General features: G+C 32.1%; 3 protein-coding genes across 8 annotated transcripts; 2 read left to right on the top strand and 1 right to left on the bottom strand.

Moving 5' to 3' along the window:
- Nucleotides 1-17,942: 17,942 nt before the first annotated feature.
- LOC143059153 (uncharacterized) lies at nucleotides 17,943-44,896 on the top strand. 6 transcript variants are annotated; one of them, XM_076232641.1, is made up of 9 exons: nucleotides 17,943-18,055; nucleotides 20,740-20,878; nucleotides 28,815-28,979; nucleotides 37,031-37,150; nucleotides 37,996-38,025; nucleotides 40,018-40,150; nucleotides 41,333-41,532; nucleotides 42,410-44,079; nucleotides 44,324-44,896. In XM_076232641.1, exons 2-8 carry the CDS (start codon nucleotides 20,756-20,758, stop codon nucleotides 42,677-42,679), a joined length of 1,041 nt encoding a protein of 346 aa, XP_076088756.1. In that variant the 5' UTR covers nucleotides 17,943-18,055; nucleotides 20,740-20,755; the 3' UTR covers nucleotides 42,680-44,079; nucleotides 44,324-44,896. The 6 variants fall into 6 exon arrangements, with proteins under 6 accessions (XP_076088756.1, XP_076088760.1, XP_076088757.1 ...); XM_076232642.1 differs by having other exon boundaries at nucleotides 18,046-18,060; XM_076232645.1 differs by lacking the exon at nucleotides 37,996-38,025.
- Nucleotides 44,897-47,337: 2,441 nt separating this feature from the next.
- Nucleotides 47,338-57,962, top strand: LOC143059151 (uncharacterized). The gene is made up of 6 exons (XM_076232638.1): nucleotides 47,338-47,497; nucleotides 51,423-51,587; nucleotides 52,786-52,905; nucleotides 55,656-55,788; nucleotides 56,427-56,626; nucleotides 57,517-57,962. The coding sequence occupies exons 1-6, from the start codon at nucleotides 47,393-47,395 to the stop codon at nucleotides 57,778-57,780; spliced, it is 987 nt and encodes a 328-aa protein (XP_076088753.1). The 5' UTR covers nucleotides 47,338-47,392; the 3' UTR covers nucleotides 57,781-57,962.
- A 1,645-nt stretch (nucleotides 57,963-59,607) lies between these two features.
- On the bottom strand, nucleotides 59,608-64,268 carry LOC143059152 (uncharacterized). Its single transcript, XM_076232640.1, has 4 exons — nucleotides 64,134-64,268; nucleotides 62,127-62,283; nucleotides 61,628-61,762; nucleotides 59,608-60,324 (listed from the first exon to the last, which is right to left on the bottom strand). The coding sequence occupies exons 2-4, from the start codon at nucleotides 62,271-62,273 to the stop codon at nucleotides 59,830-59,832; spliced, it is 777 nt and encodes a 258-aa protein (XP_076088755.1). The 5' UTR covers nucleotides 62,274-62,283; nucleotides 64,134-64,268; the 3' UTR covers nucleotides 59,608-59,829.
- Between the last annotated feature and the right edge of the window lie 7,821 nt (nucleotides 64,269-72,089).

Below are 72,089 nucleotides of genomic sequence, written 5' to 3'. Positions count from 1 at the left end.
AACCTGTTTATTTCTTTTTCTAAGCTAAATCTCCCACGACATGCCAGTTTTGTATAGCATCGTTATGTTGACAAAATAAGACGATAAACCCAAACAGACTTAATCATTGTTAATAGGTTATTTTGACAACAATTGGGATACAGAATAAAAAAAATTGTTACTATGAATACAGATATACAACACAACTGACTAAAAAATCTAAAAAAAGGGCTAGATAAAGTATATACTTCATAGTAAAATTTAACAAAACACTTTTGAAAAATACTTAAATAGTTGAAAGTGACCAGCGTTTCCTTGGCAATATGATGTCTTTTACCAAAAGGCTGAGATATATCCATAAAGAATATTGTTATGAAAACTTGTCAAATAAAACACATTTACTGTATGGGAGAATTAATGTAAAGCTTAAATCGACTTTTACAAACATACGATCTGATATTTATTCTTAGTTTATTTTTGCATTGATATTCACGTAGCTCCATTTATATAAAATGAGATAAAAATATTCTCGTTTGCTTTTCAAATAAAATTGTTGTTTTGTTTGCATTTTTACTTTCACACGTCTGGTTCTTCTAACTCCTTATCAGATAAGATGGTTTGCTCTCCTGGTTTAAATACCAAGGTTATTTGATGATTACCTGACAGCATGAAATTTCTTCTTATAATATTTATATCTTATTTGTTTACTGAACTTTTGTTTAGAATGTCTGTCACGAATAATCAATGATATTTTGAGCTTCCTATCGCCGTGAAGAATACAGAAAGAGATTATTACAATCTTATACCGTAGACGTTTCAAGTGCATGTTTAATCGTCAGTTTTAAAATATGTTTTGTATTTTGTAACATTCTATTATGATAAAATGTACTTTAAGCAGCACGACTCTGTGAACACTGATTTAAAGTGCTTGGTGAAAAATACAGTCGTTTAAGTTTCCACTATTAGTCATAATTCACGTTTTTAATCCTTACAAGAAAACTTGAAACATATCAGAAAAAAACAGATATAAACACATTTGTCTACGATGTGAGTTGTATAACATACATAGCTTCTTCTCTTTCTCTAACAATGTCAATATACATGTGTATGTTACCTGATTGTCATATCTATATTTTCATGAAACATCATACAAATATTTCATTTTTTTACTTTTAAAAAGAAAAAAAAAAGGTTCTTTATTTTCCCCACGAGTCTGTTTTATCATAAATATTTCAAATTATTTCCTTTCTTGCTTTTAGTAATCTCACAACAGCAAAAATAACAGAATTATGTTTTGTATCTTGTTTGTTTTCCCTAAGGACTAAGTATATGCTTTTGTTAATGTATCTTTCTAAGTTTACTTGTACTATTATGTCAAAGTTGTTTTCGGTGCATATTCTATCGTTTTCATTTAGTTGTAATATCTTGTATCTAGTTACTGGCATTCGTTTGTTTCAGAAACGTAAGGACAAGTATCTTGCCTGAAGTATAACATATTTCATGGGCAATTGGCAACTTAAGATAAATATTTATTGTTTTCAATTTTATCTTGCAAGGATCATTATGTATCGAGAAGAGGAAAAACAACTATACTTGTGTCAGTAATCTATGTTGGTTTATTAACCATGCATCCAAGGCGTTGAATTGCAAATATAGACAACTAACAAATGACTTAAAAAAGTTCATTAATAGCACGACATTTGATTAAAAAATTCACAGAATTGTATACAATCCAAAAGTAGTTAATTCCATTGTTTTCATAATATCTAAGTTTTATTATTAAGGAATGACTGTAATATTTTTTCTGTCTATAAAGAAATAACATAAAAAATTTGGTGCACACTGAATAACGCGCGTAGCAGGTTATTTAACAGTGTGCACCACATTTTTTATGTTATTTCGAATAGACAGAAAAAATATTACAGTCATTTCTTATAATTTAATTCTAAATTCCATTTTAAACCGTAGAAAACCATGAAAAAACGTTGATGACGTCACGATCACATGACTAAATTATGTCTATGGGCTTATAACAAAATAACGTCAGCCAATCAGAAGACGCGTTATATCCAAAATTAAATTATATAGAAATAACCTTAATCATTATACCTCATCATCTTCTAATTCGTCTTTAATTAAAAATCCATCCTTCAAAATAAACGTTGGGACCTTTGTTTTTATCTCGTATGTTTATGGCGTTACATCCAAAATTAAATTATTGCTATATGTTACTTCCGTTAATGTTATGTTAAAGTGCATTGTATAAATAAATGTCTGTTAAAAAAGTATAAGTTTACAAATTAATATAAGATCTAGCTATTTTCATGTTCCATTTAGCATGTTTAAATTCATTCATATTTTCATGTAGCTCTGCTTTGTAAAATCAGATAAAATAAAATATAATTTGCTTTATAATTATAATGGTTGTTTTGTTTGGCATATCATACTGTTACACATCTGTTTCTTCTCACTCATGATGAGATAAAGATGTTGTGCACTCCTGTTTTAACTACTAATTTAAAAATGAATTGATGATCAAATGACAGCATATAAAATTTGAACTTATTTTCAAGCAAAATTTGATTACTTGTTTACAGCAAAATATAGACATACCAAGGATTGTATTACGGTGTCATCAAAAGCAAAAATTAAAGACACTTTTGATCCAATGATTTTAGCATCTATAATCTATGTTACCGTACGGTTTCTACAATGAGAAAAAAAAGTATGGAATCTAAAGGGCAAATGAATCACAAAACGTAAACTATCATGATAGACGACCTGAATCAATTTGTTAATGCAAATATTCTGACAAGCGACAAACAGCAAGCAACACTTGAAAATAGGCCATCTTTTTGTGTCTTGCAAATAATGCTCAATCGTATATTTTATAAAGTTTTAAAAACAAAATTCAAATGCAAATAAAACTATCTTTAGAGAATGATTTATTCGGATATGGTTTTGAAATTTTAACGACGTCAATGAAATTTTTACTAAAATAAATATATTTTATCTCAGTCAAACGATTAAACATGTTTTTGAATTTGACTAAAATAACTTCTCATAACTTCTCTTTTTTTGGCAGACAAGTGAGATTTTAGTAATTAGAGTACTCTAGCAGTGCGTGAACTGATGTGAAAATTGTCTACATGAGATTACAATGTATTTTTCATGTCAGAGTAGAAAATTAGGATAAAACTTAACTGTAGTAGGTTGAAAGCAGATATGTTTGTCGAATGTCAAGGTCAAGTCGATTTTTTTTCTGAATGGTATTGTAAATAAACCTTCGTTGAAGAGAAATTCACTTGACATTTTTGTAGTACAGATATCGAGTGCATTTGTTTCTAACCCGAAATTTTGTCATCGATGACTATCGTTTAGTAAACGTTAAACTGCTAGAAACAAATACATCGTTTAATAAACTTTATCGACCCCACTGTGTCAGACAAAAATAGATTACACTCACGCACTGTAAACAAATAGGTAAAAGTGCGGGAAATAAATAACCAGGACTTTGCGAAAACAACACGTGCTCGTAATTATTTAAACGACAGATGCAGAAACAAATGTATCGTTTACACGTCTCAACGATAAACGATCAACGACTACGCGACTATTTTGCGCGTACATCGTTTATGTGAACGATGTCAACGTTGACCAAAAAAATGTAAGAAACAAATGGATTAAACGACTACGCGCGTAGTCGTTTACATCGTTTAGGTTAGAAACAAATGCGCTCATCATATTTTATTGTGTCATAAAAGATCCTTGAAAATAGTCACAAAGTGCGGAATTAAATGCAGTTAAATAGCACGGTATAGCAAGATTGGCAATGCAAGATTGTTAAATATGAGTCTCTAACTGCTGCATAGTAGTCGGCCTTCATCAATGAGCAAAACCTATACCGCATAGTCAGCTATAAAAGGGCTGCATAGTAAAATGTGTATATTGTATAAGAATTTGGATTTTCTTTGTTCATTTCATATGTTTAAAACTTGAACACAATGCTAATGCTTGCGGAAAATTGTTTATTTAAAAAAAAAGATGTGGTATGATTGCCAATGAGACAACTGTCCACAATAAATGAAATGACACAAAAATCAACAACTAAAGGTCACCCATACGACCTTCAACAATAAGTTCGACTATTTTTTTTCTGTTATTTTGTTTCGGATTTGATCACCCCTTTAGTAATAAACTATTATTTCATCGGTTGCATTAACAGGATGTGCTTATAAACCAATATCTTCTTAAGCAGAATTAAGTTAAAATCAAAGCCACTAAAATTGACACTATATAGGTTTAACAGTACAGTCACGTTCACGCATTGGTTGACTGTTATGATGTAGATGGGGCTTTTGCAGTAGTAGACCTTATTAGAAAATCATAAAAGTCCTTTGATTTTGTAAATGTACAAATCCTCTTTTGCGATATTTTGGCTCATACATTTTTATTATGAGTAATCAATTCGTGTCGTTATAAAGTTTACTCAGTACTTGAAGAACACAGGGAGTAGGTTCAGTAAGACCCCGTTTTGGCCCCAAAATATAGCAGTTTTACAAAATTGTGAAAATATAATAATTTAGCTATTTATTGGAAAGTAGAATGCTTCTGCTACACAAATATGGGCTGTTTTTGACAATACAATGTACATAATTGTATCGGGTACTAACTTCATTAAGTCATGCTTAATTACTGAAATCTTCACAATTTTAGCATTTTAGTTAAATTTCCCGGCTTAAATGAAAGTGGCCGCATTCGTGTTCATTCATAATATTGAAATGTAAGTTGTATTTGATGATAATACATAACATATATAAATATTGAGGATGAACACGGATGCGGCCACTTTCATTCTTGACAAAAAACATCTGAAAAGTGACGATTTTTTGCATATTTGAAAGATTTTTCATATTTAAGCTTGAATTGGAGCATTTTTAATGATTTATTCAGTTAAAATCACTCACATAAACTAATTGAATCAATTGAAATAGACATTCGAGTGTTTAAAAAGTGTCTTAAATATTTGGTAGGATGAACATGATATTTGAGGCCAAAACCGGCCCTTACCGAACCTACTCCTTTGTGCTCGAAACATCAAATCCAGTATTTTGATTGGTTAAGTCCTGAGCTCACTTTAAACTGGAAAATGGTATGACCAATATGATTGGTCATCTGGCCTTGCAGTTATAAAACTTTTCTCAGTGCTTTGAGCACAAAAATCATGCTCGAAACATGAATTCAAGCAATTTGATTGGTTGATATTGGAGTATGTGTACAAAAAACTGACTCTTAAATGCCTGGTCATCAAACTTTACTCAGTTCTCAGAATACAAAACGAGTGCTCGATTCTTGCTTACGATAACCGTATACAGAAGTTGTATGACCGTAAGACCAGAAGATACCTACCATGTTAAAGCAACACAGCCTCGCTCAAGTGATTGTTTTATTTTGCACTTGATTTTTATATTTTAGAATGAATGTAAGAGATTTGAACATCGGTAAACTTATGTTGCCTCTTTTTTTTTAACCAATGGATGTGTTTTGCATTAGAAAGACAGCATGTGATACTTTCCTATAAAACCTGTTTCTCGGTCATAAAACACAATATCCAGTATTGTGATTGCTTGATTTCTGATAAAGGATACAATAATAATAAAAGATGTATGACGGCACTCCGAATACTTGTAAAAGTTTTTTTGACCGTTGATCCTGGTATCATTCTTAGTTCTAAGAGAAAGTTTGTATGACCGAGAGTGTGCCATCTCAATCGATTCATGCTCTTCGGTTGCATGCTTAACAGGTAAGCTCAGATACCTTCAAACCAGAAATTATTTTTGTTTTGTTTACCTTGACTGTTACAATTTGATTTTTCCCTTTTACCGAACCGATTAAGATTTTTCTGTCTGTCTCATTCAAATGTTTTGATGTTTAATTGAATCAAACTTTGATGCTCATTGACTTTTTATTTAGCAATACATAAAACACTTAGCCGTGGTGTAGTGGTTAGTGCATCGGACTACTAACACAAAGGTTCCTGGTTCGATTCCCGTTTGGGATGAAAATTTCAGGAACTCAATTTTCGGCTATCCCTTGACACCATCTGCGAGTATGGTCTTGAGGAAACGATGACAGTGCGTCGGAAGGGGACGATAAATAGCTGACCCGTGTTAAAAGAGAGCCATATCTCTTGCACGTTAAAGACACCCTTGTAGATTTCGAAAAAGAGTAGGTTAATGCCGCTACAAGGCAGCACTCGCACCCGCAAAGTTGAAAGGGATTAATATAAATTGCAAATCTTGTTTCCCAATCCACTATAAATTAATATGTTTAAACTAAACTAAACACTTATAGATAGTGTTATAGATTTTAACAGTGTTTGATAAACATTTCAATCAAACTTGTTATAAATAGCATATAGAAAATGCCAAGAAATATTTCTTACACCATGCTGAAATTAGTTGTTATTTGGTATACATCATTTATCCTGCTTAACCCATAAGGGCGGCCAAGTACCTATCATGTAAAAACTCTTCTTAATTACTTAAAACTATTACCTTGCATTAACCCTAATATTGTTTAACTGACCCACTTCCAGAGATTTTTATCTAAAACTTAAGTGCGAATACTTAAAAATCATGAGACAACTAAATATAAACTCGAACAAACATCGAACAAGAATATGTCTATAGTACACGGATGTCCAACTCACACTATAATTGTGTAAGGTATGTTCACCGTGGGTCAAAACTATGTTAAAATATAACATGTGCAGTAAGTTTAAAGTTGTTTGGACTTTAACTTCATAAAAACTACCTTGACCAAAAATGTAACCAAAACCTTTGACCTGAAGCGGGACAGATGGATGGACGAACAAACAACAGACCAAATAACGTAATGCCCTAGGTAGGGCAAAATAAAATATATAAAAAAGAAGATGTGGTATGATTGCCAATGAGACAACTATCTACAAAAGACCAAAATGACACAGACATTAACAACTATAGGTCACCGTACAGCCTTCAACAATGAGCAAAGCCCATACCGCATAGTGAGCTATAAAAGACCCCGATAAGACAATGTAAAACAATTCAAACGAGACAACTAACAGCCCTATGACTGTCCAGCAACACTATTGAAAATAAAGTATCTATAGCAATTTCAGTTGATAGAAATCTACTTAGTGTTATCAGGTGCGTCGGAAGGGTTATTATATACACTTTTATCACATCTTTTGACTTTGCGCAACCCACTAGTCAAAACTGGTAATGCTTCAAATACGGCATATATCCAAACTTATTTAAAGATGAAAAACTCTAAGTGAGTTTCATTGCGTTTGATCAACATAATTTTCTAATGCATTTTGCATTTCGGTTGAAAAAGTATTAACAAAATTAACGAACTCTGAGAAAAAATCTAAAAAAAGGTAAATCTAGTAAACCAGAAACACCCAAACACTCGACTTTTTTTCACAACGGAACGAGAGGAAGGCAACTGCCATATTCCTGACTTGGTATAGTAATTTTTTTTTTATAGAAAATAGGGAGTTAAGCCTGGATTTATAGCAAGCTTATAATAATAAGCTCTTACTTAAAGTGCTTTACACTGGATTTTTTTTCATACACGTCTACGTTACACACGTTACAGATATTGTTTTTTATATGTTTGTTTGTGTTTGATGATGTTGCAGTTCTGTGTTGGTGTTTTTCTGTTGCCTTCCTTTTAGTTGACGTCTGAACCTCGGTTTAAGTTCGCAAGCCTTCAGTTTATTGTTTTTTTTTAATTATTTATATAGTGTGTACAGTATGTAACTTTGCCTCATTTGCATTTCTGTCTTATCCCTATCAGAAAGAACCTTTGGTAAAATAAGACAACTAACAGTAATGATGATTGATGCACTTAACCATGAGTCCTTGAACCATTCATATTATACTTAACACATACACCTCACATTTACAATATATGGTACAAGGACAACAAACGTAATGTCTTGTTTTATACGGTAACAATAGGGTCGACTCTTGTATGAATAATAGACAATGTTAAATCGTCAAAAATTTGTGTTTGACAATGAAATACAAAATATAAAATCATTGTTAGAATTCCTGAAGTCCAAATTCAGATGTATCTTGACCTGCTTTTTAGATAATCCTTAAAGACTATAATGCATCGTGTTGGCCCTTTTTACATCTATAACCTTTAAATATATGTGCTTCTTGATTCTCAGTCTTTATTTCTACTTTTACATTTTTAAGAAGAAGACAACTAGATTTTTCAAAATAATTGTTTGGGAAGGAATATTCAGACCTGCAAATTTAGAGTGAACAACGAATTTATCTTGCCAAGACATTATGTCAATGGATATACTGACACTAAAGCTTCAAGGAACCATTGTGTACAAAGCGAAAATATCTATTTCATGTATTTGCCAACCAAATTCAATAAACCGGTGAAGCCACCAGTGAAAATGAATATCATAAAGATTTAAAAACTTGCCTACATTGATTATTGCATAGATTATTTCTTTAGGAAATGTGTTAATGCTATCAATCGAAAATCGGCCAGGCAATAATAGAACTTATTACAAAGACATTATTGAACATAAATGTTAAAGGTTAATATACAAAAAATAAAAAATGAAACAGTTAAGGAAAAAAATGTATTCATGAACTGACATGTTTATTATTTAACTGTAAAAAGACATCTAGTTTTTCTGATATAATAATAACAAATCACTAACGTGTATTTCTGTTTAACAAAAATCCACCTAAAACAAATAATCAATTATCCTGTCTGCAACTGCTAAAATGAATGGTTTGCAATTCACCTATTTGGAATATACAATGATTTCCTTGACTGAAATGTTATGGCTAACATTTTAAATTACGTTGCAGTAAACAAAATGGTACAAACGAATATTTAAGTGTAATTTTTGTGTGTGTATATTATGGTATTTTAATGATATTTATATATGTTGTATAATTATGTAATTATAAAAAAAAGTAAAATCACAAAAATACTGAACTCAGAGAAAAATCAAATCGGAAAGTCCCTAACCACATGGCAAAATTAAATGACAACCAATATCAAAAACGTCTTTTAATGTGTGTGTTTACAGTCTATCATAACTGTTTAAGAATTCTCTTTTATAAATTAATCTGTCAATATTATATTGAATGAGTTATATATCAAAAGTTTAAAAGACGTGACACTCTAATAAAGTGTTTGTTTGTTTGCACTAGTTCTGTAGTTAAAATGTTATTACCAAAGCATACATTCGCGTGTGGTGTGCTCTGTTATAAGCCTAGTATTTTTGATGACTTTTGGGAAGTTCTGTAATTCAATTCTTATTGAAAACCAAAGGCTTAGAATTGTAATTCGATATTTCAAATACTCACATTGCAGGGCAGGCATTTTCACAGCTGAAGTTTAGAAATGATCTATATTCGGAATAAAACGGTATTTCTTGTATGAAGATATAATTACCCTTCATTGTCCCATATGAGATTACTCATAGTACTAGCAGTTACTGACAGCTAGTTCAAAGCCAATAACAATCAATAAAAAAGTATGCGTCTAAGACAAAATACTCAATCAGTACACATCAAACATCCAATGGGTTTAGCGTAAAGAAGTCATAAACAAAAAGAGGACAACTTGCCCTTGTGCAATTCCAAAATACAGGAGTCAGCAGATTGTAGATCAATAAAAGTACATATGCATTTATATTGCATTTAATTTACTGATAACAAAATCAATAATTATACAAATTAAGAGAATATTCAAAGATCAAATGACAGTGATAATTTGGTAATCTTTTAGAATAAGTTTATTTAAAGGATCGATAAGTTGACCAGGATCATTTCAAATTTTTCTGGGCACGTTAAACAACATCTCTGTAAAAAAGGATGTGCTACCCCGTTTAAAATAAGTTTTCTAAAGGTACATTTGAACAACCGAACTTCAAAACTAGATCCTTATACCTATATAAGTAAGAATTTAGTAAAAGTTTTAAGTAATATGTGGTAAACAAATCCCTGACTAAACAATTTACCAGTAATACACAGATTACGTTCGTTAAAATCGTAAACCTCACAAGAGACACGGGCATAAGGAACGAGTTATGAAATAGAAACATCGTAAGATGGTGTCTGAAGGAACCTCATCATCAAAAAAAGGAACATTAACGATAGGGAATGAAAGATCGTCCCCTTTGTCGTGGAGTTTTCCGTTTAAAACTGACATATCTAAATCTAGGAAAGTACAGTTATTAGCGTTTACATTTGATTTATTTAAAGTAAGTTTATTTGGGTAAATTTCGGAAGTATATTTATAAATAAAGGCAACAGTAGTATACCGCTGTTTAAAATTCATAAATCGATTGAGAAAAAAACAAATCCAGATTATAAACCAAAACTGAGGGAAATTATAAGAGGAGAACTACGAGACAACAGAAACACAACATTAAAATATAACGAACTATAACATAACAATGGCCATTTTCCTGACTTGTTACAGAACATTTTAATATAAAAAAAAATAAACAAAATGGTGGGTTGAACTTGGTTTTGTGGCATGCCAAACCTCCCGCTTTCATGGCAATGTTAAATATAACATTAAAATGACAACATTACATGCTAGGACTACAATACAAATAAATGGGAGAACATGCAGGACAGAGAAACACATGAACAATAGTTAACAAAAGGTGACAGGTTTAAAATTTAAAATGTAATACGCCAGACGCGCGTTTCGTTCACACAAGACTAACAGTTATCCAATGACGCTCTGATGACAAAAGTTCTTAAAAAGAAACGTTTTAATTATTTTTCGAAGATAACGGTAAGGGTTGTTGAATTTATCAGTTACATACTGTCCTTCAAATATTTGGATTTTAATTGTGATGCCCGTTGCTTTTACTTTAGAAACACATTAAAGACTCATAGATAGTGTTATAGATTTTGACAGTGTTGGATAAACTTTTCAATCATACTTGTTATAAATAACATATACAAAATACATGAAGACAGGTAGCATGTCATTTAATGTATCGTGTTGGTCCCTCTGCCATCTCTCAGTCAACTAGTTTGTATTTATTCATTTATTTGATTTAGTCGAGAAAGACAGGCACATCGTTCAACGTATTCTGCTTATTCAAGTTAATGTTATTCTCAGTCTTAATTTTTCGTATGCAGTGGAATTTTTAGAGTAAAATTCGCAGACTGCTAGATCATTTTTGTTTAGATGTTTGATAAGATTGGGTCATTTAACGTTGCTATTATCGGTTTTAAATATTAAAAATATATTCTTTATCATGTTTATGTTGCTTGTTATCGTGAAAATGTACCTTTAATGAAACATAATAAAATTTTCATTGTATCTGTAAAACGTATTTCTAAAATTAATAGAATTGGTATAACGTAGGACCTGACGCATTTTACATATGTCTACTGTGGAATTTATAGAAATAAGAAGATGTGGTATAACTCACATCGAACAGCAAGCTATAAAAGGCCATACAATGACTATTGTAATTAATCAAAAAGAAAAAGACAACAATTACATCTTTTATCTCTAAAAAAAACGAGAAACGAGAGTCACTTATTAACCACTTCAAAAAACGACAATCACTGACCAGGCTCTTGACTCAGGAGAGGTGTAAACAAATGCAGATAGTTCAAAGGTTTAAGCAGACGCTAAAAGAGGGGCGAAAGATACCAGAGGAACAATCAAACTCATAAATCGAAAATAAAAGCATGGCTCAATAATAAAATGACAAACAGACAAATAATAGTACATAAGACACAACATAGAAAATTAAAGACTAAGCAACACGAATTCCACCAAAAACTTGCGGTGATCTCGTTAACCTTCACTCTAACTTGAAACAGCAGTCTAACATGACACCTAAAAAGACACAATATAAAATATCAATTGATTCACTTTATTTTGGTTACTTTTATTTGTGATTTGTTTTGTCTCATTGACGCTTACATACCTCGATGCATTCATATTACAGTCAAAATTATATAATATGTTCCATCTATAATAAAACCAGTGATAAATGACGGAAATTTCTAAAGAATGAAATTTACAATAACACATTTGTATTCATCCATTGTGTACACAAGTGAAAATATTTTTTTCGCGCTTTGCCAAACAAAATGAACAAACCGGTCTATTCACAGCTGAATATAACCTATATCAGGATCTGTTTACTTTTCAAATGCCCATGAAATCTCACAGTTTCGTTTTTATTTTTGGCGTTTCGGGTTGTTCAGTCTTTGGTTATGCTATGTTGCTTTGTGTTTTGTATATACTAGTGTTGTAAGTCTTTACTTCGTTTTGCACTTTTGAGTTTATTTTGGACTTAAGAGTTTGAATGTACCCTTGGTATCTTCCGCCTTACCCTCTAAAGTGTTTAAATCCTATAATAACCTGTCAGTCGAAAGTCGGCCAGGCAATGTCAGAACTTATCACAAAGACGTTATTGTACATAAATGTTGGAAGTTAATATACAAAAAACTGATAAAGAAATAAAATGTATTTAATTACTAACATTTTTATGATTTATCTGTACAGTGCGTAAAGAAGGATAGATTATTCATGTCTGATATTTATCACCAACGTGTACTTTTGGTTAAAAGAAATTGGTCTATTTGTGACAGAATATAAGTTCCCCCATAATATTTGTTCTAAAGAACTTTTAGCATATAACAAAAGTTCCATTTGGAACTTTCCTGATATAATATTTTATCCATTGCTATAAGAAAATTTCCTTCTCAAAGGATAAAATATTACATAAGGAAAGTTCCCAATGGAACTTTTGTCATATGTTTAAAGTTCTTTGGAATATTAGCATGATTAGTATGGACAACGTTTTATATAATAAAAGTTCCAGGAATATTTGCTATATATATATGTATTATAAAAGTTCCAGGAATATTTGCTATATATATATATGTATTATAAAAGTTCTAGGAATATTTGTTATATATATATATATATATATATATATATATATATATATATATATGTATTATAAAAGGTCTAGGAATATTTGTTATATTAAAAAAGTTCTAGGAATATTTCTTATATTAAAAAAGTTCCAGGCATATTGGAATATTGGCTATATTATGAATGTTCTATGAATAGTTATCATGGTTATTAGATAATTAAAGTTCTAGAAATATTTATTATATGATCAAAGTTCTAGGAATATATACTACAATATCCAAAATTATTTCTAGCTACAAATGTATGGAAGTAAATTTCCAATAATCAAGTACAGGCATTTTCATACCTTGTCTAGAATAAGAGCCATCGTTTAAATATGTAAAAAAAAAATGTATTCCTCAAACTCCATTCTTTGTATGTACCACATGTACAGATAAATGTCATGTGAGGTGAACATTAATTAAGATGTAATCAGGTGTAAAAAATCAAATGACACTCTTTCTTTAAAGGAAAAAATATTATGAGACAATATGATGTTTTAGTTCAAAGAAAATATCTTATTAAGGTGGAATTAATATTTTGTAATTTTTGTTCCAAAGAACTTTTGTTATCCATAGTTTGTTTCAGGGGGAACAAGTATTATGCGGAACAAATATATGTTCACATATTATCTTGTCTGCTATTGCTAAATTGAATGGATTGGAATTCACTTACTTGATACATATAATGATTCATTGATTAAAATGGTTGAGGCTCACATTTTAGATTTCGTTTATGTAAAAAAAAAAAAAAAAACCAGAGGAATATTCTACCTGCAAAACATGAAGTTGAAATATAATTCCCAAAGCATTCATTGAAGTCTGATGTGCAATGTTTTAAACTTGATATCTTTACTAAACGACTAAAAAAATAATCACACCAAAACTGAACAGCAATGTGTTCGAAAGATAAATGTCACACAATAAATGAACAGCCATATATATGTTCCAAAGAAAATTGTCACACCAAAATGAACAATAATATGTTCGAAAGAAAATTGTCTCACCAAAAATGAAAAGCAAAACGTTCAAAAGAAAAATGTCAAACAAAAAATTAACAGCAATAGTTATCAAAGGTACCAGGATTATAATTTAGTACGCCAAATGCGTGTTTCGTCTACATAAGACTCATAAGTGACGCTCATATCAAAATTTAGAAAGCCAAACAAGTACAAGTTGAAGAGCATTGGGGAACTAAATTCCAAAAATTTGTGCCAAGTACGGCTAAGGTAATCTATGCCTGGGATAAGAAAATCCTTAGTTTTTTTAATTAATTCAAAGTTTTGTACACATAAAATTTATAAAAATGACCACATTAGTGATATTCATGTCAACACCAAAGTATTGACTACTGAGCCGTTGATACCCTCGGGGACGAAACGTCCACCAGCAGTGGAATCGAACCAGTGGTGTAAATAGTTATCAAAGGTACCAGTATTATAATTTAGTACGCCAGACGCAAGTTTCGTCCACATAAGACTCATCAGTGACGCTCATATCAAAATTTAGAAAGCCAAACAAGTACAAGTTGAAGAGCAGTTTCAGAGATATAAACCAAAAACTCCATGTTAACCTATGTACTATTTTTAGCCATGTCTGTCATTTTGGTTCGCGGGCAGGGTCATTGGATACATTTTTAAAACTAGATACTCTTATGATTGTGGACAAGTTTGGTAACATTTTGTCTTAGGAGTTTCAGAGAAGATTTTTGTAAAAGATTACAAAAGTTTAAGAAAAAATGGTAAAATTGACTATAAAGGGCAATAACTCCTGAATGGGTCAACTGACCATTTTGGTCATTTGACTTATTTGTAGATCTTACTTTGCTGAACATTATTGCTGTTTACAGTTTAGCTCTATCTATAATAATATTCAAGATAATAACCAAAAATGGCAAAATTTCCTAAAAATTACCAATTAAGGGGTAGCAACCCAACAACGGGTTGTCCTATTCATCTGAAAATTTCAAGGCAGATAGATGTTGACTTGATAAACAATTTTAACCATGTCAGATTTGCTCTAAATGCTTTGGTTTCAGAGTTACAAGCCAAAATCTATATTTTACCCCTATGTTCTATTTTTAGCCATGGTGGCCATCTTGGTTGGCTGGCCTGGTCATCGGACACATTTTTAAACTACATACCCTAATGATGATTGTGGACAAGTTTGGTTAAATTTGCCTTAGTAGTTTCAGAGGAGAAGATTTTTGAAAAAGATTACAAAAATTTACAAAAAATTGTTAAAAATTGACTATAAAGGGCAATAACTCCTTAAGGGGTCAATTGATCATTTTGAACACTTGACTTGAAGATCTTATTTTGCTGAACATTATTGCTGTTCACAGTTTACCTCTATCTATCATAATATTCAAGATAATAACCAAAAACAGCAAAATTTCCTTAAAATTACCAATTTAGGGGAGCAACCCAACAACAGGTTCTCTGATTCATCTGAAAATTTCAGGGCAGATAGATCTTAACCTGATAAAACTTTTTAACCCCATGTCAGATTTGCTCTAAATGCTCAAGGGTTTCAAAGATATAAGCCAAAATCTACATTTTACCCCTATGTTCTATTTTTAGCCATGGCGGCCATCTTGGTTGGTTGGCCGGGTCACCGGACACATTTTTAAAACTAGATAGCCCAATGATGATTATGGCCAAGTTTGGTTTAATTTGGCCCAGTAGTTTCAGAGAAGAAGATTTTTGTAAAAGTTAACGACGACGGACGACGACGACGACGATGACGGACGAACGCCGAACGCAAAGTGATGAGAAAAGATCACTTGGCCCTTCGGGCCAGGTTAGCTAAAAAGGGCAAGAGTATCGATGAGTGTTAAACCATAACATATCTTGTAAATTGCTATAAATGATTAATGATGTTGTTTTTTTGTATATTCAGGAAAGATATCAGACTGAGGTGGAAATTGATAGTTAATGTTCTGGAGAAAAATGTTGTAAAGATAAATAATTTATCACGTAAAATTAAGGAAATAAAATTATCTCAGCTTTGATAGTTTAATTTAAACAAACTTCAACCGTAATTCTATTTTTCTTTCGATACTGAGACTGAGTTTACCACATTAGAATAATACAACTCTTAAAAACGTAATAAATTAAATGGTTAAGGTGACAGTTTTCATAGATTAAGATCATTCATGGAAGTATGTGTAGATACAAAACTTGTGGATATCAAATAATTTAAAGCAGTTGTAAAGTAATAAAGATATGCTTTAGATAATTTGAGCAAGAAGTTGTTTAAGCAATAGGAAAAAAACTTATCTTTTGCATGATGGATTATATACATATGTACATATCAATATAAATGCAATCTGGTGTTTGTCAAATCGTAATACAATTCTAGTTTATTTCCTTTTCCTTAGCAAATTGTCAAAATGTTGAAATAGAAAAGAAGAAGTGGCAGAAAAATATAGTTGTCTAATGTCATTGCCTACAATGCAAAATTACGTTTAAAGAGAGATAACTCAAATTCGATTGCATGTTATTCTTAAAATGATTTCAGGGTAACGCAAGCAACAGAATAAGTAAACCCTATTACCGATATTTGTTTTTTATGACCCACCTACGATAGTAGAGGGGCATTATGTTTTCTGGTCTGTGTGTCGTACCGTTCGTCTGTGCGTCAGTCCGGGCGTCCGGTTGTTCGTCCGCTTCAGGTTGAAGTTTTTGGTCAAGGTAGTTTTTGATGAAGCTGAAGTCCAATCAACTTGAAACTTAGTACACTTGTTGCTTATGATATGATCTTTCTAATTGTAAAGCCAAATTAGACTTTAGACCCCCAATTTCACGTTCCACTTAACAAAGAAAATGAAAGTGGGAGTTTCAGGTTAAAGTTCTTGGTCTAGATAGTTTTTGATGAAGTTGAAGTCCAATCAACTTGAAATTTAGTACTTAGTATGATATGATTCTTCTAATTTTAATGCCAAATTAGATTTTTTACCCAATTTCACGGTCCATTGAACATGGAAAATTATACTGAAAGTGGTACTGAAACACCAGCAATACATTGTATAGAAAATGGAAACGTTGTGTATACGCTAATACGGCAGTGGCCAAACGCCACACAACTAACAAATCTCAACGACATCTAAAGGTTAATTAACAGTGTTCAACAAATCAAAATCTTATAAAAATAATACCAAAAATTGATAACCAATTCAACAGACTACGAAATATCTATCATAGAATACTTAACTATCAAAAGGATGAAAAATATATAAAAGAGGGACGAAAGATACCAAAGAGACAGTCAAACTCATAAATCTAAAACAAACTGACAACGCCATATGGCTAAAAATGAAAAAAAGACAAACAAACAACAGCACACATGACACAACATAGAAAACTAAAGAATAAACAACACGAACCCCACCAAAAAACTAGGGGTGATCTCAGGTGCTCCGGAAGGGTAAGCAGATCCTGCTCCACATGTGGCACCCGTCGTGTTGCTTATGTGATAACAAATCCGGTAAATAGTCTAATTCGGTAGGTCACATATAAACTAGTATATAAGAAGGGCTGTAAGCATGGTAAGGAAAGGAAGGGCTCGAGGTCGTCTTTCATTTCTTTATTTGTCGAGAATAATAATGTGTTTATTTCGAAAAATCTAGAGTGTTTACATACAAATAAATCCTTTTGATTATCTACTGGCTCAAATATTTTCTATACCAATATTTACACAAGCATAATGTCCTAAAATCAATAAAATAATTGAAAATTAGTTTTCTCGACCCAACAGCATGATATAATAAAACATGTTATCAAACTAGAAAATTTATACACCAACTACTAACAGATATATATAAGCCTTAAAAACCTTTTCCATTTTTGTTTTTGTGCTTTATTTTGTCGTATACACAAATATCGAATAAAGTTTGATTATTTAAAGTAAATATTCTGCTATTCATTATCATCTTAGTGTGGCATTTAAATCATTTCCAGGTCAAATTTAAAGTTCAATAAGTGATAGCAACTACCAAGATTTACGATATCTTTTACGGTATTTTGAAATTGTATTAGTTTAGAAATTTCAGCGGACATTAATTCATTCTGTCGGAGCAAGTAAGGCGTTTACATTTTTTTCTTATTTTTTATTTTTTTTTAATTAGTAACAGTAGTGTGTATAATATACGGATAGTATGTTCATTTTTTAATTAGGGGGAGAATTTTTAAATAGGTTAAATATATATAGAACTTTAAAGTTTATAGAATTTCAATAATGAGTGATCGATAGAATGTCAATTAAGTAAGATATTGTCCATGTTTATAAAACCAGTACGTCAAATCTTGTCTTATATTGGAAAGAATGTTTATATCACAATTGTAAAAAAAAGTGAAGGGAAAGTATTTAATTTGTACAGTATGTATATACAATATGTATTTGAAATTTTTGATACAAACGAGATTTTCTATCAAAAATGAACGAATCCCATGTGGATTGAAGTTTACCGCACTAACATAATTCATTTATTATTTGGTACTAATTTCAGAAAGGAAAGAGAGAAATTGTAAGTTGGTCATAGACTGTATATTGAAGACACATTGGTGACCTTCGGCTGTGTTCTGCTCTTTAGTCGGGTTGAATTGTTGTCTCTTGAACACATTCCCCTTTCCCGTTCTCAATTTTATGAATCAGGGAAATATGAGAAAACGGTTACTTAATAATTTTAAAAAGTTGGCATAGTCTCCTGAACATTGCGCTGTAAGTTATTTAATATATGTCAGTGTTATATACATTGATATTTAAAAAAACCAACGTGTACAGAAAAATATTGAACAATTCACATGAAATTTGTTAGAATTTGAGAACGGTATAAATCGTATAATGCGAATAAATATAAATTTACAAAATCTTATGTATTTGATTGTCGTTTGTTTATGCGTTACATATTTGTTTTTCGTTCAATTTTTGTACATAAATTAGGCCGTTAGTCTTCTCGTTTGAATTGTTTTACATTGTCATTTCGGAGCCTATTATAGCTTACTATGCGGTATGGGCTTTGCTCATTGTTACAGGCCGTACGGTGACTTATACTGTAGATGTTAATTTCTGTGTGATTTGGTCTCTTGTGGAGAGTTGTTTCATTGGCAATCATACCACATCGTCTTTTTTATATGCACATTTCGTTGGTCTTTTATAGCTGAATATGTGGTAAGGACTTTGCTCATTGTTGAAGGCCATACGGTGACCTATAAGTTGGTAATTTCTGTGTCATTTAGTCTCTTATGGAGAGTTGTCTACATGGCAATCATACCATATCTTCTTCTTTTTTTATATACATAATTGATTTTCAAAATTTTGGTATCACTTGGGATGTTAGAATTGTAACAATTTCTTCAAACAATTTTAATTTACTAGAATAAAAATGAAAAACGGTGAATATGTCATGAAAATACAACACGACCAACGAGCAGAAAATAGTATGAGGGCACCAATGGGTTTTCAACACTGCGCGAATTTCCAACACATCATCTAAATTATATTATTTATTCCTAAACTAATTATACGTGTTCCCTTTAACGAACTTTATGAATATAACTTCTCTCATGTTTACATATTGTAATAAATATTTGAATATCACAAATCTTTTAAATAAACACCACCGTTATTACCGTTTAACTGAACTGTGAAGTCAGGTTTAAAAAAATCAACAAATACACTCGTCTCGAAATTTGGTAAGTCAGATATGTGAGTGTTTTACTCGAGACTCGTCAGTGGCGCTTGAAGCAAACCAGTTGGTATGTCATATCAAATACGAAGTTGAGGCATATGAAAAAACGAAATTACAAAATGTTGTGCAAAAAACGACAAAAGCAATCTAGCTATAGCGATATAAGAAGATGTGGTATATGAGTGCAAATGAGACCTATCCATCAAAGTTCATATATTATGACTGCATGGATGTAGAAAACCAGCAATTTGGCATCCAATTTTAAATGTTTACATCACGCTGGACATGTGTATAATACTAACTTTCAAGTTGAATTAACCACAACTTCACGGTAAACATATTTGTTAAAAACTTTAACCTTGGTACGGGATTTACGAATTGACGTACGGACGGAATATCCGAAGGAAGCACCAACTTGAAAAAAATAATGCTTCTACTATGGAAGGCTGGAGAGACAAAAAAGATGTAAAGCATTGAAAACAATAGTGGAAAAATGGTTTTCCATCAAATTAGGAGTTTGGGTAACACTATGATACCAACCAACACTCTTGACCGGTTCCCAAATTAGACATTCAAACAATTGTCGTTGCGACTGTTAGTTGAATGGGACACGGAACTGGCTGTTCTGCCGACGCTATTGAAGAGGGGCGAAAGATACCCAAGCTGAGACATTCAAACTCAGAGATCGAAAATAAACTGACAACGCCATGGCTTTGAACATGTCATTTAGGAACGTATACGTATATATAGATATAGAAAGATGTGGTATGAGTGCCAATGAGACAACTCTCCATACAAATAACAATTTAAAAAGTAAACCATTATAGGTTAAAGTACGGCCTTCAACACGGAACCTTGGCTCACACCGAACAACAAGCTATAAAGGGTCCCAAAATTACTAGTGTAAAACCATTCAAACGGGAAAACCAACGGTCTAATCTATATAAACAAAACGAGAAACGAAAAACACGTATGTATTACATAAACAAACGACAACTACTGTACATCAGATTCCTGACTTAGGACAGGTGCAAACATATACCTTTTTGTTTAAAAATCTTCTTTTTTTTTTAGATTTCTGACATTTACCATGGCGCTCGATGATCTGGTAGATTCCAAGATATGTAAAATTATTGTAGGAGCTGTCGCAGTAGCAGCACTTCTGATACTTATACTGGTCCCGGTGTCATTCAGTTACCTCGATTACTACGAAGTAAGACTTAATTTTCAATATGTAACCAGTGCACACTATGTATTGCGATCATAAAATGTTTTAGAGATATATAAAAAATTGAAAATTTAGCAGGAAATGAGAAATTTCTTTAAAAAACACATTTTTTCTTTTAAAGAATGGCTGTTAAACTATATGGAACAAAATTATAAAACGAAAAGCAGGGGTAAGATTGTGAATGTTTTCTATACTAAAAATAACCCAGAGTGTTTAAAATACCTGATAAAAAGTGAGAAGTCAAAGACAATATAAGCAAACATCCTTATTGGCAAATTCTGCACTGCCATTAATCAATCGATACTACAAGGAAAAGCAATATTTTGTAAGCGACACGAAACATTTTGATTTTAAACTAAAATCAAATAATCAAATAAGGAAATGTTTTTATAGGAATGATACAATAGGTAAATCTATAATTTATACACATCTATCTATGCAATAAAAAGAAGGAAGATATAAAAAATAACATCAGAATTTATAACCCTCCCCATAATAAGATAATAAGTTATAAATTTAAACAACAGAATAAAAATAAGTTTTGTCTTTCTATATTGAAATGTTTTTAATTTTTTTTATTTAAGAACCGACGAGTCTTGTATATATATAGAGAGAGAGAGAAAAAAAGCGAGTCCAAACAAACTATTAGCTTATTTCAAACGCATAAAAAAAAAAAAAACTTACGAGAAAAAAATACTCGTAACATGAACATTCCAGTATAATTACGATCAATTTTAGTTGCAAGATTTTGTGTAAAAAAAACCCCTGGTATTGTTGATGAGTTAACTGCTTTTTAAATTCACATTTCCTGTATAGTCTTCTTTAAAACTCTGTTTATAGCTGGTAGCTCTTTCTTTGACTGTCATTGTTCCTTTGGTAAAAAAAATGTTTATTCTTTTTCCTTATGTATAAAACAAGGAATCCTAAATTCTTTCACCTTTTCCATTGATTAGGATTTGATTTAGATTGTTTGGCGTTTTAACGCCACTTTAAAGCACCGCATTTAGGCTATTTCGTGGCGGCCAGTTTTTGTTAGTGGAGGAAGTCCTAACTAGCATTGCGTTGCATCGTTTTTATATATCTAATATGTTACATGTATGTTACAAATAATCAAATCGACCTGAACATACAAGAACTATTTGCCACTGGACGTTAAGCAACCAACGATCCTCAGTCTGCAATATAATACCCCCCTCCCCCCAAATAAAAACGAAAAAACTTTTGAAAGTGTCTACTTTTATTTTATCTTGAGAAAGTGGGGAAGTGGGAAAGGGGCCTCTCCTACACCAAGGTTGCTTTCAAATTGGACGTAACTGGACTTTTCCCATGGCCACCCGTTCCTACGAAACGCACTCCGACCAACAAACAGATACCGCAGTCGCTACATGTACATGTAGAGATAAACATTCATCTTTAAAACCAAATATTTATTAATTCAATAACCATGTTTCCACAACCTTTATCTTTCTTATTGATTAGTCGTGATAACCGATCTGAGATCTCAAGTATATTCTATTATACATTGATTATTTTAGATAATTGAGTACTAGTATCTTGTTATCATATGGCTAGATATAATAAAATTAAGTGTGTAAATACATGTGTATCATTAAGATAATTTGATCCGAAAGTGTGAAAATGCAAAACCGGCGAGTGCCGATACACATGATACACAAAAGATGATTTCAAAATGTCAGCTATTCTCGACATTTGAATAGTTAAAACTAATTGTTAAAGAATTCAATTTGATACTTCAGATTTTCTGTATTTTGTATTGTTGTCTTTCACACAATTAAGGCGCAATACCTGAACATGTGACTTATAATCGATAATCATGGAGAAAAGCTTCAAGTTTTTTCTATTGGGCGTTGTCTGTTTCGTATTCGTGGCTGTTATTCTTGTAATTGCGTCTTTTGCATACGTTGATTATTTTGAGGTAAGTTTCAGATCAATTTCAATCAGTCAATCAGATTTTTCTAACATCGCATGTCTTTCTTCCTATTATAAAAATTTGTTCCATTTTTGCCATTTATTTTTAATATAACGTACGATATTCTAGTTTATCTTTCTAAAGACAGTCACTTCTGAAATGGACAAATTAACCGTAGCCAGATTTAAAACAAATTTGGATTTCAAAATGTTTAGATGAGAAGGTCTTATGTTTGTCAGATACCTGATCCCAGTATCCAAACAACAACAAGCAATCATATGACCAACCCTCTCTCCTAACAGAAAATGTAAACAACCAAACAGATGTATATATTAAACACAAATAAGAAGAAAATAACATCTGGATATAAGTGAAAAAAGTTAAATGGTAAAAAAAATAGGCGGCAGATATCAATTTTAAAGGGACATTCAAAAGTCGAAGAAAATCTGACAACGCTATTTAAAAAAAACTAAGAAGAAAAAACGATAAAACAGCGAAGAAGTCTACAATAGTAATCAAAAGTACCTGGATTATAATTTAGTACGCCAGACGCGCGTTTCGTCTACATAAGACTCATCAGTGACGCTCATATAAAAATAGTTATAAAGCCAAACAATACAAAGTTGAAGAGCATAGAGGATCCAAAATTCCAAAAATTGTGCCAAATACGGCTAAGGTAATCTATTCTTGGGACAAGAAAATCCTTAGTTTTTCGAAAAATTCAAAGTTTTGTATCAGGAAATTTATAAAAATGATCACATAATTGATATTCATGTCAACACCGAAGTGATGACTACTGGGCTGGTGATATCCTCGGGGACGAAACGTCCACCAGCAGTGGCATCGACCCAGTGGTACGTTAGATTTAGCAATACTCGCACCATTAGAATCGGTAGGAGGTGATCTCAGGTGCTCCGTCAAGGATAGTAGTCCCCGTCCCATATGCATGCATCAGTCACAAAAAAGCATGATTTTACAGAGTGTCGTTCCCTTAATACCACTTTTGATTTTTAAAGTAGAAAATGCCCAAATTAAACACATCAACAATTCAAAATTGATGTTAAAAAACTTTGATATACTTGTACATGTAATCCTATGTAGGAGTAATACTACCGTTGATTTTCACCAAAAAGTCCTTGTAAAATTTGCAGTTTTAAAACAAATGTGCAGAATTTATCTTACTAATAGATTCAAAGAAGTACTTGGCATGATTAAAGTTTAACTGTCCAGTACTACAGACAAAATTTCGAATAACATTTCATTTCATTTAAGAAAATACATCACTGGAAGTTACCCAATCAAATGTTCACACCCTTTTTTTAATTAATAGTAACAATGTAATCTCACGTCTCTAAAATATTCTACAGAAACACAAAATGAAAAAAATAATTGTGCTCTAAGGGGGTAGACCTTGGTTCAGGGAGATAACTCTTTAAATCAGTTAAGCGTTTGTAAAAGTCAAGTTTATCAATGTATTTTAAGCATTTACCTGAAACAGATTGAAAATAATCTATGTAATCTAGAAGCTTAGTATATATTTTTGAAAATGGTTGAAACAAACGTACTAATGATTTTAAGAGTTATTTTCCTTAACCTAGGTCTACCTCCTTAAATTATGACTAAGATTTTTTTTGCTGCAATGAAATTAGGATTGAGTTCCTACAACTGTCAAATTCAAGGGAATATTTTTTCCGACCTTATAACACCTAAAGACCGCATAGACTGACTGAACAAGTATAGTACATGTAGAATAAACGATGCATTACACTAAATTATGTACATGTAAACTAACACAGTAGCAAAAGAACAATCAAATTACGGCAATAATATTTATAAGCAGTATATATCGATCGCCAAACAAACATCTCTTAACACATGACATGGGTAAAATCTCTTTGTTCTTACTGTGCTAAATTCTGAATAATGCACAGCAAAGGTGTGCATCAACAACCTCAGATATACTGCACAGTTCAAGTTTATTTTACCTTTAGGGGCGTTTCCTGGATTTTGAATGGGGCGTTATTCTATAGAATAAAAAAAAATATCGCCGAGTGTAGCGATACTAAAAACAATATTGACGATTTTATACTAAAAGACGAATCGGATCCTTTGTCCAATCCAGGGGTGAACGGCCTATTCGCCCCCACCTCCGAATCCGCCATCTGCCTTAAAATTACGACAAAGTAGAACCGTAGTTTCAAAATAGGTTTCTCATTCCTTTTTTTTATTATATCTAAGCTGGGACATAAAATATTTCATCATATTTTGTGTAAAACGTAAATCTAAAATCGGTGTTTTAAAGTCAGAAAGATAGTTAAAATAATTGTTCTTAATTTCTGCCAAAAAAGAAATGTATCTTAGAATATCCGAATAACAGAAATCCGATTTGGACTGGTTTTAGACTCAATGGAATTTATAACGACTTTTTGAATATCTTTTCCTATAAAGTGACTATTTTTGGGTCGAATTTAACGAGGATCATATTTAAGTTTGTTTCAAAACAGTAGGATTAGCTGGAGAAAAATCAGACTTCATTTAGATGGCCATGCATGTCTTAAAAATTAATACAGTAGATAAAAAAGAAATTTGTGGGGTTAGGGGAGTAAAAGATTGGAAATAGAAACGTATTTTCTGTTTATTTAACATTTGAAATTCAGATGATATAACATCTTTCTGGGTTCATCTTTCTGTAAGTGTATCATTGAGCCGGGGAACGAACTTCAAAAGCAATTAATCTAAACTCAATAACCCTTTCAGTTATGATTTTTTTCATACACCGATTTCAAAGTACACAATTTGTCAAAGTTAATCGTCATTAATTAGATAAAAATTGGGAATTAATTTAACAAAAATGATAAAAAAAAAATCTACGGTACCATTAAATTGCAATTTTAGAATATGTCCAAATATGAAAAAGTTATTAATTTAAAACTTACTAAAGTCGTATTTCCCCCTTTCTTTACTCTACAAGAAACTTTCATAGGATCCTTAGATTGCGGAATATCGTCCACATTTCTAAAACATTCACGTAAATTGATTGCGTCATGTGTTAAAACAGTTATTGTCCAATCAAATCGGTATATGGGATTTAATTTGCACGGCTCGTGTGACCCTTTAACCCGAACTCCTACGTCGTTCAAGTTAATTAGGGTCACACAACCGTGCAGATTAAATCCCATATACAGACTTGTTTGGCCAAATAACTATAACTTATTTTTCGCGTTTATATGATTTTGTTTTGCATAAAATTCAACTGCATTTTTTTGTGGCAATATAGATTACGTTTTCTGGAATCAAGCCCCATGAGAATACTATCATGATTACTACATCATATTCAAACGAAACATTTTCCGATTTCATGAAACGTATGTCTTTTCAAAGAACTGGACGTTCTTTGACAAGTTTACCACGGTTTCCTGTTTCTAGAACAATGTTATTTGTTTTATATCTTTGCACGAAAATACTAGTTTTTTGTCATGCATTTTTAAAAATTTTCGTAACACAAATAGGTTTGTGATCTTTCGAAAAAATACATTTCAATTTCATAAAATGTAAGTATTTTAAATAACATACATAAAATTGAAAATTAAATGTATAAATCAAAATATCCTAATTCATTTATTTTTTTTTTAATTCGGTGAAAAACGTCGATTTTAACCAACAATTTTTAGTTTGTCTACTGTTATCTTGATAGGTAGGCCCTTAGTATATCAAACAAGTTGTCATCCTGGACGCAAACAACTTATCAAGTAGTTTCAGTTTCAATTGGCATTTTCTCAGGGTAAAATAAATTTAACAAGGAAATACGTTTGAGTTATCTCCCTTTATTCATTGTTTTCAATTTGTAACCTAATTCCATGTTTGTAGTTTGATCGGATTACCTTAAAGATTAATACATATTGTATAGGGTGGAAAAGTGTGTGTTTATATTTAAGTGTAACACCACACTTGTCTTAATTACCCGGATACGGATGTGGTGTTCATAGTGTATTTCAAAATATTAACTTGGAATTTTATATACCTGTCTTATGACGCTAATCAATAGGCAATTATTTTAACGATGGCTGAGGGTGGTACAATTAAAGTTATTGTGATAGCAGTCTTAGCTGTCCTTGGACTAACAGCTATTTTAATCATAACTTCATTTAGTTATTTGAACTATTGGGAGGTGAGTAAATACAGCCATATACGAATTGTCTTAATTTGTTTGTATATAGTCGCATTCCACGCATCGCTAAACAATCTATTTTTATTGACGTATATGTCATAACAAAATGTTGAAATGACCTGTTTCACAAAATGACAATGGCTACCACTAGAAATCGACCAGTAACTATCCGGTTTTTGGAGAGTAATAAAGCAATCGTAGACCGATTAAAGTATTGAATAAATGAAATAATATGTTTCCTTTTCAGTCCTATACGGGCTACAGTTTGTCTAATAGACGTAATACATGTTTCTTTATTAGAATGGATTTGTTCACTCCCTTTAACATTGTATTATTTTATTCAAAGATTTTTGTCAGATATATACACCTGGGAATAGTATACTAACATTACGTCCCATGCTATATATACACCTGGGAATAGTATACTAACATTACGTCCCATGCTACGAGTCAGTGGCGGATCCAGTAATTTTCATAAAAGGGGAGTGGGGGAACTGACTGCCTTAAAAAGGGCTGCTTCAATATGCTTCAGCAATTCAATATATAATTAACCATTTTGTTTGTTTCAAAAAGTGGGTGCTACTCCCTCTAAAACCGCCTCTGCAAGACAACATATGCAACATAACCGTGATAACAGTTGTTGAATGGACATGTTTACAGTTTTGTAATGTGTTTAAAGATCTCCGTATAACTCTTCAAAAACTACCAAAATCAATGAACATGATGAACTCAAATACATTTGTGTAAATACCTACAAATGTATTTCAAATGTGATGACTATACAACGGAGAAAACATGTTTTTGCTAAAGTGGTACTTGTAAATAAAATTGTTTTTAAGGTGTAGATTGTCATTTACATATGAAAACATGTTTTACTACTCCATTTGAGAAAAATAATATTGTCACAACGAATCGTACAGTATAAAAAAAGTGTATAGATAACAAAGCATATAAAGTAAAAAGTAAAAACAATTTTATGCCCCAGCAGAAATGGAGGGAAAATTAAGTTGTACCGTTGTCCGACTGTACGTACGTTCAAAATAAATTGAGAATGGAAATGGGGAATGTGCCAAAGAGACAACAACCCGACCATAGAACAGACAACAGTAGAAGGTCACCAACAGATCTTCAATGCAGCGAGAAATTCCCGCACCCGGAGGCGTCCTTCATCTGGCCCCTAAACAAATATATATATACTAGTTCAGTGATAATGAACGCAACACTAAACTCCAAATTGTACACAAGATACTAAAATTAAAAATAATACAAAACTAACAGAGGCCAGAGGCTCCTGACTTGGGACAGGCGCAAACATGTGGCGGGGTTAAACATGTTTATGAGATTAAAAGTTTGTTTCTGTACTCTAACTTCAGTTTGCTTCAACCAAATGTTATAACCAAAACTTGAAGACCTGTTGGTGACCTTCTGCTGTTGTTTTTTTTCCTATGGTCGGGTTGTTGTCTCTTTGGCACATTCCCCATTTCCATTCTCAATTTTATCAAACACAATGCTTATATCCACAAACACAGATCAAGTTTGAATTTTGGTGGCGTCACTTTGACTGATCTAGAGTTATGCTCCTTTACCAAAAAGAAAAAAATGCTGATTTTTTCGTTTCCGTTCTCTAACTTTACTACAAAATACAGATCAAGTTTGTTTGGTGATATGACTTGAACCGCCTAACTTACACTTTCTTCCCTCTAATTCCCGCCCATTCATTCTCATGTTTCCTACTCATGTCCACCCCTCTGTACTGCCCGTTTCCTGGTAACATAGATTTGATATTATATATATTCTTTCAATGCAATCATTATTTTTTACAGTATGGTTTAAAACGTCAAAAGTCAACCGGAAGTGTCGACAAAACAGAAATTTACGACAGTGGCAGGTATTTCGTCGGACCAGATTTTGAATTTAAAGTGTTTCCTTCGGATCTGCACTATGTTGAATTGGAGGATGCAAAAATATTTACCTCTGATAAACTAGAGGTAAGTCAATATATACCTACTTGCGCATGACCAATATGAGGTGTATGTAAATTTGGGTACTAGTATTTCATAAGTTTTTAATGTTATAGGTAAAAAATAAAACCACACGAAAAAGACAAACAGAATGTTTGTATATGTCGCTTGACAAAAGCTTGATAAATTGGCAGATTTCAATTTCAAATGTTCAGAAATTGTATTCGAAGTAAAGGGTTTAGTACTTTTAAAAGCAGGAACATGGTCTAATGGCCTAAAATAAACGATGTTCGAAAATTTATATCGAAAGAAAATAAATAGTGTTGGGTTGCCTGCTATATGTGATTTTTGGCAACACCAATCCTTATTTGGGATCTAATTTCGATTTTTCATATGCACTGCCGAATTAAAAGCATATTAAACTACATGTATATAAATAATCTTGATATTCAAAACTGTATCGCCGAAACAGAGTTCGTCCTGAACGTGTATGAAATATTTTCCACTGGACATTAAGCAACCAACACATAATCAATCCGCGATAGAGATGGGTTCAGAGCTGGGTATACAATACATCCTCTTCTATATTTTTCGAAATTGCATTTGCTCAGTACATTATATTATATCTATCTATCTATATATATATATATATACAACTCGTCTAAACATCAACCCAACAATGTTAGATCTGTAAATTTGCTTTCGCCAATTTTTGGTTCTTCCCTCGCCGGGATTCGAACCCATTACAGGGTTTAAAGATAATTTAGCTGATCTGTAACAATAACATCTTCATGCCTTATATATCATGTACTGTAGTACGCCGCTAGATTAAAACTGACGAGGAAAGGTAACACACGGCCAGCGAAAGCTCTTTTTTGAGAGCCCAGGTGGTCGTGTGGTCTAGCGGGACGGCTGCAGTGCAGGCGATTTGGTGTCACGATATCATAGTAGCATGGGTTCGAATCCCGGCGAGGGAAGAACCAAAAATTTGCGAAAGCAAATTTACAGATCTAACATTGTTGGGTTGATGTTTAGACGAGTTGTATATATATTATGTACACAGCCATGTATCACCATCATTGATGGCGATCCGATGGATACATCTGTTGTAGAGTTGTCACTGACTCAGACGTACTTATAAATATAATTATATTCTGTGACTGTATATTACATTAATTTGTAGGATCCTTTACTATAGATAATTTAGCTGATCTGTAACAATAACATCTTCATGCCTTATATATCATGTACTGTAGTACGCCGCTAGATTAAAACTGACGAGGAAAGGTAACACACGGCCAGCGAAAGCTCTTTTTTTGAGAGCCCAGGTGGTCGTGTGGTCTAGCGGGACGGCTGCAGTGCAGGCGATTTGGTGTCACGATATCACAGTAGCATGGGTTCGAATCCCGGCGAGGGAAGAACCAAAAATTTGCGAAAGCAAATTTACAGATCTAACATTGTTGGGTTGATGTTTAGACGAGTTGTATATACATTATGTACACAGCCATGTATCACCATCATTGATGGCGATCCGATGGATACATCTGTTGTAGAGTTGTCACTGACTCAGACGTACTTATAAATATAATTATATTCTGTGACTGTATATTACATTAATTTGTAGGATCCTTTACTATAGATAATTTAGCTGATCTGTAACAATAACATCTTCATGCCTTATATATCATGTACTGTAGTACGCCGCTAGATTAAAACTGACGAGGAAAGGTAACACACGGCCAGCGAAAGCTCTTTTTTTGAGAGCCCAGGTGGTCGTGTGGTCTAGCGGGACGGCTGCAGTGCAGGCGATTTGGTGTCACGATATCACAGTAGCATGGGTTCGAATCCCGGCGAGGGAAGAACCAAAAAGTTGCGAAAGCAAATTTACAGATCTAACATTGTTGGGTTGATGTTTAGACGAGTTGTATATACATTATGTACACAGCCATGTATCACCATCATTGATGGCGATCCGATGGATACATCTGTTGTAGAGTTGTCACTGACTCAGACGTACTTATAAATATAATTATATTCTGTGACTGTATATTACATTAATTTGTAGGATCCTTTACTATAGATAATTTAGCTGATCTGTAACAATAACATCTTCATGCCTCATATATCATGTACTGTAGTACGCCGCTAGATTAAAACTGACGAGGAAAGGTAACACACGGCCAGCGAAAGCTCTTTTTTTGAGAGCCCAGGTGGTCGTGTGGTCTAGCGGGACGGCTGCAGTGCAGGCGATTTGGTGTCACGATATCACAGTAGCATGGGTTCGAATCCCGGCGAGGGAAGAACCAAAAATTTGCGAAAGCAAATTTACAGATCTAACATTGTTGGGTTGATGTTTAGACGAGTTGTATATACATTATGTACACAGCCATGTATCACCATCATTGATGGATACATCTGTTGTAGAGTTGTCACTGACTCAGACGTACTTATAAATATAATTATATTCTGTGACTGTATATTACATTAATTTGTAGGATCCTTTACTATAGATAATTTAGCTGATCTGTAACAATAACATCTTCATGCCTTATATATCATGTACTGTAGTACGCCGCTAGATTAAAACTGACGAGGAAAGGTAACACACGGCCAGCGAAAGCTCTTTTTTTGAGAGCCCAGGTGGTCGTGTGGTCTAGCGGGACGGCTGCAGTGCAGGCGATTTGGTGTCACGATATCACAGTAGCATGGGTTCGAATCCCGGCGAGGGAAGAACCAAAAATTTGCGAAAGCAAATTTACAGATCTAACATTGTTGGGTTGATGTTTAGACGAGTTGTATATACATTATGTACACAGCCATGTATCACCATCATTGATGGCGATCCGATGGATACATCTGTTGTAGAGTTGTCACTGACTCAGACGTACTTATAAATATAATTATATTCTGTGACTGTATATTACATTAATTTGTAGGATCCTTTACTATAGATAATTTAGCTGATCTGTAACAATAACATCTTCATGCCTTATATATCATGTACTGTAGTACGCCGCTAGATTAAAACTGACGAGGAAAGGTAACACACGGCCAGCGAAAGCTCTTTTTTTGAGAGCCCAGGTGGTCGTGTGGTCTAGCGGGACGGCTGCAGTGCAGGCGATTTGGTGTCACGATATCACAGTAGCATGGGTTCGAATCCCGGCGAGGGAAGAACCAAAAATTTGCGAAAGCAAATTTACAGATCTAACATTGTTGGGTTGATGTTTAGACGAGTTGTATATACATTATGTACACAGCCATGTATCACCATCATTGATGGCGATCCGATGGATACATCTGTTGTAGAGTTGTCACTGACTCAGACGTACTTATAAATATAATTATATTCTGTGACTGTATATTACATTAATTTGTAGGATCCTTTACTATAGATAATTTAGCTGATCTGTAACAATAACATCTTCATGCCTTATATATCATGTACTGTAGTACGCCGCTAGATTAAAACTGACGAGGAAAGGTAACACACGGCCAGCGAAAGCTCTTTTTTTGAGAGCCCAGGTGGTCGTGTGGTCTAGCGGGACGGCTGCAGTGCAGGCGATTTGGTGTCACGATATCACAGTAGCATGGGTTCGAATCCCGGCGAGGGAAGAACCAAAAAGTTGCGAAAGCAAATTTACAGATCTAACATTGTTGGGTTGATGTTTAGACGAGTTGTATATACATTATGTACACAGCCATGTATCACCATCATTGATGGCGATCCGATGGATACATCTGTTGTAGAGTTGTCACTGACTCAGACGTACTTATAAATATAATTATATTCTGTGACTGTATATTACATTAATTTGTAGGATCCTTTACTATAGATAATTTAGCTGATCTGTAACAATAACATCTTCATGCCTTATATATCATGTACTGTAGTACGCCGCTAGATTAAAACTGACGAGGAAAGGTAACACACGGCCAGCGAAAGCTCTTTTTTTGAGAGCCCAGGTGGTCGTGTGGTCTAGCGGGACGGCTGCAGTGCAGGCGATTTGGTGTCACGATATCACAGTAGCATGGGTTCGAATCCCGGCGAGGGAAGAACCAAAAATTTGCGAAAGCAAATTTACAGATCTAACATTGTTGGTTGATGTTTAGACGAGTTGTATATACATTATGTACACAGCCATGTATCACCATCATTGATGGCGATCCGATGGATACATCTGTTGTAGAGTTGTCACTGACTCAGACGTACTTATAAATATAATTATATTCTGTGACTGTATATTACATTAATTTGTAGGATCCTTTACTATAGATAATTTAGCTGATCTGTAACAATAACATCTTCATGCCTTATATATCATGTACTGTAGTACGCCGCTAGATTAAAACTGACGAGGAAAGGTAACACACGGCCAGCGAAAGCTCTTTTTTTGAGAGCCCAGGTGGTCGTGTGGTCTAGCGGGACGGCTGCAGTGCAGGCGATTTGGTGTCACGATATCACAGTAGCATGGGTTCGAATCCCGGCGAGGGAAGAACCAAAAAGTTGCGAAAGCAAATTTACAGATCTAACATTGTTGGGTTGATGTTTAGACGAGTTGTATATACATTATGTACACAGCCATGTATCACCATCATTGATGGCGATCCGATGGATACATCTGTTGTAGAGTTGTCACTGACTCAGACGTACTTATAAATATAATTATATTCTGTGACTGTATATTACATTAATTTGTAGGATCCTTTACTATAGATAATTTAGCTGATCTGTAACAATAACATCTTCATGCCTTATATATCATGTACTGTAGTACGCCGCTAGATTAAAACTGACGAGGAAAGGTAACACACGGCCAGCGAAAGCTCTTTTTTTGAGAGCCCAGGTGGTCGTGTGGTCTAGCGGGACGGCTGCAGTGCAGGCGATTTGGTGTCACGATATCACAGTAGCATGGGTTCGAATCCCGGCGAGGGAAGAACCAAAAATTTGCGAAAGCAAATTTACAGATCTAACATTGTTGGGTTGATGTTTAGACGAGTTGTATATACATTATGTACACAGCCATGTATCACCATCATTGATGGCGATCCGATGGATACATCTGTTGTAGAGTTGTCACTGACTCAGACGTACTTATATATATATATATATATATATATATCTATATTCACAATTTTCCGACCCCCTTTAACATAACAACACAATCAACGCTCTTTTAAATTACTTTCAATATAGGGATGAAACTGGAACCGATAATGCATACTTCATGCATATTTAGGATGAAAACATTCAAATCGACAATAAATGCGATTCTCCAACAATATATTAGTCTTCTCAGAAATCCTTTTTCATATCATTAACACTAGAACACTCCCGCGAAATCGCGGGCATATACAGCTTGTGAACTGCTGTAGGGTGATTTTTTTGTAAAAGATATTATGTATGGAGAATTTCATAAAAAGTATCAAAATCCCTCTCCCGTTTTCCAAAGTCCGATATTTGTTTCCTTTCTGTTAAATACAATTATTTTTAATTAGTGTTTCGTGCCTCATACCACAATTATTCTTCTCCTTTGCTACAATGCATCTTTTGGTAAAAGTCAAATGAAATTAAAAATTTGCACCGCTTCAAACATGAAATAAATGTAACTGCTTATATATAGACCATTATTAGTGTAATAAAATATGCTTCTAGGACAATCCATAAGTGCTTTTTCTTTTGAGAGCCTTATTAACATGTCAATGGTAGGATATGAATCTTGTATAAATGACTAAGACCGACTAATATGACGCGGAATTAGGGTCATAACATCGAAATTAGCATATCCTTAAATCATTTTAGCATATGCTAAAAATGATTTTAGCATAAGCTAAATTCATTTAACATAAGCTTAATTCATTTTAGCATATTAAGCTGAATTCATTTTTGTATACGCTAAAATCAATTTAGCATATGCTGAATTGTTTAGCTTACACAAAAATGTTGGCGCGGAATCAAGGTCATAAATATTAAAATTAAAGTTGAATTTAGCTTTTGCTAATATGAATTAAGCTTATGCTAAAATGAAATTAGCTTATTCAAAAATGAATTCAGCTTATGCTAAAATGAATTTAACTTATGCTAAAATCATTTTAGCATAAGCTGAATTATAATATAGCATATGCTAAAATGATTTAAGCATATGCTAAATTCGATATTTAGGACCCTAATTCCGCGTCATAGACTAAGGCCAATTTGAGGGTGGTCGGAGGGGTCCTGATCCCGAAATCCCGGGCTTAAAAACATGAAATCCCGAGATGCAGAATTTAAAGAAATTCATATCCCGAAATCGAAAATATATTCCCGGATCCCGTAAGGAACAATCCCCAAATCCCGGACTTAAAAACACACGACCCCGACGTCCCGAAAAAGGTCCTGCCTCCCTCTAATCTCTACCCTACTTTCACTTCCAACAATAATTTTTTATGACCCATTCATGGGCATTATTTTTTCTAGTCTGTGGTACCGTTCGTTCGTCCGTTCGTCCGTCCGTCTATCCCGCTTCAGGTTAAAGTTTTTGGTCGAGGAGGTTTTTGATGAAGTTGAAGTCCAATCAACTCGAAACTTAGTAAATATAGTGCCGATGTGGCATCCGTGTACTATGGACACATTCTTGTTTCCACATGTTTTACTTATTTTAATATATATTCAACTGGTATATATTCAACTGGTATGACCCCTTAAATAGTAATATATCAAAGAAAACTGCAGGCAGAATATAGAGAGTCTCTATATATTATGGGGACGAAGTCCCCTATTACAGTAGAAAATTTAATAAAAAAAAAAAAAAAAAAAAAATCGGGAAAATTTCCCGAATTTTTCATTGTACTAATGAACTCAAAATCGTTCAATTTTTTTTTTGTCGTGTTTTTTAATTTCCGGATCTGCGCAGAACACATACTCTACTTCCTTCTTCCGGTCTTGTTGTCGTGAGACTTTGATTAGTCTAGTAAAATATAGGAACTCAAGGAACACAATACCAATATTTCATTTTTAATCATTCTTTGTCTTTGGTATGAATAAACGTTAGGCCTACCTGATGCATTGCGTTTCTTTGTTTACATTGAACATGACGTTATAACTTAAATAACGTCACAAGTAAAATCCCTAACAACAGAACCAAAATCGGAAACGTTACGGTATTTCCGTAAAATGTTTTTTTTTTATCCCTCCTCCTTCATTTCCAAAAGTCCCAATTTTTGGGTTTCTATCAATTTCAATATGAACATACATTTAGTATGTTATGAACATTTAAGTAAGGAACCTGTAATTCAGTGGTTGTCGTTTGTTTATGTTTTACATATTTGTTTTTCGTTCATTTTTTGTACATAAATATGGCCGCTAGTTTTCTCGTTTGAATTGTTTTATATCGTCATTTCGGGGCCTTTTAGAGCTGATATGCGGTATGGGCTTTGCTCGTTGTTGAAGGCCGTACGGTGACCTATAGTTGTTAACTTCTGTGACATTTTGGTCTCTTGTGGAGAGTTGTCTCAACATGGCAATCATACCACATCTTTTTTTGTTGTTGTAATAAAGGAATTTTGTAAAAGATTTAATGACTGGAGAAATTCAGAAAAGGTATCAAAAGTTCACATGAATAGTTTTAGCGCTTATCTGTATATTATGAACATTCATACTATATAAATAAAGTGTATTTACTTTCAATTCCAAGTTTACTAATCGATCCATGGTGGTCAATTGATATAGTATACAGACCCGCTCCATTTAATAAACTCTGTGACCGCCGTGGATAGTAAACATGAAAATGATAGCAGATAGATTTAAAATACACTTTATTCGTAGTATATGTATGTTCAAAGTATACAGAAAAACGCAAACCGGAAGTCTAATCTGACTTAAAATTTCGTCCAATGACGGGACAATATCCGGATGCCTTTTTTCTCGTTTTTCTCACAAAATAACTCAATCTGAATAATCATATAAATGGATGACGAATGCGACTATGCACTGTACCTATAGGACACAGAGGCGTGTTGATTAATTTATTGTGGAAAGAAGAGAAGCGACACACAAAAACAGGTCTTCTCGTTTAATAGTATAGATTTTAATATACTTTCAGGTTGAAGTTTCAGTTAATTTTCAATATGTCATCAGGAAAGATGAATTAATCTCTCTACACGACACGTATGATTTGGAGTATAAAGAAATCATGAAATCTAGTGCATTAGATGCCTTGAAGGTATGTACAGACAGATATTTAATTTCTTTTGAAATTTTATAGTACATTCTTTTAAAAAAAAACGCGAATGTGATTTTCATTGTCAATTTGTGGACTGCTATTCTGGTCATGGGGTTCACATGATTTCATTGTCAATTTGTTGACTACTATTCTGGTTATGGGGTTCACGTAATTTCATTGTCAATTTGTGGACTGCTGTTCTAGTTTTGGGGTTCAAGGGATTTCATTGACAATTTTTGGACTGCTATTCTGGTTATTGGGTTCACGTGATTTCATTGTAAGCTCTTACATGCTTACAAGGCAAATATCTTACTTTTTTTAAAATCCATCGGTCTCCGAGCCACCCTCAGCCCCCTCCCCCCACACACACATGAACAGGCTACCTTATAAAGTAGTACACTAGTCTACATTCTACACGATATCAAATAAATGCATTATATTTATCAGATTTTCTTCCTAGGGCTTTAATGTGTTATGAATATTAGACAAAAATATGGCCGGAGATTACCAACTAGGCAAAATCTCGTGTCGACCATCGGAAATATGGAGAAGATAAACAATCATGCTTTAAATTAAAGTAATACTTCAGTATAAAAAATAGTTTAAATGATAACTGGAAATTATGATAACATGTTAAGATATATAATGATTATATAGTCATTTTAATGGAATTGCCAATCTCTGCTATCATGGCTATGTGAAGGAAGAATAAGAAAATGTATAAAATCCACAATTTTAGTACAATCTAGTGTTTCAATAGTTAATCTGCGACGTTTTACACATAAATCAGTGTTGAAATCTTTATTTACCATGTTTAGTACCTTATCATCCATTTGGACTGTTAGTCCGTTTTCAGTAATCCTGTTAATGCATCGGTGAGTAGCACTCGTAGATTACAGCCAGTCCCTCTCTCAAACTGTATTACATGTATGAATAGGAAAAAAAACCACAAATACTTGGTTCACAGCAAGATCCCTTTCTCTGACTTTATTATAAAAGGAAAAAACATAAATACGTAGTTCACAGCAAGTTCCCTCTCTCGAACTCTATTTATAGAAAAGCACAATTATCATACAATCGTCTACTTCGAACGTTCTTTGAAAACTTTTAAAAAATATATGCACGTTGAATTTATGGTGACTTTTTTTTAGGGAGATCTATATTGTATATTAGAGAAAAACACAAACGAATAAAGTTTTTTTTTTAACTTTAACCATATTATTAAGATTGTAAACTGAGTCGGATAGAAATCGACCTCATTCAAGTGCACGCACCCGTACAGGGGCGGATGCAGGAATTTTCGAAAGGGGGGTGCTAACCCAGGGCACCCAGGGCAAAAGGGGGGGTGCAAAACATATGTCCCGATACAAATGCATTGATCGGCAAAACTAAAGGGGGGGGGGTGCGCACCCCCGGAACCCCCCCCCCCCCCTGGATCCGCCACTGCCCGTATACATGTACAAGACTTTGATTGATTTTATAATATTTAAATACGAAGTTAAAGAAGAATTTTAGTCTGATCTGTAGTATTTTTTATATCAAAACAATTTTCAAACCGTTACATACTTTCTTTTGGGATTTTTTGACCCGAATCACGTTAATAGATGTATAATTGGTATTCATTGCGTAAGATCAATTTTGATCCAAAGCAACTCATATTATACTTCCTTAACATAAGTATCAGACGTATTATATGCACTATTGTAATTATTTAGGGATTGTCAGTTTTCCGGCCGATTGTCGGTTGTTATCTCTGGGCTTCCTTTGTCATTGAGATTTGTTACGCCGCGATATAGATATATAATAGTGCTGAACATGCCGTCAAACAAACGAATCAATCAATCATTTGTATCGAGCAAATCAAGAAGGTCAAGTTAAGGTGGTACCCAACACATTCACTAAAAGGAGTAGGTCCGGTAAGGATCGATTTTGGCCTCAAATTTCATGTTCATCTGACGAAAGATTTTGAACACTCTTTAAACACTTAAGTGTCTATTTTATTTGAATCAATTAGTTTATGTGAAAGATTTTAACTGATTTAGTCATAAAAACGCACCTATTCAAGCTGAAATATGAAATATCTACCAAATATGCCGAAAAATGTCATTTTTCAGATGGTTTTTGTCAAAAGTGAAAGTGATCCGTGTTCATCCTCAACCTTTATATATGTTATGTATAATCATAAAATACAACTTACATTTCGATATTAAGGATGAACACGAATGCGGCCGTTTTCGTTTTACACGAAAACTGCCTAAAATTTAACTAAAATGCTAGCTTTGTGAAGATTTCAGTAATTTAGCATGACTTAATGTTGCTAGTACCCGATATATGTGCATTATATTGTCAAAATCAGCCCAAATTTATGCAGCAGAAGCATTCTACTGTAAAATGAATAACTAAAAGTTTACATTTTAACAATTTTGTAAAACTGCTATATTTTGGGGCCAAAAAGGGGTCTTACTGAACCTTCACCTTTGTTTGGCTCGTTTAATTTTCATAAAATTTTGACAAATGATTTCCTTTGACCCTATGACAAAGATATAAAAATTTCCAAAAATTTGAACCAACAATTTTATCAGAAAAATTACACTGATTATATAGCAGTTTGACAAAGTTAACACTAATTTTGATCATTGAGAAGCTTAATATTCCTTTAACAACACAACGTAATTAAAACGTTTAGCTGATTTTACAGAGTTATCTCCCTGTAGTCAAAACAACATCTATATATCTATATTTAGAATTCTTTGTTCTCGAGCCACTCTGGTTCTCTGACCCTATAACCTTTAATCTTCGATCCGTGTATGGTATTTCAATAAATTAAAAAAAAAAATTGTTTTATTAAAACTTATGCTTATTTTTAGGGTGCTATAACGGTGTACACGACTAGAGAACTTATCAACAATAGAGCCGTCATAGAACAAACAGTTTGGAAATCCGTTAGAGAAAGACTTGGTGGTACTTGTTGTAACAGCTACTGTGGGCGCTCAAATCCTTGTGAGTTGATGGTATCTGAGAAACAAGTGAAATTTGCCGCTAAGAAAGTTGCAACCCCTGTTTTTTGATTTTTTGTTAGATATTCGGAATCCTCTAGTTTTATATATGTAGTCCCTTTAAAACTTTTGCCAAATTAATCCCAAATTTTCTTTTTATAATTAAATTGCATACAGTTTAAAAAGCCTATTTTTCAACACAAAAAAATAATCATTATTTTTCATAGTTTGGAAAAGAAAAAAAGGTGCCAATGTGAAATTTAATGAATGGTCTAGAGAGAATCTTTTCCGCACACTTTTCAATTGCTTATACTTCAAAAACAAGAACACGGACCTTTCATTTTATTCTGCTTTCTAATTTTCATAATATATAAACTATCAACTGATATCAGTATTTTGAAAGGCTTGTTATTTCTAAACAGAGGAGCTACACCCTTGAAGGTTTACTTGGGTAAGGTGTCATCATATTTAACAATTCTGTATCAAATAGACTTTATGGTATGAACATTGCTACACCATTAAAAATGTTTTCTTCAATAAACTGTTACTTCCTTGGGAACGTTATCGTCAATAAATTGCTACTTCCTTAAAAACGTTTTCTTCAATAAATTGCTACTTCCTTAAAAACGTTTTCTTCAATAAATTGCTACTTCCTCAGAAACGTTTATTAAATGATTACTTCTTCCTTAGAAACGCTAACTTTGATAAATTGCTACTTCCTTAGAAACAGATTCTTCAATACATTGTTGCTTCCTTAGAAACAGCGTCTTCAATAAATTGCTACTTCCGTAGAAACGCTTTCTTCAATAAATTGCTACTTCCTTAGAAACGTTTAGTTCAATAAATTGCTACTACCTTAGAAACGTGTACTTGTGAAATTCATTTGAAACGTGTTCTTTAAGAAATTGCTACTTCCTGAGAAACGTTTTTCTCTTATATAACTTTGTACTTATTTTTAAAACGTTTTCTTTTATAAATTTCTCTTTCCTTAGCAACCTTTTCTTTAATAGATTCTTTAAGCTTTATGTTCATTCTGTAAAAGTTATTGTTTAAATTTTGCACGTGAATATACTCCATCTGTCATACACGTATCTTGTAACTTCACTTGAACTATCTATCTTACGAGAGCTCTTCAATATTGAAGGACATAAAGCTATATGTAATTACATTCTCATTTGTTTTTCAGTATGTTCTACATGTAAAGTTGTTTGTACAGCCTCGGATAAAGGATTGAACGTTGAAGTGAAATATTTCCAGTTAAGGAGAATTAGGATTCCTAGAGATGTTGAGAAACAATTTATACAGGCATTGGTATTGCAGGAACAAAACGAAGAAGAAAAGCTCAAGCAAGACGCTGTTGTTGTTAGGAAAGAAACAAGTCAAAAGGTAAAGGGCATATTTCAATATCAAGTTGTGTAACCCTTATTTTAATGAAAATTCGATTGGATGTACGCAGCCGTCTTTTTGTGAAACTTAAATGGCCCCAAGCATATTTTAAAAGGACATAAAACATAGATAGCTCTGTCCCGGAGCTAAAATAGCTTCTAACAATGACGAGCAAGCTATGCATATTTTTTTTCATAATTTTTGCGTTGTTAACATAATTTGTCTCACTGAAGGGTATATAGAAAATTACCATACTAAAATTATCTGAACATTTTAATACAAACACCAGGAGTGCCATGGTGTAGTGGTAAGCGCATCGGACTACTAACACAAAGGTTCCTGGTTCGACCTCGTTCCGGTGAAAAAAAATTCAGGGACTGAATTTTCGGCTCTCCTGTGACACCATTTGCGAGTATATAGTCTTGCGAAACGATGAATATCCGTCGGAAGGGGATGATACATGGTTGACCCGTGTCAAGAAAGAGCCATACCTTTTGCACGTAAAAGACAACCTTGAAGATTTCGAAAAGTAGGATAGTGACGTTACAAGGCAGCACTCGCACTCACAAAGTTAAAGGGATTAATATAAGTTGCAATAACTTTTTTCCCAATCCAATAAATATAAATGTGGTTAAACTATAACTTATTTAATAAAAATACCGACATGAAACTGTTTTAACAATTTGTTCATTCTGATGTTAGCATTTAAGGGGATTATTTGATATACTATGTATAATATCTTTGGATTTTCGAATTCGAGGGACCAAAACAATGACCTGATCATACCTTTGTCTTTGCAATTTAATTTAAAACTTTTAGACACGTCTGTTATAGCAATTCATGTTCTTCTAAAAATGAATAAGCTTTTTCTTTTTAGGTTCTTGTGATAGAGAATGATGCCAAAGAAATAAGTCAGAATGCAACTGCCCAGGCAACATTGATAGGATCGATTGCCCAGGCTAATTATACCGCCATCTTGGAGTCAGCTCGTTCAGATGGATTGAAACGAGCATTCGTAGAATTAAATTTCAACCTTCAAGAGCATAAAAATAGTTTCGATTATCTTCGGACAATACGGGGACAAGAAAATACTCATCTGACAGTAAACTTCCAACAAAGAATTGCAGGAAACCTCGGCACAAACTAAAAATGAGATTATTGATTTAAAAAAATTATTGGCGGCCTTGCAAAAATAGTGGCACTATGTTTTCACGTCTGTCTGTTTGTCATGTGCCAGGACATTTTTTTTTAATAAGTGAAATACACAATGTATCTTGATGGTTTTTGAGGTAGTTAACTACGAAGTTGTGGTCACGTCATCTTGATATTTAGTATATACATGTATATGTTCATTTGATATCATTTTTTTAACCTATATACCAAAACTAAGGTTTTCTGGTAGATTTCACAGTAAAATGTTCCCTTTAAAGAGATGGTTAAAGAAATTTTACCACGAAGTTGTGGTCACTTAATTTAAAACTGAGTATACCTGTTCATATTGAGCTTTCTTAAAAGAATACTCAGGGTTTCATTATGCATGACTTATCTTGATCAAAAATTTTATCATATAACAAACATTAATTATTATGTCACTAATATTATGATATTTTTTTATTCAACTACAAATAGGTTCTTTTAAAACCTACAAACGACGTGATATATACTTTTAACCACGTGATACACATTTTTTTGTAGATTTATAGTGAATCTCTGAAATGCTATTTTGGATTCATTTTAAATAGGGTCAAAGAAAACTTTTATTACAAAATCATATTATGAAGAGTAATATTCATAATAATAATGTAAAAATAGTTTTTCAAATTGGAATGATCACTTTCGAAAATTTCTACTTTGGAAAATGTACTTGAACCAAAAAAAGCATGTGTTTATATTTTACACATTAATGTACATGCACATTCATCATTGTTTGGCTTTGCTGAAATGTGTTATATTAATTTTAAGGATTTTTTGGAAAATCACACGATTGAAATTATTTTGGAGCACTTATCCTATGACTCGTTTAAAAATTTATTATATTCGAACAAAAGAGAGTCCTTGATGTTTGTTATAACATGTTTTCAAATATTTAGTGTGTTTTTCTTAACACCTGTATAAAAGAAAAGTATTTGAAATACAATTTTAATGGTCATTGTTGTGTCAATATTTAATACGTTTTCCTCAGTTTTAGATTGTTACCTCGATTTTGTTTTTTGTCCATGGATTTATGAGTTTTGAACAGCGGTATACTACTGTTCCCTTTACTTGTGAATTCATTAAATCAAATCTTAAGTTTTAAATGTTTATTTTACAAATTTCCGTGTTGTGAAGTCAATCAAGTTATAATCTCAGGATTTTAGTTTTGCCAGTTTTGGTATTTTGAATTCATTCGCATATTAGGTGTTGAAACTTATGGTGTGTCATGAAAAATACACAACTCGTGAATGAGTGTTCAATTTGTATTTTTTTTTATGTACCTTTTTTTTGTAACTTAAACTTTTTAAAGTATACGTGCATGCTCTGATCTTATTTTATTTTTTAAGACCTAAGGTTCTACATCTACATCTACATAATACTTCTTAACTTCAATATGTTGAAGATTACAAGAAGGCACATACGGGTTGTTGTCTCTTTGACACATTCCCCATTTCCATTCTCAATTTTACATACTAGGGAAACAAATTAACTAAACATATTTACAATAATTTCAAAAAACATTTTTTAATATTTTTTTTTGTATATAGATAACGACCATTTGACTTTTAAAAAAACAAAAACAACAAATTAACCTCAGGTTGGTACAGAAGTCAAATTCATTTCAATACATGTATTAGGTGGTTGGCAAAAAAGGACTTGTTATTCCACTCAAACAGTGATAAATTATTCAAATACAAAAAACTACTATCAAGTCTCCACGTGTTCGGTTTTATTTGCTGAAAATGTCCGCATGGATACTTTATTAACATTATTTTAAACACTTCATATAGTTTTGTCTTATACGATGCACACATTGCACTTTTGCACTTTACTTCGTCAATGTAGGTTTCAAAATATTTGAGTAATACATGTCGTACAGGAAAAAATAGTACTGAAAACAGTTCACTTTTATACAATGATATACATGATATAAATGATACTATATACGCATGCAATACAGAACATTGCTTGTCAAAGTTGTAACAATCATTTTGAAGAGCTTTGCCTGGTCTATCTGTGTATGGATATACGTTATTTATGAATGGTAACACATGTGATTATTAGTGGTTATGGTACCTTATAGACACTTAACACCTTATCCGTATTTCCTTGTTTATTGTATAATATAAAATGTAAGCCATATTTTTATATTATATTTTTATCAAAACATTTTTCAGATTTGTTTGAAAATTCTTTACACTTGTATTCTAACAGTATAGAGGGGGAGGACAGGGGGGTACCCTTCTCCCTTCTCCCACCCCTCTTCTCCTTTCTCCTACCCCGTTCTCCTTTCTCCCATTAGAATAAAACATCTCCTTTTGAGATATTTTTTCTTGAAATATTAGATAATTTTTTAAAAGGAGAGATATTTTTATTTTTTCTCCTTTCTCCAACTTTTTCTCCTTTCTCCCAGCCTTCCTCTCCTTTCTCCTACCCCCTTTCTCCTTTCTCCCACCCCCTTTCTCCTTTCTCCTACCCCCTTTCTCCCTATCTCCCTTACCCCTGTCCTCCCCCTCAGTATATTGTGAGAGGTTTAGCGCTATAAAACCAGGTTCAATCCACCATGTTCTACATTTGAAAATGCATGTACCAAGTCAGGAATATGACAGTTCTTGTCCATTAGTTTTTTATATGTTTTGTCATTTGATTTTGCCATGTGATTATGGACTTTCCGATTTGATTTTCCTCTGAGTTCAGTATTTTTGTGTTTTTACCTTTTGATTTGATTGCTTTTTCCGTCCACTGGGATTTTTTATGCATATTTTGGAAGAAAATCTAAACAATTTATATAATAGGTATGATCCTGTAAGGGGGTTTACAGAGATGAAGGGCTAGAAATTTGGACTGCAATTTCAAAACATGGGTATGTTGTTATCAACATAATAGATAGATTTCGATTGACACAATTTAGGTAATAGTTATGCTCCTTTTGTAGATATTTACATGGTCTAACTGCACTTGACCCTTGCTTAATTCATTACAATGATCAATAGCATGTTTTAATAAGGGTAGTCAAAGAAGATTTCAACAAACTCGTCATATATAACAGGATTAACATTCTGAACGGGAGAAGGTTTTACCAAATACAGCTAAGGTAATCAATTTCTGTGATAGAAAATCCTATCAAGTTTTTTTAAACAATTCATTTAAAATATAACCATATCAATGACAATTCATTGAACACAGAAATACTGATTTCAACCGTTTATCCCTAAACAAATTAGACAAGGGTTTGGTTCAGTGGTCCATAATACTTCCATAAAAAGGAGTTCTGATGGTTTGCTTGACATTAATATCTTTACCGTCACTATGAAATTACGAAATGATTAATAGTTTTGTTTCTTCGTCGAATGCAGGAAGGGATACATGATATAAAAAAAAGGTTCACTTTAATTCTTGCTAACAACACTTGTACCGTACAACACTTACCATACAAGTTACTCCACTTGTAAGACCATATTTTGTCTGGGACAGCTGTATAGAAAAAGGGAACACTACATTTCACTACGAATTATTTGGAAGGTGCAAATTCTTACAGTTCTTGTTATATCTTGTTACATCTGTTTTTCTAACAAATTTGTTTGTCCAATCATATTTGACTCGACGGACTTGTATTAAGAAAAGTCATGTGATACTGATTTCCGCTTGCGTGAAATCAATGTTTAGGTAAAGCCAAAAGATGAAAAATACAGCATAGAAACCAAGGTTTTCAAAGTTGGTAATCTCATAACATATAAAGTCTAAATTGACCTCATATGTTTTTGGATTCATGGTAATTTCAAACACGATTTGGCCTCTTATATTTTTAGTTGCAATCGTCCAACTGTTGCGAATGACGTACAGAATGATAAGCCGTATATTGGTTGCTTGTGTTAATTTATACTGCTGCTAGATGACAGTTTTTATAGAACACTGTCAAACCAGGAAGATTGCTGTTGTGTTTTTTCATTGTCCTCACTGCTACAGGAGGACAGTAATTATAGAACACTACCCCATTAAGACCAGTGCTGTTTTGTGTTGATTTAACAGTGATGGCCTTTGGTAAAGGCATAAAAACGAATTTCGGGTTAACGCATTTTTAAACAGTTTCAATTTTACGCATGTGCAGTGATCCCAATTTGAGTTACAGATTTTTACCTTTCGGTGGATAGTGAAATATTGTCTGAGAAAGTGAGAAGAACGGTACTAAATGGATATTCAAACTTATTATAAGTCGAAGCAAACTGACAATTTATTGACAAAATTACAAAAAAACGATTAAACATTAACACAACAAATAAATCCTCAACAAACGGTTGGTTAATTTGGATGCTTCTAAAGGATAATGGTCAATATGTGATGCCTCTATTTGGATCTCTATTGTATTAGATGATAAATAAATAACCTAATTTTAATAAAAGTTAATCTCAAAATATATTCATTTCATTCTGATCAGGTACATATCCGGGCGTTACAATCAGGAAAATCGTTTATAAGCATAGTTACAGTCTCAAAAAGTCATTTAAAAGCTTGTATATGCAGACAACTATGTATCTTATAATTTACTGTGATTAACGAATAATATACAACTACGCATCTTAATTATAACCTCATATAGTTTATTGACACACCGGATACAAATAAATGTAAAGTAGATGTAAAAGTTTGATCTATACACGAACTAATTATGTCGTCGGGCGTTATTAAAGTGATTGTATCAATTGTAGCTGCTATTCTTGGATTAATTAGTATTCTCATAATTGCATCGTATAGTTATTTGGACTATTACGAGGTGAGATTTATCTTATAGTTTTATGATCCTCCAATATTAGTTTTATAAATTAAGCTTAAGGTGGTACCCAACACTTTCCATAAAATTAATTTGGCTCGTTTAATTTTTATAAAATTTTGACAAAGTATTTACTTTGACCCTTTAACAAAAATTTAAAAAATTAAAAAAAATTGAACAAACCATTTTATCAGAAAAATTACACTGGTTATATAGCAGTTTCACAAAAACTAATTTTGATCATTGAGAAGCTTAATATTCCCTAAACCACGTAACGTTATTAAAATGTTCAGCTGGCTTTACACAGTTATCTCCCTGTAGTGTTAGGTACCACCTTAACAGGACGATACATAATATCGAATAACCTTGAAATAATATCACATTACCCTTTCTGTGAAAAATTGTGTTTTTGCTGAACGGCAAACACTTATTAATCCAACAACCGAATTGAATTATCAGGTTATTTTTTAATCATTGATATGAACGGAAACGAAAGCGAAAAGTCAATATAATGGAATATCAAGTCATGTATAGGCTCTCATTCAGTTTCCAGAAAAATCGATTGAGTATATTCTACATAAGAAAATGCCTGTACCAAGTCAGGAATATTACAATTGTTATTCAATCGTTTGATTGTTTGAGCTTTTGATTCTGCCATTTGATTTGGGACTTTCCGTTTTGAATTTAATTCAGAGTTCATTTTTTGGTAATTTTTTTTATATTCCGTACTGTCCATACCGTCTAGACAATTCGGTTGAATCCAGTAAAGTTCTGTTATTACGCTGTTTGAGTCAATGTCTGCACATTGACAGAACATATCTTAATTGAATGAAGTCAAATAAACTGGACAGTAATAATTTTACTGGAAGTCTTATGGAATGACAAAACACTCAAAATAACTGCATATTTTATTGTTCGGTCTTTTAAGAGCTGTTCAATTCAAAATTATTCTTGAGAGTCAATTTAAATTACAAGTGAAAAAGATGTGAAATGATTGTCAATAGGATTGCTAAATTGATTTTCCTCTAAGTTCAGTATTTTTGTGATTTTACTTTTTTCCACTAGACAAATGCTAGAGAGCAAAAAGACCGTACACAATTGTTTTGATAACATAAAAGTTAAAAGGATTTGCAAATTTCACAATATCTTTGTTACCGCAGTAAAACTGCAATAGTTTTTTCTGCTTCAATAATTTTATATGTAAAACATATAGACCATTTTTTATATTGATTTTACGCGGATCGAGAGTTGTCTCATTGGCACTCATACCTCACCTCCCTATATCTCTATACATGTCGTCTCCAGCTAAACTGTAGTTTACTGAACATTTCATTTACGTTTTAAAAAAATATGATAAGTAACCTTTATGTTGAAATAAAGTGGAATGTAAAAATAACTTCTCATTACGTTATTTAGGTTTCTATTTAAACAAAAACAATAATGAATATGGTTTGATTTCCAATGAGATAACTATCAACTGACGTGTTAATGACGTAGATATAAACAAATATGGGTCACAATCTTAGATAATATTTTACAAAACGAAAAAAAAAACTCCTACCAATTCATATTCATAAATGCAAAGTATAGATATATAAAAGAATATCTATTTACATGGTCAAATATCGAATATGAGATATCATTAAAACAGCTGAACAAGGGTTTATGTTTCTACGTTTTTATTTTCATAGCGGAAGCTTTAGGAAAAATACACTTTTTACAAGTACAAAAAAAAGTCATGCTCAACAACATGTTTTCTGAAAAATATAAAATAAAAGAAATAATATGTATCCATGTATTGATGAGGGTGTGGTTTACAGACTAGAGAACAATGTGCAAACTGTAGATAATAATTTTCAAAACATTTTAGAATATAGAACAGTGCTGTGTTAGGTTGAATGTTATTTGCCTGTTTGTCTATTTTTATATCCGAGTTAACCTGTTATAACATTATGACAACGTATACGCTTATTATGTTAACTTTGATACAAATGCAAACGATAATAACACCAGAACAAAATGCTAATAAACAAAAGATTTGTTCGACCTCATTCCAACCATACTTAACATATATTTCTTCGGAAATTCCATGTACGTTGTCAGGAATATAACACTTTCCCTTTGTGCTTATGATTAATGTTGTAGAGCGTATTTTTATTGTCAGGCTTTATGAACTTCCCCCTTTTTAAATTTTACCTTGGAGTTCCAAAGTACTGTAAATAATCAACCAAATGCAGTGTCAGTGACACCGTGTATGTTGAAAATTTAATTCACTAAGAGAATAAAAGAAAAAAAAAACATTTGAGAATTTAGAAGCATAACAAGTGGTCCGAGGTTATAAATGATAAAGTATCGAAGATTCGAAGGTATATGTAGTATAACTCCTTGCTGAAAGCATTTAAAGTATAACTAGAGAATTATAAGGAAGCGATTCAAAATAATTATTTTTAAGTATGCCATAAAAATTAAAATCACAAAAATACTGAACTCAAGGAAAATCAATTCGGAAAGTCTATAATCACATGGCAAAATTCCATTATATTGTCACCGATGCGTGAACAAAACAAACAGACACAATAGGTAAAAAAGTAAAAAAATAGGGGTACAGCAGTCAACATGGTGTTATCAACCGATAAAGCGAATTGATTTGAAATAAACCGATAAAAAGAAATGAATTTGATATAAACTGATAAAGCGAAATGAATTTGAAATCGGGGAAGCGACGTTTAAATCGTTGGATTGTCTACCTTAGACCAATGAAAGGTGAGTAATGTTTTAAGAGCAAGATCTATTTAACCAACCTGATTATCTGAGGTCGCTCCTATTTTTTTACTTTTGGGTGGGTTCGTATTGATCAGTTGTTTATTTACTATGTTGTGTGTCGTTTACTGTTGTATCTCGTTTTATCGTTTTACGTTTTTTTTGCCATGGCGTTACCAGTTTAGTCTCGACTCTTGAGTTTAAAAGAGAGGGACTAAAGGTACCAGAGGGACAGTCAAACTCATATATCGAAAATTAACTGACAACGTCATGGCTAAAAATGAATAAGACAAACAAACGAACAATAGTACACATGACACAACATAGAAAACTAAAAAATAAGCAACACGAACACCACCAAAAGCTAAGGGTTATCTCAAGTGCTCCAGGAGGGTATAGATCCTGCTCCACATGTGGCACCCGTCGTGTTGCTTATGTGATAACAAATCCGGTAAATAGTCGAATTTTGTAGGTCTAATTATAAGTAAGGTATCTTTAGCCTCTAGTGTGAAAATTCATTGTTAGATATGTTAGAATATCTAGCCTTTAAAACGAAATATTCATTAAAAACAGGGTTCCTGTAAAAACCACAAAGATAGGTTAGCATAGTATTGTTATATCTGCTTGTATCATGACCAATAATTAAAAAAAATACCTAATACAGTAATATGTTAAAATATTGATTAAGAAAGAGAGCGACGAAATACACCAATGGGACATTCAAATTCATAATTCGAAAATAAACTAACAATGCCATGGTTAAGGTGGTACCCAACACTTTCACTAAAATTAATTTGGCTCGTTTAATTTTCATAAAATTCTGTCAAAGTATTTGACCTTTAACAAAAATATGAAAAATTCAAAAATTTTGAACCACCCTTTTTGATAGGAAAAATACACTGTTTTATAGCAGTTTGAAAAACACCAGTTTTGATCATTGCGAAGCTTAATATTCCTTTTCCAACACAACGTAATCAAAACGTTTAGCTAACTTTACAGAGTTATCTCCCTGTAGTGTTAGGTACCACTTTAAAAAAGGAAAAGACAAACAGATAAGTAACAGCACAAAAAACACAACACACACAAATAGAGACTGATCAACAAGAAAAACTATTATGCTCTCGCGCGCTCCAAAAGGGTGAAATATTTTTAATTGAATCTATTCCAGTATGGTTTGAGACGGCAGAAATCCACAGGAAGTGTTGACAAAACAGAAGTATACGCTGGCGGGAGATACTTTATTGGTCCAGATTTTGAATTTAAAATATTTCCAGCAGATCTCCATGAAGTTGATATAGACAACGCAAAAGTATTTTCTTCTGACAAATTGGAAGTAAGTTGTTTCAGATATAGATGGTGTATTTTTAGTTTAAAAAAAAGTGATGCTTTTTGACGATTTTGCTGCAACTACATTAGCCTATGTTTATGTCCTGTGCACTTGATCACTCAGTTAACTTGGTAAGTAGCGTGATGCATCTTTTGTTTACATGAATAATGTAAGGAATGAAGCAAAAAAAAAAAAACATACATGCACTGACATTGCCACATTTTGTGATAGCTTAAACCAGCCTGAGACAATAAGTTTTGTATATTAATAATGATAATACTTTAAAAAAACCTTATAAATTCATCATTTTTGTTAAATGTCTTGTCAACCAATATTTATTTCAGCCGTCTTTCATAATCGATCTCTTTCCTTTTATTAAAATTAATGTCACTTTCGAACGATACTTTTTCAGATTGATCTGTGTATACGCATTGTAAATTAATTCTATTTGGTCATGTTGGTGATCTTTCTCACGACAGTTGCTTTTGAGTGACTCGGTGGACAAGTGACCATAGCAGTTTACCAGCCTTCTGGCATACATTTTTGAATCTTTAAAGTATTATACACGATTATGTTACTTGCCTGTCAACACGTAGGGTTTGTGTTCGATCATCGCACATTGAAGGTGTAATCGACTCTAATGGCTTTGCTTATTGTTGAAGGCCGTACGGTGCTATATAGTTGTTAATGTCTGTGTCATTTTGGTCTTTTGTGGATAGTTGTCTCATTGGCAATCATACCACATCTTCTTTTTTTATAATATCTAATATTCATTAACTAATATTGTTAGTGTTTCTATCGAAGGCTATGGTTTTTCAAGATACTTCGCAATTAGTTATAAAATGTAACCGCCATACAAAGACCAATAGTGCTGTAATCGTATTATCAAAACTGACAATTCACCAATTCATTCAGACAGCAAGCTTCGTTTGTGTTCAAATCATTTAAGGCCACAATTAAAAATATTTTGGTTTGCCCAAACCCTAACCAAGGTTGAGACAGTGGGTAGGTAGGTAGGCATTTTTTTTTTTTTTAAAGAAATTGAAGTATTGGATGTTCATTAGTCTTCATGCCTATCTGATTAAAAAAAAAAACTTTTTCAAATGAGGACAAAAAAAGAATTTGAGTAGGCAGGTTTTTTCTGGGTAGGTAGGGTTTGGGCAACAAAACTATTCTTTTTATGGTCTAATTAACTATTTTACAGGTTCAGTTCTCAGCTCACTTCCAGTATGTTATAAGGAAGAATGAATTGGTTAGTCTTCATGATGCGTACGATCTAGGCTATAAAGAAGTTATGAAGTCCAGTGCATTAGATGCAGTAAAAGTAGGTGATATACCAGAATAAGAAATAATGTTACAAATTCATGCACAACATTTAGATGTTACAAATTCATGCACAACATTTAGATGTTACAAATTCATGCACAGTTCATGCACAACATCTAGATGTTACAAATTCATGCACAACATTTTGATGTTACAAATTCATGCACAACATTTAGATGTTACAAATTCATGCACAACATTTAGATGTTACAAATTCATGCACAATTCATGCACAACATCTAGATGTTACAAATTCATGCACAACATTTTGATGTTACAAATTTATGCACAACATTTAGATGTTACAAATTCATGCACAACATCTAGATGTTACAAATTCATGCACAACATCTAGATGTTACAAATTCATGCACAACATTTAGATGTTACAAATTCATGCACAACATTTAGATGTTACAAATTCATCCACAACATTTAGATGTTACAAATTCATCCACAACATTTAGATGTTACAAATTCATCCACAACATTAAGATGTTACAAATTCATGCACAATTCATGCACAACATCTAGATGTTACAAATTCATGCACAACATTTTGATGTTACAAATTTATGCACAACATCTAGATGTTACAAATTCATGCACAACATTTAGATGTTACAAATTCATGCACAACATTTAGATGTTACAAATTCATCCACAACATTTAGATGTTACAAATTCATGCACAATTCATGCACAACATCTAGATGTTACAAATTCATGCACAACATTTTGATGTTACAAATTTATGCACAACATCTAGATGTTACAAATTCATGCACAACATTTAGATGTTACAAATTCATGCACAACATTTAGATGTTACAAATTCATGCACAACATCTAGATGTTACAAATTCATGCACAACATTTAGATGTTACAAATTCATCCACAACATTTAGATGTTACAAATTCATGCACAATTCATGCACAACATCTAGATGTTACAAATTTATGCACAACATTTTGATGTTACAAATTTATGCACAACATCTAGATGTTACAAATTCATGCACAACATTTAGATGTTACAAATTCATCCACAACATTTAGATGTTACAAATTCATGCACAATTCATGCACAACATCTAGATGTTACAAATTTATGCACAACATTTTGATGTTACAAATTTATGCACAACATCTAGATGTTACAAATTCATGCACAACATTTAGATGTTACAAATTCATGCACAACATTTAGATGTTACAAATTCATGCACAACATTTAGAAGCTACAAATTCATGCACAACATTTAGATGTTACAAATTCATGCACAACATCTAGATGTTACAAATTCATGCACAACATTTAGATGTTACAAATTCATGCACAACATTTAGATGTTACAAATTCATGCACAACATTTAGATGCTACAAATTCATGCACAACATCTAGATGTTACAAATTCATGCACAACATTTAGATGTTACAAATTCATGCACAACATTTAGATGTTACAAATTCATCCACAACATTTAGATGTTACAAATTCATGCACAACATCTAGATGTTGCAAATTCATGCACAACATTTAGATGTTACAAATTCATGCACAACATCTAGATGTTACAAATTCATGCACAACATTTAGATGTTACAAATTCATGCAGAAGATGTTACAAATTCATGCACAACATCTAGATGTTACAAATTCATGCAGAACATTTAGATGTTACAGATGCATGCACAACATGTAGAAGTAACATCGGTAAGAAAAATGATACTACACATGTAATTGGTTAATCAAAAGAGGGCAGAAAGATACCAGAGGGACAGTCAAACTCATAGATCGAAAATAACTTGACAACGCCATGGCTAAAAATGAAAAAGACAGACAGACACATAATACTACACATGGCACAACATAGAAAACTAAGGACTAAGCAACGAGGTCGCCACCCGTAAACGAAACCAGTTTTCCGACGACTGAAATGGTCATAGATTTTCATGGCGAATGGTATCATTCACATTGTTATCATGAGCCGTTCGAAAATTTCATTTCACGTCTGAACATAATCGTACGTCTGAACATAATCGTTTGATGCAATTTGTGTTGTTATTAATTCCTAATGCATCAACAATTATCTTCATTTACAAAAGCTCCTTTATCATGCTTATGACTGTGTATGTCAGAAGTGTTATTATCGTCTTTTCAATTGCCGTTATTACCAAAATCAAAATGACTCAAGTTGACGACGACTGATGTTCCTTAAGGGCAAAACAAAAACTTCTATTAGGGATTTTATTTTGCGTTTAGATTGCATATAACCGTTTGTTGCAATGTTTCTTTAGCAGAAAATAGGGCTTTGCTCATTGTTGAAGGCCGTACAGTGACCTTTAGTTGTTAATGTCTGTGTCATTTTGGCCTAGTTTGGATAGTTGTCTCATTGGCAATCACACCACATCTTCTTTTTTATACAACCGTTTAAAGGTCTAACAAAAAGTCCTTATTACCTGTTTATAGAAGTTGACTTAAGCTTGTCTGCACTGTGATAGGAATTCGTGGTATTCACTACATGTACCTCTCATGATAACCAATTTTACTAGGAAACTATGCGTCCCTAATTTTGTCAACCATCAAGGTATACGGTATGAGTTTTACTCATCATTAAAGGGCTTGTGGTTGTCTATATTTACTTAGATCAATTAAATCTTTGTCGGATAACTGTTTCATTGGTAATCACACATGTACCACGTCTTCTTGCTCTTATAACATATCATGTTTGCTTTTTTTAGGGTGCAATAACTGTATACAATGTTAGAGAATTGATTAACAACAGGTCAGAAATTGAACAAACAGTTTGGAAATCTGTTCGGGAGAGACTAGGAGGTACATGCTGTAACAGTTATTGTGACCAAACCAACCCATGTAAGCATAAAAAAGATGTACATACAAAATTAAGTACATGCATAGCATATCTAGACATGACCGTTAATGTATGTTTTTTTCATTTCGGTTTTAGATAGCGTTTAGCTAGATACACCGTGCTGATATGACAATTGCAAGGAATATTAACAGAAAAATATAGTCATACTAAGTATTAATTAATTTTCTGTCTTTCTGCAAAGTATTCCATTAATAAACAAGGTTTCTATTTACATGCTTAATTTCTTCAAATGTTAACGCAGAGGCCAAATGCGGAGGAGGATATGCTTATACTTCCGGAGCCTCCTAGACCAGCATCAAAATATTGATGGGATATATATTGTTCAGTGCTTCGTTTCTATTTTGCACAGTTGTTTGTCGTTTTATTCGTTGCATTTTTTAACAATTGCGTTTTCAATTTTTTTTCAGACTTATGATTTTAAATGCATTTCTCACCTCTCTTTTAATATATGCTATTATTTTTATTCGAGTATTTACAACTTGTTTGACAGTTTTTACACTATCACAGAGAGGACTGAATGCTTAAGTAAAATATTTCCAGTTTGGGAGAATATATGGAGGTTAAATGTCCCTTTGACATCTATGGCATCTCTTTAACATGAAGTTATTTTTTATTCCAGTATGTACAAATTGTGTGACAGTTTGTTCACGATCTCACAGAGGACTGAATGTTGAAGTTAAATATTTCCAGTTGGGGAAAATTAAGATTCCTTCCGAAGTTGAGAACCAGTTTATACGAGCATCTACTCTAAAGGAACAAAATGATGAGGAGAAGTTAAAACAGAAAGCTGTTATCGTGAGGAAGGAAACGAACCAAAAGGTGAAGTCAATCTCATACACGATAATATATACTGTAAATCAATTTATTTTTGCGAGCGATTCATTTTCGCGATTTTCGCGAATAGAAAAATATCGCGAATATAAATCGTTGCGAATATGAAAACTTGGATTTTTCCTTATTTTAAAATACATCATGTATATACAGTAAAATTGAGAATCGCGAATTTAAATTGCCGCGAAATGGGCTAGAAAGGGCTAAACGCGAAATAAAGTATCCGCGAAAATAAGTTGGTTTACAGTATACGTGTCACTCAGGAAGCATTATAAAACGTTAGTCGAGACAGTTACACATGCTGTTTTGACTAGTCGTGTGCATCATTGAACACATGTCATCACCTTTTCCCAAAGGGATTTATTCTGTTATGAACTATGAAAATGTGCTTTGCAGCTTCGTACTTGATATGATTTTTTTTAACTTTTCCAACTGCACGGTCACAGACGAGTCTTGTCTAACGAAACACGGGTGTGGCGTACAAAAGCATTACCCTAGTGTCATTTTAGGATGACATCATCAGTATGGGGCATTACAATTAGCTAGAGGCTATACATGAACTGAAAATGTATGTTATTTTATCAATTAATATCTTCTCCTTTATTTGAAATCTTAAATACAGTTCGCTTGACAATGGAAATAAGCTTATCATAGATACCAGTATTAACATTTTGTTTAAAAAATCTTTCTTTATGAAACGAGTTTCTAGTCCAGGGATAACGTACGAAGAATTGGCAAAAGAATTTTAAGATATTATTGCGTTATATCTTAATTGACATCTATAACTTGGAGGAGGGTTTTATCTCCTGGTTTAAAATGAAGTGATCTAGCTCCAACAGAATAAAAATAACTAACAAGTACTTTAAATCTCTTTATAGGTAGCGGAAATAGAAAATGAAGCCAAAGAAATAAGTCAGAATGCAACAGCACAAGCAGCCTTGGTACAATCGATTGCTCGAGCTAATTATACAGCTTTATTGGAGACGGCTAGGTCAGAGGGACTGAAACTAGTATTCTCGAGTTTAAACATAACTCAGCAAGATAAGAAGAATAGCTTTGATTACCTGAGGACGATTCGGGGATTGGATAAACTCCATCTGACTGTTGATTACCAGCAGAGAATTGCTGGAAACCTAGGCTAACAAACAGACCACCTGACCATAGCATTATTGAACACGATTATATATTGTAAATCCAGAAATTATTGCACGCCTTCATTATTGCGAATTTTGTTGAATAGATGAAATTTAGAGATTAATTACTGCGATATTCATTAAGTGGCATTATTCGTTTTTATAAAAACCTTTAAATTGTTGCACATTTACATGTCGGGGCTTTTTATACCCAACTGCACGGTATGATATGTTTGTTTCATTCTTTAAAGGCCGTACAGTTGCCTATCATTACTTGCAGAAACTTTATTTGAACCCTGGTGGATAATTGTTTCATTGACAATCAAGGTGTTTGTACTTATTAAAATAAACTGTCATAGCTACCACAAAATTAAAGATTCAATCGAGTAATGAATTTACTGAAGAAAAGTTCAGTTCTATATAACACACTTTGCTTCTGTCTGGTCAAAATAAGTCCAGTCTGGTTTTAAATTTTTTAATGTATAATGACCCTCATTTTTCAACAGCATTAAAACATTCCCATGATGCACATTTTACTAACCAATCAATCAAATAGTGAAATCAAGTTTCGTGATTAATTTGTGTTGCGTCGCATAAAATACACGTACAAAGACTATATGTAAATCATGATACAAATACTTATACTGCACTCGTTCTATTTGAGCAGTCAAAATGCGTTGACTGTATATTTCTATGTCATATACAGTCACTGAACCGATATCCCTTTTCCTTATGAATATTTAAATAGAAGTTGCCGAAATAACATTTAATTATTCATACGACCTCTTCAACCTGTTCTTGTTTCCAATGCATACAACGATGCGTGGAACGACTCAACCTTGTTTCTTTTGCAATTATTGGAAACACATATTTCATTTATTAATATTTTTTGTTTGCAACCTATAAATCATTAATATGTTATGCTTATAGTTGATATTTTAGTCCATACTCAAATGATTTCGTTCACCATCGAGTGTTGGTTTCAACAGGTATTAAAATGTACATTTCATTGTGTTGAAAATTTCTCCGTGAGCATGATATGAGGCCTTTTTAAAGGGGATTTCCCCAAATATTTAAATCAAATAAATAACCTTAACGCATTAAACAACAATTGAAAATGTTTTTTAGATTGCAGTATAAAGACAATTATAGTGCATTGATTTGACATATTAACGATATAAGGATGAGGATTAGAATCGGAGAAATGCGAGGCTGTGCACTATTATTGTCTATTTAAAAACACTCATATAAATTGAACCAACAGTTTACGAGGATTAAATGCTGATATGATACACAGGTCGACCCAGGGACGAAATATACTAGAGGGACAGCCAAACTCATAAATCGATAATAAATTGACAACGCCAAAGCTAAAAATGAAAAAGACAAACAGACAAACAAAAGTACACATGACACAACGTGTTCAAAGCATTTATTTAAGTCTCAACTTTTTCTTTTAATGATGGTTTTTGATGACAATAAATTTGTTAGGAAGAAAAATTTCAAATAGTAAAAAAAAAAACGGACTTTAGTCTCTATCCTCCAACTAGACACGAAGTATCCAATAAATTTCTTGAAGATCACTTCCATGTTCCAAAAAGTAAACAAATGATGATTTCCTGATATATATTTATTGCAATTTTACAGTATCTTCTAAACGGTAAATGTTTTTTTTTTATCATTGAGAGTCTATTTATAACTACGTAATTTAAACAAAATATACATATATATGCGAAGAATTGTACAAGTCAACAATGCTTCGAACTGATATTATTTAAAAATGTTAAATGATAATTATACTATTTAAGTTAATAAGTTGGCTGAATAAGGATTGAAAATGAAGAAAAATAGTGTTTGCGCGAAACAGTTGGCGAAAAATAAAATTGACCCAGGGAGAAATCCTATCTGTGTTGGTAATTCTCATTTGCGGATACATCTCATTACTTTCTATGGTTCGTGAATATGGCCATGACTAAGGAAGCATTCATTTTGATTAGTTTTTTGACGATACAATCATATATACATGATACATACTAATGTTATCCTCTACGACAACTCTTATATTTTTACTCTGCACATTTTCCCCTTTATCAACAAGTATATTTTTGAAAAGTCGTCTCGTACAGTTTTCAATATCAATGCACATTCATAAAGCAATATAAAATCTTGCATCTGACGTTTATGACGATCGGGTCTGCCTTGACATTCATCAATATCACATGTGTCATCAGATTCAATATCGTAATTTGCTTCGATTTCACGAACGTGTTCTGAACTGATACTAGAACTATTACTACTTTTTTCACTTGGCTCATCTGTTTCGCTGTCAATACTTGGTGCGTCTAAGGATGTACAACTTGGTGGGGTTGTTATTTGTTTTATTCTAAGATCTATCAAAGTCATAACATCGGTTTTTAGTTTACCAATCAATGTGTCGTAATTTGTTTGATTTGGTTGTTCACCCATAAAATGAGATTCATGTTCTTTGACGTCATTTAGCTTGGCAAGTACATCTGTGATTGTATTGCGAGATCTTTTTAACCAATCGTTTTCCTAAAAAGAAAAGGAGTCAAAACATAAAAAAATAATATTTACAAAATTAATATTTATGATGTTCGCTTTAATTTTCTGCATGTAAAAATGTTACGAAAACGACAAATTCGATGTCTTCCCCCTTCAAACTAGAACACGAATTTCTTACAGCTTACATTCAATCAACTATCGCAATTTTATTTTTATAACAAAATGTTATTCTTAATAGATGTATTTCGTCTTATTAAAACTTGACCTTTTCGTTTTTTTCCCTCGAAAATCGTTGTTAGTTTTCTCTCTGTTGCGATCGCTACTTGCCAAGCTAAACTAAGAACAATGTATGTAAAAGCATGCTATAAACACAATTGAATAAAGTTGCAGTCAATATGTCGAACTCTTAATGTCGTTTTGATTATTTTGATTTTCTGTTGCAATCTTAGAACTATCCTGCTTATCAAAATACATCGATTTATTTTTGAGAAAAAAAAATGCCAAAACATCCTATAATAAAACGACATACATTACCATAGCTTAAAATATACAGAGAGACCAACAATAACCATGGTCAACAGACCATGATTTGAAGCGAAAGATATATATTAACTAAAACACACTATGCATAGGAGTCAAAACATAGATCAAAAGGAACATGAGAAAACAAAGATACATTTTTTTTGTACAATCCAAAGCGACAGAAGTAAAATTTTACAACGTAACTTTTAACGTTTCCGATTTGCGGTAAAGGAGTTTTATAATCCTGGTACTTTTGATAACTATTAAGTATATTTTATATTTTTGTTTGCCTCCGATGATGAACCAATTTTGGATTATCAATTATACGAATATTAATTTTTTATATACAAACAGCAAGATTTTTTTAACGATGTCGTTTTTTTTCCTTATCTAGTTCTATCTCTTTTGAAAAAAAATACTCTTATTACCTGTAATAATTTTAATGTGTTCATCAGCGAGAAACCTTTCCATAACTTTTTGACAGGATACTTAAGGGATACAAAAAACACAAAGAGGGTAACTATAAAAATCAGCTGAAATTGTGATCACATTCTATTTGTAAAGAGAGGCTAGCTTCTCAATTATTTAAGGCAACAGTAGTATATCGGTGTTAAAACGAGTGTTTGTCAAACTACTATGTACGTGTATCCAATAAAAGTAGTCCTGTAAATTGTAGGGTTCAAATTTCATGCAATTCTTGTATGTTTATCAACAGATCATAGTAACTATTGTATCAAGATTTACGAAAATTAAACAAACCAAATGTATAACAGTCAAAGTGTTGGGTAACCCCTCTTAAAAATGTACATACCTTTTGTATATTTTTGACTATTTCCTCCGCTTCCTTATGTTTCAGCGGTTTTGTCTTTTTTGACTTTTTTAATTCTTCTTCAGCTTTCTTTTTTGCTTTTTCAATATTCCTAATACTCTGTATCACTTTGTTTGCCTTATAGATATACACAATGTTAATGTTATCTTAAAAATTATTTCCAGATTTGTCAAATCTTCCATAATCTTACAAAATGTTGATTAAAAACTTTAATTAATTTAAGTTCTTCTTAACAAATTACTGAAATGGCTATCGAGAGAAATAAAACACGAACAATTTATGGACAAATATTTATAACGAACAGTTACATAGGAAACGCGTTTAACAATTATTTTAAACTAATGATTTGCGCAAATTTAGCACCAAGACTGATAGTGCTAATATTTATTTCGAAAGCGAAAAATCACAAATTAAAAGCAATGAAAAAACACTTAAATTAATCAGATGTAAAACATTAAAAGCTAATAAAAAACATGCTTACAAAATTCTGCTGTAGTTGATCAGCCTTTTCATGGCTTTCATGAAAATATATTTTACAATCTTTATATGTTTCTTCACGATCTAGTGGGGGAGGGTTTTGATGAGAAAGAAGGTTCCCTCTACTAAGCCAACCAAAACAAATTCCCATTATGTCTTTCCTGTAAAAATAAATAATACCTGTTATAGCTGACTTAACTATATAGTACATGTCATAAGCCAGTTATTGTACTGTAACCTTCAAAAATAGGTAAATTTGATAAATACGATGACAAACCCGATGACGCCAAATCAATAAACTCATAATAGATACCAGGATATAAATTTTATATTTGCGCCAAGCGCGTGTTTTGTTTGCAAAAGACTCATCATTGACGCTCGAATAAAATAAAAATTAAAAGGTAAAATAAAGAACGAAGTTGAAGAACATTGTAGATCAAATATGCCTAAAAGTTTTGCCAAATACAGAGAGTTATTCCTCTGATATAAAAGTCAACAACATTAACAGGAAACCGATGTGACTGACGAAACTGATCGACAATTATTTTTCAACATCAAAAGTACATATTCAAGAAAGTATTTTTTTAAAATTATCTAAGGAATATGCAAGCACCGACATACTGTTTAATTCTTATTATCTATGGAGACAATTTGCAATTCTAAGAATTTAAAGAAAGAAAGTAAAAAAATATATAAATATAAAATGTTTATCATTTTTTTTAGGGGGGAGGTAAACTACATGTGTTTACGTTCTACTAGATGCATTTAAATTCAATGTTTATATCAGGATACCATTCGTTTGAATTAGCTTTATAACTATTTGAATTGAATTATAAGTCCTTGCTACAAATCAACCAGTTCTATTAATATTTCTCTCTGGACTCTGGATGCTTGCATAGTCGGATAATTGACATGTTCCACAGAGGTATACAACAAGTTAAAACATTCATTATAGTTGATACTCCAGAAAAATGCAGAAGATAGCAAGGGAACATTTAAGTGTATCTGTCCTACAATAAACCTTGACTAAAGAAATAAAATTGTCTGTTACTTACAAGTAGCCGTTAATACTTAAGTATGACATTCAATGTCCAAACGCTTCCTAGCGAACTACATTTTTACTATTATTTAAGAACATATTTTATTATCAAAATCTTGTTTTCATATTCTTATATCATATAAACTACAACGTGCAGGGGACTATTTATAGGGTTTTGGGGATAAGGGACTCTCCTTTTTGAATTTTCCCCGGAGCTCAGTATTTTTGTGATTTTACTTTTATAAAGTTTATGATGAAAGTGCCATGTTAAGGAATAGACATAAAATATCTGGAAAATGGGTTATGCACGGAAACTTCCAAAGGTTACTTACATTGTAAACGATCAAATTGGTCAGCGTTAGTAGCTTTTCATTTATGTACTCTTTAATATTTTGAAAGGCGTGTTGTTTTAACTTTTGAATTGTGACTCTATTCGAATGTATTTACCCAATCAAGTTCCTTCAATAATATTTATTATCTGAGGTAAAATAACTGTGTTAAGATTATTTGCACGCGGTTAATTAAGATTATGTTTTAAATTAATAATAGTTTTCACTTAAGAAAATCAATAAATAATACACTGTCCATAAATCATATTGACAATTATTTATGAACTACAGGTTAAAATTATTTACTTGGATTTCTCAATCAGGATGACGCAACACACTCTATGTGAAAGTTAGGAACCATACGATAAAAAGAGACACTTTTCCTGAGAGATTTATAACCTTAGAATCTTAATGATTTCTTAACTTAGAATCTTAATGATTTCTTAATTTAGAATCTTAATGATTTCTTAATATCTAAATGTATAAACCAACAATTTAAGAAACGTTTTGTTGTAATTGGTGTACATACACATGTAATAGGTATGTGTTGTAATATCTATTTTTCTAAATAAAGATGTTTATTGAATGATTTGATTTTCTTTTTTAAACAAGTCCCATACATATTATCGTATGCTTTACTTACAAAATTAGGTTATGTCCAATGTTATGTAATATGTATATGTTCGTGTTTCAGTATTTATATAGTAAATGAAAGTTCCAAACGGATTTTCCTAATATCAGACCAGATTACTAATACGGATAAGGAGGCTTATTTAACATGTGGTTTTTCATATTTTTATGATTCTGGAATTTTATTTCCCATACTGCTGATCGATTACATAAGAGGGCCTAAAAAGAGATCTTCATTTTTGTTTCAAATTTTTAGGCCTTTTTTTCTCTTTTCCTATTTTTGTTTGCTGTTTTTCTCTTTTCTTTCTATCGTAGTACTATTATTGTCTATAATTTATATCTTATTTCTCTAATTTTTATTTATTTTGCATATATTTCTCTACTCCTTGTTTGTTTTATTCTTTATTCTGAACATTTTACTTATTATTTTTCTATTCTGATAGCCCCTTGCTTACCCTCACATATCACGTGTGACATCGAATTCAATACAATCGGTATAGGAAACAATTCACTTGACACAATTTATATTACTTAGTATGGTAAAGTGCACGGATATTGTTTTTAATAAACATATGGACATGTATTTCATCATGTTGATTCTTATATTGGTCAGACTACAATTATTTAGACTGCTTTCATAATTTTATTTTATCTTCTTCCTGTCTATGAGTATAATCTTAATTATAAAATAAACAAATAATTCATGATGGTCTTGAATTAAAGATTATATATATTACCATTAATTATCTTCTAAATAACGTGTTATACCATTCTTTTTATTTGCCTTTGTATATGTTTAATTAGTGGTTTGTACAGAATTAACATTTGTTATCGGTTCAGAATTATTATTAAAAAGAACCGAAAAGAAGAGCACAAATTTTACAATTTGGAAATTAGTATGGCGTTCATTATCACTGAACTAGTATATATTTGTTTAGGGACCAGCTGAAGGACGCCTCCGAGTGTGGGAATTTCTCGCTGCATTGAAGACCAGTTGGTGACCTTCTTCTGTTGTTTTTTTCTATGGTCGGGTTGTTGTCTCTTTGGCACATTCCCCATTTCCATTCTCAATTTTATTAATTTTTTGATAGTATCCCCTAGTTGTGGCTTGGTATTTATACATCACGCCATTGTGTTATTGAACTATGACTATGTTTTGTATTATTGTTTTTTTCAGATCTAATAATGTGCATTGTCTGTAGACTGTTTTTTTTTCCTGAATATAAGCATAATTTTAATAATAATTGTGAACCGATAACAAATGTTAATTCTGTACAATCCCCTTACTTGGTAAAATGTGAATAATATTTATATTTTCATTTAGGATCAAGTAGTTCAAGAGGGCAACCATTCATAAACTATTCTATTTGATAGAAATGTTGTACAGACAACAGTCGCAGAGATACTAATTAAATGTAAAGAATGTTTTTCCTTGAAGACCCATTTTGTTACAATCTATATTTTGTCATAGATTTGTTATCTTCTTATGCATCTGGGTTTTTTGAACACATGATAGCTATAAACGGTTCTATTTTTATTTATTTTTCGGATGTGCAAGTCGAAAATTATTGTCTCTTCGTCACGAAAAGAACCGAAAAAAAAAAGAGCACATTTTGGACTTGTTTGTTTATAATGTAACAATTTGTTTTCCTTGTTCTGTCATAATCATTACATGGAAAACTTAAAATAAATAGTGGGAAAATTGCTTGTACCGGTTTACCGACTATATTTTTGCAAAAGGAAATTCTCTTTTCATCAATTATAACGAAGACGAAATAAGTTATCAATTAAAGTGTATCAAATCACATGTCACGATCTTTGATAAGTGTAATATCTTATGATATACAAAGAGGCACATGGGATCATTAACATTAAATTAATCATATTGGGGGAAACAATTTTATATTCTTCAATTGATAAATTTGTTGGATTACCCCACAAAGTATATGAAAATATAAATTAAAAAAAGTACGTCATTGGAGCAATGCAACCTTTATGTAGTCTAACCTTTTTAAAATTTTATACTACATATATTTTGATCTATGTCAACAATTGGTAGAATATGCACAATACGTACATTAAGATATTATTATTTTTTTTTTCATATATCTAATAGATTTTTAAACGTCGACATACTACACATATTAAATATATGTCAACAATTGTGAAAATGTACACAAAACACATATATATATATATATGTCAACAATTGTGAGAATGTACACAATACGTACATTAAGATGTTAAAATCTTTTTTTTATTGTTTTTTTTTTATATCTAATAGATTTTTAAACATCGACATACTACATATATATAATATATGTCAACAATTCAAACTAAGTTTTCATCGAGTTAAATGCACTTAATTAACGAAAATTAAAAGGGAATTTTAAAACGAACATAAAATTACCAGTCGCTGATGTTTAGTTGCTTTATATAAGAAAGTGATAAACAAATAGGAATACAATTTAATATAATGTGTAGAATTAGCTTAAGGTGACGGAAAATTTCAAAACGGATATAAAATACCAGAAACTTCCTTCGATTTATTTAAGATATACTTATAAATGCAAAAAACTGTGAAATAAACTTCAAAAACTTACCTTCTGTCGGTCTTAACCTAAAAAGCTAACAATAACATGTAGTATAGTACAAAATATGCAACATCGGTGAAATCACCGACATCGGTCAAATTACCGATCAGTGAATTCACCAATCCGTCCTGACTGAATGTATCCCTAAATAGTTTGTGTCAATAAGATTAGCAATACAGTGAATATTAATGGTATTGAAATAATAAGAGAAAGTAAAGTACCAAACAATTAGGCTTGAACTGCCTTATGATAATATATCAAGCCGACTTTGAGATTATATCAAATTGAGTAGAAGATTTTAAAATGACAGCGAAACAAAGTTCAATTACATTTTATGATCATACAACCAAGTATCAAGATTTATTGATTTTGCGTTGAACTTTTAAAAAAGAAACGTTAACATGTTATATTTTTTACTGGAAGCAACCAATAATAATTATAAATTTGATCTCTTCAGATGTCTTAAGAAACTATGATCTATGGATTGATTTATTTTCAACCAATTAAGCTCAAAATTATTTTTTATTAAAAAATATATAAGATAAATTTTATTATTGGGACTTTTTTTTTCCAAATACAAAAAGTCCGATGAAATATCCATGGATGATCCACCAATTAAGTATTCGTCAAATTTCTGACTACTACGATCCTATATCTACACTTGCCTTCCATGAGACTAGCGATTCTTAAAGAACAAATAGCATGTGTTTATTTAATTCGATGAAAGTGAGTCAAGTAAAAAGGGCAATTATTCAAATGCACTACTTTGAAATGATTGTCGCAATTGTAATTAGACAATGTCGTGTTTATTTTTATGTTTCATAAACCGTGCAGTTTTTGGCAAGAACGTCGGATTTGAAATTTTTACTTAATTACTTTTAAACTTTTGACACTAAATCAACGCATGAGGAAGCTGAGTGATAATGACAACATCCTGATTAAGTAAAGTACAACGGAACAAAGCACTTTAGAATGATATTTCCATTTACGTGTACATAATTGTATAAATAATCATAATAATTTGTTAGATAGAATCATGATAATACATCATGTACATGTATTATGGAAAATTAATGAGAAAATTTCAGTGAAATCTTAGGCAAACGTTTAATACTTATGATGTTTGTCGTTATTAATTAGTTCAGATAACTTATAATTGTGGGAAAAAAATTAAGTAGATTGATAAAGACAAACAAATCTTATATTTTATGACAAAATCATACGTTTGTTAATGAAATTAATTTAAATGTGCGCATGGTCTTGGCTGGTGGCAGGTGAAAGTGTGATAGTGGATTTCAATATTCCTAATTTGATTCGAATAATAAATCCACTCTTTTAAAGTATTAGTTTTAAATTCGATCCCTTTATATTGATTCTTTTAGTAGATAATTACAATAAATTCACAACTTTAATGATTCATAAAACAATGTCGAGTTTATTCTATTAATCAGCAATTACTCTGTTATGAACGTACAGTCTATAAATCAATTGCAAACAACATGTGAATTGATTTGTCATAATGATTTACCAATAAGTTGCTCACTTGTGATATTTTTACAACACTATTTTATAATTATAGTGTATATCTAAAAAAAAAAATTACCAGATGATTTACGCACGAGACTCTATGTGTCGGAAGGCAAACTTTAGAAAAGTTCAATAAAAACTAAAGAAAGCTAAAACCTCATTCACTGTTTAGACAAAATTGTATACTAGGATTTTTTTCAGAGGAAATTACAACACAAGTGAAATATTATTGAATATCAACTTATTAACAACAATGAACAATTGACAATGCAAAAAAGAATTATGAATTTGTGCAAGGTATTTTTGTACTTTTGAAATTTGTTTCCTCGGTTTCTTGTTCAGATGTCCAAACTAAAATATAACAAATGACTATCACGATGGTTTCGTATAATTGTTTCTTCTATACAAAATTTAAAAAAATCTTCATTATTGAAAATAATGCTCATTCTAATTGAGACTGTGAAACATCTAGTTTAAGATGTGTTTCCTATGGTCATGTCATTACCAGAGACCTCAACATCATCGAAGGTTAAAGCTTTTCTTGATATGGTCCGAAAAATCGTAGTCTTTTTGCTATAGATTGCAAACAGTGTCGTCAGGTTAGAAAAGACGCTCTCTCTGCCTATATCAAAATTTAGTGTAAACGTGAAAAATCTGAAAAAACTATCTAAATAGTTATTTTAATAAAATTATGAATACTGGTAATATTCGTGTATCTCATTTTGAAAACAATTCTAAAATCAATAATAGGGTCTATTGTATATACCAATGCCTAAACTAAAAAATAAAGTGAAACAGACAAAGCAGCCACTATAGTGGTGTTGGTGTTACGCATATACTACACGGACGTTTTCTAAAACAGCCAGGTCCATACACTCAACAAATTGTAATCACGCATGTCATCATTTAAACTACTGAGCTTAAAGCCTAGTCCGAGCATTTAAAAGCCCCGAAAGTACTGCTTACCTAAATCACACAAACAACAATTTAAATTTCGTTTCATCTCCGCATCTATAGTGTGTAGTACCATTTTGTGAGGAAATTCGATGTTTGCTATACCACTGTTCATTTCAACGCACTTTATGACAATTCCACTTTACCAATCAGGATGAAAGTTTTGCAGTGTTATAAAAAAATGATTTTACTTAGTAGTCAGTAAATAAAGTCAAAATATGTTCGATCTGCCTATTTTTGGACACCAAAAGTCAATATAATCGTTTTGTCTTGTTAGGTACTATGTTTAGTGTTCTACTTCTAATCTGTCAGTTATGATAACAACCTCCCTTACTACTTTAAAAAAATAATGTTACTAACTGTTGTAATGAAGCTTTGAAAATAATGGTATAAATTCTTGTTAAAATTTTGAGAATTCTTCAGAGGTTTTATAAAAAATAAGTGCTTTTCATGGTCCTTTTAATTCTATTGACAGTTATGATTTTACTTCTCTCTATACTTACAAACAATCTTATAAAAAAGTTGTCATATTTATTAACACAGTCTTTTGTAAAATATCTTTGCAATTTTTTTTCCTATTCGTTTAAGCCTTTACTGTGACGAAAAAGGAGAGCTTGCTAGAGACACTTACTAGAAATATGAAGATATGATTGAAGTTTATAATTCTCTCCTCGATATCATAAAGGTACATTTCGGCGATAAAGTGTATTGGCAGGTAGTTGGTATTCCTGTAGACTAATTGCACCCCTTTAATAGCAGATTTATTTTTTATTGCTATAAATCTCAGTGTATGACCACACTCAGTAAGACACGTCACTGTTAGATTTGGTGATGCATTCAACATGTTCAATAATACCTACCGTTATCTTGATGATATATTTTCGATTAATTATCCAGAACTATCTAAATATACTACCGCAATTTACCAAAATGAACCTATTTCATATAAATCCAACATACACAGCAGTAGATTTTTTTTCTAGATTGAGACATTACCCAGTAGTCAGCATTTCGGTGTTGACATGAATATCAATTATATCATGTATATGGTCATTTTATAAATTTACTGTCATAAAACTTTGAATTTTTTTGAAAAACTAAGGATTTTCTTATCCAAGTAGTAGATAATCTTAGCCGTATTTGGCACAACTTTTTTGTAATTTTGGATCCTCAATGCTCTTCAACTTTGTACTTGTTTGGCTTTATAACCATTTATGTCTGAGCGTCACTGATGAGTCTTATGTAGACAAAACGCGCGACTGGCGTATTAAATTCTAATCCTGGTACCTTTGATAACTAATTAGATTTCTAAAAGGATTCTTTTTACTATAATATAGGACAAAAGATACGATTTTGTATTCCCAACTGTTAATTTTGTTTTGTAGACGGTGATTTTCCTTTGGCTCCATTCTGTGTTTATATATCATAACTCGTTCGTTATGCCTGTGTGTGTACATGTAGTGATGTGATAGACTTTAACGAACATAATCAATGCATCACTGGTAAATTATTAAATCAGAGATTACGTTACCATCAATTTCTCAAAAATTCTTTCAAATGTTCAACGATTTGATTAGTAAATTTTTATGTACCTGTAGCACAAATATCGGTTTTATCATCCTTAATTTAAAACATATTCAAGTTTGTATTTCTTTTTAACTGTTTTTTATGTATAAATACGCACCCACGTTCATTTTCTAAATAGAGATTAATTTATTTATCTATAACAATATATAGATATGAAAAGATGTGGTATGAGTGCAAATGAGACAACCCTCCATCCAAGTCACAATTTGTTAAAGTAAACCATTATGTAAAAGGAAAAACCAACGATCTTATTTATATAAAGCACGACATACAACACGGAGCCTTGGCTCACACCAAATATCAAGCTTTCAAGACCCTTTCAAATGAATTGTTTAAACCATTCAAACAGGAAAACCAACGGTTCAATCTATATATAAAACACGAGAAACAAGAAACACTTATGAACCACATCAATAAACGACAATTATTGAACATCAGATACCTGACATAGGGCAGATGAAAACAAATGCAGCTGGTAAAAACGTTTTAACAGGTACCAACCTTCACCCTTATCTGAAACAATATTGTAACATCACAACATAGAACGACACATTATAAAATACCAAATGATATAGTTTAATTCAATCAAAACATATTAACACATGTGATCATACACTGAACGAATGAGTTTGATCTATGACACAATGTTAATACAAAATCAATAAAATGAGTGGTTTAACAATTGCAGAAAAAAAAAACACCTTTAACAAATTGCCACCAAAAAGAATAATGTACACAGGTAATTTGAAATAATTTTGACGTTAGATATACAGTTAGAATGGAGAACGGAAATATTTTTTACAAAAGAAATTATTTTGTTGTTCTTTGTACAAAACAGAAGTGAAAATGTATAGTCATATCAAACACTTCTGAAAGCTGGTATATATTAAAAAAAGAGAGATGAGACATTACCCTTAGCAATGCTTAGTAAGAAAACAATAACAATAAAACATTATCTATATTTGATAAAAGTTAACATTCTTCTTCAGGTATCCATCCCTTTTGCAGGGTCACCACATTGTGTTTTTTTAAATACGTTATTAAAAAGGTTTGTTACTTTTTTATGTTTTAGTTAGAATAGGAGAACATTGAAAAACAGGAACTTGTAATTACACTTTACATACTCAGACTAACGTGTTGTTACAGAATTTTACATTTGTTTTTAAATGAATGAAATGCAAGCTTGTTAAAACGTTTATACCCACTGCAGCTGTTTGCACCTGTCCTGAGTCAGGAACCTGTTGTTCAGTGGATGACGTGTGTTGATGTTGTTCATAAGTGTTTTTCGTTTCTCAATTTCTTTAACC

Source organism: Mytilus galloprovincialis, chromosome 14 (genome assembly GCF_965363235.1).
Source record: "Mytilus galloprovincialis chromosome 14, xbMytGall1.hap1.1, whole genome shotgun sequence".
Lineage (NCBI taxonomy): Eukaryota > Metazoa > Mollusca > Bivalvia > Mytilida > Mytilidae > Mytilus > Mytilus galloprovincialis.
This window is presented reverse-complemented; position numbering and strand designations above follow the sequence as displayed.

What these genes read in the sequence shown, in the direction of transcription:
- LOC143059153 (XM_076232641.1), top strand. Translation starts at nt 20,756, where the DNA reads ATGGCGCTCGATGATCTGGTAGATTCCAAGATATGTAAAATTATTGTA. An exon ending in GTGCATTAGATGCCTTGAAG is followed by an intron (nt 37,151 to 37,995) that starts GTATGTACAGAC and finishes TTGGACTGTTAG; the next exon opens with TCCGTTTTCAGTAATCCTGT. An exon ending in CTGTGGGCGCTCAAATCCTT is followed by an intron (nt 40,151 to 41,332) that starts GTGAGTTGATGG and finishes TTTGTTTTTCAG; the next exon opens with TATGTTCTACATGTAAAGTT.
- LOC143059151 (XM_076232638.1), top strand. Translation starts at nt 47,393, where the DNA reads ATGTCGTCGGGCGTTATTAAAGTGATTGTATCAATTGTAGCTGCTATT. An exon ending in TTGTGACCAAACCAACCCAT is followed by an intron (nt 55,789 to 56,426) that starts GTAAGCATAAAA and finishes TTTTTATTCCAG; the next exon opens with TATGTACAAATTGTGTGACA. An exon ending in GGAAGGAAACGAACCAAAAG is followed by an intron (nt 56,627 to 57,516) that starts GTGAAGTCAATC and finishes ATCTCTTTATAG; the next exon opens with GTAGCGGAAATAGAAAATGA.
- LOC143059152 (XM_076232640.1), bottom strand. Translation starts at nt 62,273, where the DNA reads ATGGGAATTTGTTTTGGTTGGCTTAGTAGAGGGAACCTTCTTTCTCAT. An exon ending in ATCAACTACAGCAGAATTTT is followed by an intron (nt 61,763 to 62,126) that starts GTAAGCATGTTT and finishes TATATCTATAAG; the next exon opens with GCAAACAAAGTGATACAGAG. An exon ending in TAGTCAAAAATATACAAAAG is followed by an intron (nt 60,325 to 61,627) that starts GTATGTACATTT and finishes TTTTCTTTTTAG; the next exon opens with GAAAACGATTGGTTAAAAAG.